At 37.4% G+C, this 72,089-nt stretch overlaps 1 pseudogene; it reads left to right on the forward strand.

Annotated features, from left to right (window-relative positions):
• The first annotated feature begins 25,580 nt into the window (after positions 1–25,580).
• Positions 25,581–26,013, forward strand: LOC110285040 (large ribosomal subunit protein uL24 pseudogene; annotated as a pseudogene).
• The last annotated feature ends 46,076 nt before the right edge of the window (positions 26,014–72,089 follow it).

A 72,089-nucleotide genomic window follows, 5' to 3' on the forward strand; every position in this document is an offset into this window, starting at 1 on the left:
TTGCTTCCCCTGGCTTGCTCAGCCTGCTCTCTTATAGACCCAAGACTACCAGCCCAGAAATGGCATGACCCACAAGAGGATCCCAACCCCCTTGATCACTAGTTGAGAAAATGCCTTACAGATGGATCTCCTGGAGGCATTTTCCGAACTGAAGCTCCTCTCTCTGTGATAACTCCAGCTTCTGTCAAGCTGACGCAAAATTAGCAAGTACAAACAGTATGTAAATACAAAGAATGTTTTAATCTGCAGAAGTCCAACATGCTGGGGTCCTTCATTACCAAGGTAGAGAAACAACCATATGCCTCATTTAAAGCATATTAGAGGGTTCTGGGGTAGGTGATCTTTATCCCTTTATCTTACTCCATCTCTAGGGACATTACATTATCCTTTCCTGGGGGCTGGAAATTGTTGCTGGAGAGGTCAGGAATTGCTGAGGAAGTAGCTGAGGAAGTCTGGAAACTGCTGCTGGCCCATTAGGCCAGAGGGAGGTACAGCCTCTGAGAGCAGGACTTGTCTGGACTTGTCCCGTTCATGAAAACAGAGATTTAAACCTCTTTTGAGTTGCCAATTTGAAGCCTGTCATCGAGTCAGTCTTTCCTTTTCCTTTCCCCATCTGAAATCCTTGAGATGTTTCTATGGGCTGGCATTGTTTTTGAGAATAAATCCATTCTTTAACAAACCTAACTAATGCACTGATTATGCAGGGACCACAGGTCAAAGTTAAAATCGGTAGGATCTGTCTTGTAGTCTCTTTCTGACTAACAAAGGCCACGGATTCTTTGACTACCTCTGAGTGGTCAACATAGAAACAACATTCCTCACCTAAGGCAGCAAGGAGTCCTACTGGCCTCTTCTGTTCTGTAAGACTACTTCTGCCAGGGACTATAACGATTCCTGCAGAATTTCTCATTTCCCTGAGATGTATCCTTTAATACAAACAGATGGTCGTTTTCCTATGGAAAATAGACTGCATTACCCTTTGAGTTACTTTTAAGATCTTAGCAGTTTCCCTTTATAAAAGCTGTTTTGGGGATGAAAAGATAGGTTTTCTGCCAAGGTCAAAACTGCCAGAGACATATAGCTTTCACTGATAAATACTCTGTAGAGCTGTTGCTGAGATTGCAGGCTCTGGTTTGCATTTCACAGGTTCTAATGTCAGTTTTGCTGTTCAGACAACTGACATCTTTGTAAATTAGTAGTCTCCAAACAGGGCATGTCAGTGGGGTCTCTCTGTAGAAGGTGGCTGTACAAGGCATTGCTGTTATCTAGACTGAGTTTTACCCAAGATTGTATCAAAGCATAGACTCATCAGCAATATGAGGATTTTAGTTAAAAATGGGTATATAGTCAAGTTGTATTTCCAGATAAAAACACAGGAAAATTGTCCTTTACTGGAATCCATTTATAATGTAAAATTCATGAGTTTATGTTTTATAGACAAGAATGTAAACCACAAACTATTGATCTCCAACTGCTTTTAAAATATTTTTTCTTATTATAAATTGTGTGTTTTTATTGAAAAATTGTAAATACTAGAGTAACTAGTAAAAGAAACATTGCCACATAAAATCTCTGTTGAAATTTTGGTAAATACATTTTATAGATCTTTTAACCATTACAATAAAATAATTTTTAAAAATAGTTAAATATAGTACTGGCTACATACTATTGTATAACAATTAGATCTGCCTATACTCATTCAACTCAGATACTTAGCTCTTTATGTATAAATCTATTTACACTTCCAGCAATCCATTTAGCTTAATACTATTATCATTATTTTATAAATAAATGAAGCTCAGAGAAATTCCCTTGCCCAAGAACCCCAATGTGCAGTTTGTTGTAGATTTGCTTTTATTATAAGGTCTGACTGATGTTAAAGGTCTTTAGGTATAGTAACAAGTATTGAACTGGAATCCTAGAAATACCCTGGAAGGTATACCACACAGAAAAGGCAAGTTTTATAAGGATGACTGGAGACAATCTACATTATTATTGAGATTTTCAGTATTCTTTAACTTATGCTTACCTTAGTAATAAATAAGAATGTATTTTATTCAATTGCCCATCCCACAAGCTATATATTTCACAGCACAATTGCTAAGCCTCCCAAGGAAAAAGTAATTTTACTGTTGCTATGTTGATGCATTCTTTGGGCTCATAATCAATGCAACATTTAAAGCAATTTAATATTTCCTGTTTTATAAGGATTAGCAATATATTAGGGCAAAGCAAGCTGATCTAGTCTCCTATTTATCAGTATCTAGTTGCATATACAAGGTTACACGTTGCTGAGTGTTCACATCAGGTGATTTTTTTCTTTATTTTATTCTAGCTGGAAGCAAAATGCTTTCCAATCTTTTAAATCTGTTGTTTTGCAACTGATGATTTCAATGCTCTCTGCATTACAAAATGTCATCAGAGAATCCTTTGTAATGGTTTTAATATCTCCCTAATAATGCTACAGGGGGTCTTTGGTCATTTTGAGTACACAGGAGGTTAGCAGAGTCTCTAATATGATTGTTTTGAAAATAAGCAATGAATAAAGGAGATATTGTGAGGAAGAGAATAATGCAGGCAGTGCTGATTGACAGGTAGTTCCTTAAGTTATTAGAAAAGCGTTGTCATATTTGGGGAAGGGAATTTCATAACCCAGAGCACTGTGTTGATGTTTATAAATTTTTTTCCTTATTTCTTATGAAATCTTATGAATCCAGCAAACTGCTTCCTTGACTACAATTTTTATACATATTTGATTACTTTATATTGTAATTTACAACTCAAATGTGCACAATTCAACCACAGGAGCTCAGTTAGAATTTAGTGGGTTTATAGCTTTGTTTGGCCCTCGGCACAAGTAATAAGATCCCAGCTTTAAGTACCACTGGGTTTTATGGAATGAAGGCATCTGCATTATTATATTAAAATGTTCCTCCGTGTAATAAATATAACTGACAGTAAAGCATGACTTTCTTTATGAAAAATATGTTGATAGCAATGCAGTCTTAAATACTGAAGAAACTGCCGATTAAATTTTTATGTGCCTAGTTACCAGCTAAATGCTGAGCAGATGTCCGTATTAACAGTTTATTACTGAGTACCCCTAATAAATATTTTATTTAAAATTATTTTTCAAAACCATGAAAATAGTGTATTAACCTCCTATTTCCTTTAATAATGCTCTGCGTTTATTATTCTAATATGCTCTGTGGTATAGTACACATGTTTCTCTGATTGCAACTGTCAGTAAGTTTCTATAAAACTCTCCCAGGGCCTCTGAATCCTCTGAGCTGTTTCATGAAGAAAGAGATGTGCACTGGCATAAGGTACTCAGTTCTGCACGGGCATTGAATGCCCAACTGTGCACTGGTATTAAATGTCCAGCTGTGTACTTACATTGGGTCCTCAACTCTACACTGACATTGGGCTGGTATTGATTACTCAGTGTGCATTGGTATTCAAAGTGCAGCTTTTCACTTGTTGGCATGCCAGATTTGCACTGATGTTCGATGCTCAGCTGTGCACTGGTTTTGGATACACAGATGTGCACTGGCATTGGACTGTCATTGAATGCTCAGCTGTGCGCTCTTGTTGGATGCCAGCTGTGCATTGCCCTGGAGTTCTACTTCTGCTAAGCTAAGTCTTCAAAAACCACTCTTATGCACAGTCCATCCTATAAAACGACTTAAGGTAAGGGAATTTGGCTAGAATATCTTGGTTTCTCAGAAATCTGAGTCATGAGAATCAAGATATGCCTAGATAAGCTTAGTTTTAGATGAGACCATGTCTTAGAATAAAAATGATAAAGAATGGCTAGATTGTCAATCAATCATTGAATGCTTGTCTAGAGGCCCTTGAATAAAACTGGGGTATTGAAAAAAAACGATATTAGTGTTTTCTTTCCTTGGCTAATATTTAGGCAGTCATGTTGGTGAGAATTTGTTAGAATAGACTCTGATGTTCCTGGGAGATATAATCTCAAAAGCAAACTCCATGTTCTTCTAGCTCTTACAATATTTCCACTCTTTTTTCCACAATGCTCCATTAGCAAAAGGTCAGAATATTTTGTAGATACATCCACTTTGGACTGAAATCCATAACTCAGTATTTGGATTTGTTACAGTTTTCTTTAATGGCCTTACTCTACTGCAAAGAAAGGTCTCATTGAAGAGAGGTGAGGAAAATAGTTATGTGTGGTGTAAGGACAAATATTTAATATGTAGTCAGGAAATGCACTATTTTAGGAAAGTGGTGGTTACCGTTTCTCCTGTGATAGGAAAAGCGCCGCAGCACTACAAAAAGAACTGCAGACAAGCTAGTACTCCTGGGAGTAGGAGAAACAGTCTTCCCCAGGGGAGAGCATACTAAATTGATTATCCAATGCCAAAAGGTCAGATCTGGAAACATACATACAAGTAAGATTATACTGGCTGGACAAGGCACTTTAGAATTTATATATTTGTACACACACACACACATACACACACACACACACACACACATATATATATACATATATATATATATACATATAATACATAAATACATGCAACAAAAAAAAGCAAAAAGAAAAAGAAAAAAAAAGAGAAGTCATGATTTTGAAAGAGAGCAAGGAGTGTTTAAAGGAAGAAAAGAAAATGGGAGAAATCATGTAATTATAATCTCTGTACATAATAGCTTTACATATAATTTTGTTGCCATATACAACTTTATGTATTTTGGCAGACAAAAATACAATTACATTCTACTAAATAATAAGTAGTTAATAAAAGTTTGATCTTTAATACTCAAGTGTAATTTTTGCAATCTTTGTAGAGACATGTAAATAAAATTTCCTTTCACATTATTTTACAATGGACTATATATTACAACAGGAAGAAAGGAATTTGTTGCCATCCACAGCTATTCCATAAGCTGGAATTATTGTGCAGATGCAGAATCCATTTTTTGGTTTTGAAGTAGATCTTTTTAAAACCAACAGCACTATACTCATTTATTTGTCTTTCTGTGACAGAGAATTGCAGCATGCCCCTTAAGGCTGCTACAGTTTTTCCTCTGTGCATGTTTACATTTCTGACAACATTGAGGCAAAGATTGTGGAGAATGATAATCATGTGTCAACCATTAAAGAGGGTAAGAAATACATGAATTTATACACATAGAATCAGTATTCATTTTCTATTTTAAAGTTATTTTTCATCTGTTAAGCCTTTTACCCCTGTAAAATGAACTGATATTCATTTAGATATTAAAGATGAAATACATCTCTTTGCTACTCCCTAAGACATATAGTGTGTGTGTGTGTGTGAGAGAGAGAGAGAGAGAGAGAGAGAGAGAGAGAGAGAGAACACTCCTTTGAACATTTGCCTGAATTTTCCTGTCTGATCCCATTGGCCCTGTTCCTGTGTTGCTTTTTGGATAAGATTTCTGAAATTCTTTTTTTTTTTTTTAAAGATTTATTTATTATATGTAAGTACACTGTAGCTGTCTTCAGACACTCCAGAAGAGGGCGCCAGATCTCGTTACGGATGGTTGTGAGCCACCATGTGGTTGCTGGGATTTGAACTCTGGACCTTCGGAAGAGCAGTCGGGTGCTCTTACCCACTGAGCCATCTCACCAGCCCTCTGAAATTCTTTATGTGCTAAGTTGAAATGGATCAATTAACTGCTTAGCTTGGGCAAAGTGATTCTGGTAAATTCATACTTATTTTTAATGGATAGATATTCAATATTTGTGTATTAATCAAGTGGATGTTGTACATAGAAGGATCTAGCATAACTATGAAAAGCAAAGACTTTCTTGACCATCTGTGGATTTACATAATTATTTATATTACCTTCCTTCCATCGCTTCAGAAAAAGTTCCTCAATGCACAAAGCATTGGATCTGGAAGTTATCTTTTTGCTAAAATGGAAACAATTCTTCTATTTTTTCCCCCAGGAAGTCTGTATTCCATACATTTCACTTTACTGTAAAAAAGTACCTATGGCTATCATTTTCAATTTTGTCTTAGTATAGATTTTACATTTTTGTGCATATGTGCTCATGAGTGTGCAGGTGAACATACATGCGTATGCATATGTGAGTGTCCATGCTACCTTGGGTTTGCACACAGTATTGTTTTAATGAGCTAGGACTCATCTGGTAGGCTAGACTGACTGATCAAGGAACCACTGGCTCTGGAATTAGAAGAGGGCATCACTATGCCTGGCTTTGGACCTGGCTGATGGTCCATCTCAAGTAGTTGATTTGTAAGGTTATCGACTGAGATATTTGTGCCATCACCATTTTTTCAATGCTTTAAAGGAGTTTTCAGTACGAATGATCATCAATAAAATTAACAATTATATTAGGTAAACAAACATATCTAATCCTTATGCCTAACCTAAAACTGATGAAGGTACCATGAATTAACTATGAAAACTAAAATTTACCTTTCAGAATTTTTATGTCTTTTGTTTTAAAGTGACATCTTATATTAAATATGAAAATTTTGAAGAAGAAAAGGCAACTGCCAATCAGGTTACAAGGTTTAATTTATAATAAGAAGAAATAAATCCTTTTAAATATCACTTTCTTGTTTCAGAACAGTACATGATTAATATCTTATGATTGCTTTAAATGATTAAAATGGAAGCAAACTCAGTTATATATTTTCTTTAAAAAGGAAGTACAATTTATCAAAGTATATCTTTATTCACTAGTTAGCTGATACCAAAACTCACCAAATTATAAATCTGACCCCTTGAGGAATATCTGCTTAGGCTACAGGGAAAACTTCAACTCAATCCAAGACACTGAAAATAAAAATTAAAAAAATATATATATTAAAAAAATCCTAACTAAGTAACTAACACCTTAATTAGTAAATAATTTTCCTAATAATGGGTAACAAAAAAGTTATAAACATGCAATTGAAGCAGACTGAAAATCTTCGTTTGAATTTTATTTAACTTTTCACAAAAATAACTTTCTAAACCTTTCAGTATATGTTTGTCTGTGTGTGTTTGCATGTATGTTTCACTTTGTTTCACAGTAATCACAGATGGGAAAACCAAAGGTTGGGATTATACCACTCTGTGGCTGAAAGTATTTTCCCTGTTTGTATATCTTATACTAGAGTCAACACGACTAGTCACATCATACAGTTGACTTCCTCAGACCCACATCCGTGTGTGGTTAGTTTTGCTTCTACCTACCACGTCACAAGGCCTTTTTGCCGATCATTGGCACCATGAATCTCAGACTTTGCTGTCTCCTTGACACTTTGTATAATACAAGCGATATTTACTGACATTGTGGTTTTCTATGAGTACCAAACAAACCTCCCATAAAATAACTGAATATGACAAAGAAAGTTTCAAGGCACGATGTCATTTTTTCATTAAATACCTCACAGTGCAGACACTACTGGGCTCACAATATTTGCTTTAGGTTGAGATCACGGAAAACAGAGTCTAAAACGATTTGCTCAAACCCATCAGTCTGAGGAATGGCTCCAACTTTATGAGCAAATTAAATGCTGTACCCTAAAAACCTCCTAGAATTCCCTGTCATTAAGATAGGGCATTGGCATTCTGTAAACTGTTGCTACAATTACTTGTGAGATAAATGGTCACAGCAGACAGGTTCTGAAGCATTCTTTCAGGATACATCATTTTGCATCTTTTGGCTAGGCAATGGGACTCCAGTCAGACATTAATTTAGACATTGTAATAAGTGAGCTTACATATAATTGTCATTAATGCTTACCGTTTTTAAAAGTATTTACTATTATTGGTCTTGGTGGTAGTAATGGCTATGTGTGTGTGTGTGTGTGTGTGTTTGTGTGTGTGTGTGTAGGCATGCAAATGAAGGCTATGTAGAAGTCAAAGGGAGACTTTAAGGAGCATATTTGCATATTCTCACCTTTCATTCTGTTGAGGCAATCTTTCTTACTTCTGATATGCATATCCCAGGCTAGATGGCCTGCAATCGTTTTTAAATGCTGATCCAACTTGAAGGCCAACCACCCTACCTATGTGGTTTTAATTTTTTTTTAAGATGATTTCTGTAACTCTGATGAACTTTATTCTTCGTGTGGAAAGCCTCAATAGTAAAAGGACTTCTCTTTATTAGCGAGCAGTTCAGCATGTATAGCAGCAATAGTGACTGCTCAAGTTTCAGATTGCTAACTGCTTCACAAAGTTTGGACACTACACTGTGAAAAATCAGACACACACTCTGTGAAATACGGTCCTACTTGTGTCCATGACCCTTTCTCTCTTAGTGAATCTACCCAGGTTGACAAATGTCTAGGTTCCTTTACTCAGACCCAACTACCTTCATTAAACAACTCCAATACCTCACCCAGTCCTGTGACTTTACCTTTCCTGACCCCTGGATGATCCTTTCTAATAACCTCGAGAGAAATGCAAGCACAGCCAGGATGAAGCAAAGTAAACTTGCAGGCCAGATACATCAAGCAGACCAAACCCATCCCTCCAGAGATGTAGGAGTCCCCCACATCTATCCTAACTTGAAATATAATAACAGATATAATTGTCAGGCCGGAGACCATTTCATTACTTGTCTCCTCTCTAGCCTGAGTGGAGAGGCCCTTAAACCAATTAGCTTTCAAAAAACTCTAGAAGCAGTTCAAAACAAATCTGATAATTCCTTTCAACCCTCCAATGCCTTACACAGGCCCTGCTCAAATATGCAACTGGATCCAGTTTTTTAGTGGCAATAGTCCCCAAATGAGAGTTACGTCCAATTTGAATTCTACTGGCTCTTCTAAAAAGCTCATCCCCCCAAGGCTACATCACTGCCTATAATTATTGGCACAAGTCTGGCTACTGCCTTAACTGGGATAGTCATGGCCAGAAGTGCTTTGGGACATTCCGTCCTCACAGCTCATGATTTTGTGACCAAATTACAGCTCTCTGTAGACTCCATGTTCAATCTCTGGCTTCTGCCCAACAACAGCTTACTTCTCTGGCCTGGGGCCCTCTCAAAATCTGTCATGCCTTAGATCTCTTAACAGTGAGAAAAGTAGAGCTTGTCTGTTTCTCAGAGAATGTAACCACTACACCAATTAACCCAGGGTGGTGGAAAAAAAATGTCTCTAAGCTAACCTGCCTTTCTGAGGACCAACTAAAATGAAGGTTCCGCTTTGGTTCCTGCTCTGTAAGATGGTTCCAGCTTCCCTTAATGAATTGGACCTGGCCTTCTCTGGGCCTCCCTTTATCATCATTATTATTCCATTATTTTTTCCTGTCTATTCTTCAAATGCATATATTCTTTCTTAACTAAACAAGTTTGACAATAACCAAACTTTTAATCAGCTGATCTTCACACACTACCAACATCTTGTTACCGAATATGATACTGTTTCCTCCACTAGCCCATACAAAACCTTATCAAGGCCTGGGAATAGTACCTCAATGGCCTCCAGGGGGATTTCAGGTTTCTGCAGATGTCCTTTCATGAGCCAGATGACTTGCATGAGGCAATCATCAATCTATGGCTTCAGGGAACCATCTAGCTCCTCCACCCACTGCAAATTGAATTTGTATTTTCCTTCTCAGCCTCCTATTCTTCCTACATCCTCTTCAGGACACACTTTCAACTCTGAGGCAGGGGTGAGGGGCTCTAGCAGGCCTAAGCATGGCAAACATGGCCCTGGCAGGTTTTGCCTTTTATCCTTCTTCCTCTTGTTAAACTGATAGAGCACATTCCTAAAACTTACCACCATGGTCTATTCATTTATTTAACCACTGACTTATTTCTAAAACTAATCACAAAGATCCAACTATCAAAACAGCAAGGTCCAGCAATCAAAATTTGTAATTTGACTAACCTAATTAAAATATTCTATCAGTGCTTGCCAACATGTCCTAGCTCTAATATAGACCTCTCCTTCCCAAACTCTTCATATTAACACCTGCAAGACCATTTGCTGCCGTTTCTGCCTCATTCACATTCAGCCATCTTGTCTCTTTGCCTTGGAAATTGTGTGCTCTGGGCCAAATTAGGACCCAGAGGGTGGCGCTCTGCAGTAACTTTACATAGTGCATGAGATGCCAGTCTGATATGCTTGCTTTTTTTTTTTTCTTGCTGTACAAAAATCAGTCTTTTGTATGTTACTAATTGAACATTTTCCTAGAAGATGAATGTGAGGACCGTGGCATCTGACCAAGGAAATACGAATTGGAGTGTAGAGGCAGTAATAACTTTGCAAACATTCTCTTGTTTTCAGGGGCTATCTGGCAAGCAGGTGTCCTGGCTTGACATCAGTTCAGCAAACTCCTTTCAATCCTACAGCAGAGAATTGGATGTAATCTTAGCATTCATGAGGTTCAAGTCAGAGTACGGCAAGCTTGAGGCGTACTTGGCCTCACATTCTTTAGTGTGTTCAAACTCTGCTATAGAATAAGACCCTGTCTCAGAGTATAGAAGTAAGCTGTGAATGTGGTTCCTTGATAGAGTGCTTGTCTATGTTACAAGAAGAACTTGGTTTTATTCTTAGTACCATAAAAACTCTGTATGGTGCCACAGTTCATAAATTCTGCAGTTGTGAGGTAAAGATAGGAAGGTCAGAAGTTCAAGAGCATTCTCAGCTACATAGTGAGTTTCAGGTCTTCCCTTCTACCTAAGACAATGTCTCAACAAACTAATGGCTGTACCAACATGAAGGTACACTTCTCTGCCCTAAAGATTGCAGAGTTGTTAAAGCTAATTCCTTAAAACATCTTTGCCCATCCTTGTCTCTGATGTGGGTACCTTTGTCCTTCCAGGAGTTACCTCCTACACTGTTTCCTTTTAGAAATTTACTGTAAGGGCATCAGTGAAATTGTTATATTACCTTGCCTAAACTTCATTACATTTTGAGGGCTCTTTCTCAAGGCATATTCAGGGGAATGGGGAGATAGGGGTCTCTATTTAGGAATGTAGCCCACACCACCCATTTTGTAGTTAGAAAGTAAGGCACATAATTTCTTAGTTACTTGCCCAAAACCCAGCTTCTTGTCAAAATATAAATTATTGTCCTCTTCATACCTAATGAATAACAACGAGTGTCTGCGTCCTCTCCTTTCTATTCCAAGTCTCTGATTCCTGAAGCACTTAGGGGTCAAAAATAACGGTTTCATACTAGACTGTAAGAAAACTGGTTTATGTACTGACAAAACACCAGGGTATTAATTATATGTTACAAAGAAAATCGATGCCAGACCTCTACTAAATATATCGTAATTACCCATCAAATAGAGAAGTATTCCATGTGGATGACTGACTTCACATCCCAAAGGACTCCAAGTTCTGTTTTTTTTTTTTTTTTTCTTTTACTAATTACAGATTTGGTACATTTTTCATCAGCTTTCGGAAGCAGGCGATGAACATGGTTTAATAAGTCAAGACTAACTTTTAAATTTTATTTTATAATGAAGCAAAGTGATACACCCCAGCCGAGCCATTTAATGCTGCCTGGAAATGAGAGTGTGAATAGTTGACCACTTGATGAAGAGTCCAGAAGAAACAGGATTAGTTTCCATCCTAAATTGGGCTGCTTAGTGTCAAATCCAGGTGATTTTGTTTTTTGTTTTTGTTATTGTTTTTATTTACTTTCCTATGAAAGACATTTAACTTCTCTCTGTTTTGTTACAAGAGTGAATAGCAGTTTGTATGAGGTCCCTGGTACTTATTTGGTACTCAGCAAGTATTTCAAGTGTGAGATTAGTAGGTTTCTAAAAAATATTAATATTAAAATGTATTTGAAAAATAATTTAAAAGTTTGTTTCAAAAATTAAAACTCAATCTGATTAAAAAACTTTTGGATTGTATGAGCGTGTATATCATAATTACTTTATGAACCATCTCAGATTCTAATTCAGTAAAGATTTAGGAAAATCACTGCATATCAAATTATGTTAATAAACACAGGATAAATGTTTTAGGTTTTTAAAACAACTAAAATCCTTTTATGATATCAAACATTTCTTGTGTGGAATGAACACTGAAGTTGCTAATTGTATTTATGAGATGTGTTTAAAATGAAAGCCTATTTTAGATTAATTTCTTTATTTTAACGAAGTTAGAACAACACCAAAAAAAAAATCCCAAAATAATTAAATACCACTGTATCTTTAGAACAACAAGAGCCCAGGATTTTGACAATACCAAAATATGCCCAGAAAGAAAGGAGGGAACAGTAACATCTGGTAGGACCCAAAATTGCACAGGGGTGTGGGATGTCAGGTTAGTTCTTTAAAATGCATCAGATTTGCAGAGGTGGATACAGGAGGATCTCTACAGATCAATACCGATCAGGATAGCCTGCTTTGCATAATTAGTGAGATCTAGACCTATGGGAGAACCTGTCCTAAAAGAGGTGGGAGCAATTCTGAGAATGATGCCTGAGAATATCCTGTGACATCCAGCATGTATACACCTGCAGAAAATGCATATACCTGTGCTCACTCAGACATGTACACAAGCATACCCACCATATTACACATCAACGGTAATATTATATATATCCATATAATCTCTGTCTATGAGTAACTGTTCCTAATAATGAAGCTGCCATAACAACTATGATATTGTCCAATAAGTGATTTAATATGCAAACCAAAGTAAAGCCTAAAATGACTCATTATTATTCAGTTATCTTCCAGTCATGAAAAGCCATGTTAGAAATCTGACTGTGCACTGTGAAGTTAATTGGTGGAGACTGTAGACTGTAGGATCCAAATATCTGATATTCTGCAGAGAGGAAAAACTTCACAAAATGAAACCATCTGAGTGCTTTCAGCATTACAGGGAAGAGAGGCAAGGTAGAATGCTAAAGGGTTAAAGGGTGATGGAATGCTCTCCATGTAACTATCATGATGGTTGTATGCATATCTCTATGCCTTTTCCTAGCTTCATACATCATACACCAAACAAGAACTCAATACGTCAAAGGTGCATGTGATATCAAGATGCCAATGGAAATTTATCAGTTTAACAAATACAACCCTCTGGTAGGGGGTGTTGGTGATGAAAATGGGTAAGATTTCATAGAAGTGGCAATACAGGGATCTCTTTATCTTAGTGAGTGACATTATAAGGGAACAATTGGTATACTGCTGACATTATAGTTACTTGATTATTATTCTAGTGGACATAAGCTGGGCATGTTCTTTTTATGCAGTGAATAGTTTAGCCAAATTGAGAAATGATATGCCAAACCAAGCTTCTGAGAGGATTATGGCTCCCAAGACATTTTGACTGGCACAAGGTCTTTCCTTGCCTCTGGATGCTCAAATACTTGAATATCATTCATGGAACATTTTTGAAGCAAGTATGAAGTCTGCACTTCGGTGAGGGCTGTATGGACAGGGTGGTTCAGAAGTTGCATTGTAACACATGAGTAAATCTCTGACATCATATTTCTTTGAATGGGACCTTCCCTCTAGTCTCAGTTTATGAGATAAAATGGTTATATCCTTTCTCATAAACAATTTGGGTTTGGGTTCTCAATTCCCAGAAGCAATTGTGTCCTGTAAAATAATATTCCCATTGACTCTACCTGCATTGTCAATTGAGTTATTTGTTTTCCTAAGATTATGCTTAAGAAATGTACATGTTGGATAGCTGATTACATTGCAAAGAAACATTATGAATCTACCAAACTGTAATATGTTGCCTCATTCATTACTCAAGATTCTGGGAATTATAAAAGCAATTCTTTATTCAGAGTTTAATGTATGCAGACTGTGTTCTTGGTGCTTTATGTGAAGTGCCTCATTTAATCCTCATGACACAAGGAAATAAGTGCTCTAACTAATCGACTGATATTCTTGACAAATTACTAGTTACAATTCTAAATATTGTGGTAGTATCAAACTTCCTGCTCAGGCTACTTAGAAAATTCATTAAAGCAGAAGTACATGAATATGGTGATATTTCGTTTCAGACAAAAATAGTTTAAGTTCAATCATTTAATAATGTCATAGATAATTATATAATTAGTCATTAAATTTTTGTAATTATTGTTTTTCTTATTGTTTCAAACTAAAAGATTTACATATACTGGACACTATACTAGTGAACTACATCTCTAGCCTTCTTTTTTATTTTTTATTATCAAGTATTATTATTTATGTGTTTGTGTATGTATGTATATGTATATGTGTGTGTGTCTGTGTGAATGTGTGTGTATGAACATCTGTGTGAATGTTTGCTGTGTGTGTGTGTGTGTTTGTGGTGTGTGTGTGTGTGTTTAGGCATTTTCATATAATGTAAGTAGAGATCACAAGACAACTTTAGGGAATGGGTTTTCCTTTTTTGCTGTGGAATCTAGGGACCTCTAGCCATCAGGTTTGTGAGGGAAGCACTTGCTGTCCCTTGTGGTTACCTTTAAAGCAAACATAATTTTTCCAAAATAAATCATTGTTTAGAATAATTAGCATCCAAAAGTGTCTATAAACCAGCAACTGCAGATTAAATGACAATAACATTAGATGATGTGGCTAGGGACCTGTGTTTCTGGGCTCTGTTCTATGACAGATGTCTTTGTTACTCTACTGCTTGAAAGTCATTGTAAGGGAGTTGATAGTGTGACACATTCCATGTGAGGTTTATCTGGTTCTGACAAAGTGGGGAATGTGAAAATTCCCCATGTAATTGCATGGTCAAGTCTAACTTTCCATGGCACACACCCCAGGGAAGGTTCATTGGCCTCTGTGGTTCCTCTAACTCCTCTATTTATTCAAGAAAAGAAATACCAACTAATCTCTAAATGTATCACTTTTTTTCTGTCTTAAATTGATAGTTTGATCATTTGTATTTATTAAAATTTTGCTAAAGTATTAAATGTAATATTGTTGAAAGACTTTGCTATTAAGTTGACAGTCCACCTTATCTGAATGAGCTCTCCAGTCTAGGTGCAAAACTGAGGACTTCTTTTCTCTTCCTGACCATATCTGGCCATTGTCTCTAAGCCCAGATGCCTGACCTTATCTAGAGGATGACCCTGCACAAAGCTTCCTGTAAGTGCTTTGTGATAAAGAACGTAAACCCATCTCAGCCCTTCTGGACATATGATAATTAGGTACTGTGTTTTGACCAATAAGCCCTTCCTACCTGTAACCCCCAAATAACTGAGGAAAATCACAAGTAGTGTAGTCTATGGCCAGATTATAGGTTCAACTTCCTGTATTCTAATAAGAACACGCAGACAGGTTGGGTAGGTTCTGGGAATTTCTCTTCATGTCACTGAAGCATTCCCATCCTAGCTTATAATGTACATTCACCCTGGAAATCTTTATCCACTCCCCAAGATTTATAAAACCCTTGCTCACCCTGAATAAACTTGAGCTGTCTTGCTGCAGCTGATCCTAGAATTCAAACTATTGGTTTTCATGCCTCCAACCTCCAAGCCCTCACCCCAAACTCCCACACCTCCTTCTACGCTTTTGGTCCTCAAAGGCCTCAGGTTGCCAACAGCACCTGGGGAGAAAGCAGGGGGGTCACAGGAAACAATTTTATAACACTTTACTTAGTAATCACTTAGGCAGCAACATATAAAGTTCAAATTGGCCAAATGATAAGCTGAGCTATGTTCTCTTTTATTCTTTCAGTCTTCAAGTTTCACTGAACATTTCTTTCACTGAGAAGTTTGTGATGACTCATCTTACTGATACATAAACAGGATTCTTAAAACTCGCTGACTTGGTGTCTTGTCTATAGAGTCATGTCTGATGCCTGCTTTATAATATCATATTTTAAATGATGTCTGATACTGAAACATTAGAAAACTGTAGGATTCATTAGCACTTAAATTTCTCATATTGCACCAAAGATATGTGTTTCACTGATGAAAAGACAGTAAGGACATCTTTTCTATAACCAACATTTATGTGCCATTAATGTCAATGCCTCCTCAAAGATTGCTATGGGGGAAGGAATCATTTGAATGAGTGTGGATATCTTTATATACTGCTTCAAAATAAATTTAAAAAAAGTTAGTTTGTAATTTACATAAATATTTCTTTAAAAAAATCAGTATCCTATATAGGTACTATAGAATAGTATTGATTGTATGTGAGTGCCAAGCCTGGCTTGTGGGATGTTTGTAAGCTTTGCAGACATTTTATGAAGCCAAGATTGAGTCATTCACATTGAGTAATGAGTTAGGAACTAAATAGAGTCTATTGATGCCACGGAACCATCTCAAACAGTCTAGCTCCTATCCTTCACTAACACTCAGATAAATTATAAAAAGCAATAAAATGTTACTAGTATAAAATGAAATCTTTAATTAAGTAAATTATATAGAATTTATAATGTTGGAAAATCAAAACACAATTTTTTGGTTTCCTCAAGATTCACAGTAATTATAAAATTAGGCCAACCAAGCAGACCCTCCAAAGCTCCCAGGGACTATACCACCATCCAAAGAGTACACATGGAAGGACCCATGGCTCCAGCTGCATATGTATCAGAGGATTGCCTTATCTGGCATCAATGGGAGGGGAGAGCTTTGATCCTATGGAGGCTCAATGACCCAGCATAGGGGAATGATAGGGCTCTTAGGTAGGAGAAGATGTGTGGGTTGGGGAGCAACCTCATAGAAGCAGGGGGACAGGGGAGAAGATATGGAGGTTAACTAGGAAGGGATAACATTTGAAATGTAAATAAATAAAATAACTAATTAAAATTAAATTAAAAATTAAAAATAAATAAAAAATCAAAATATAAGGACAGAATGATTTCCATTTTTTTACTTCAGAGTGATGTTCAACCTAGGATTTTTAAGGCCCGTTGCTGTATGACAGCCTTTTTTTCTCTCTTACTGTGGAGTAACGTCATCGGAACAGTTTCCAGGTCTAGTTTTCATCTCTGCAATACCAGAGAACTTGTCCTTTGTGGTAGCCTTGTTTCTTCCTCCTCTACTTCTGAAGAAAGACAGATACTGAGGAAAAGGGCTGTAGAAAATGAGGGACACTGGTATCAATAGATAGGTCTCTGGGAAGTGCTTCTATGACTTCTCCATTTATTTTTGTACACAAAATTGAGATATATTTTCCAGAAGATTTGAGAATTAAATAGTTTCTGTGAATAGTGTATCATGTGGGAAGATTTCTTGGAAGCCTAGAACCTCCTTCTCAAGGCTGTCTTTCTCTCTGACTTCTCTGAAGGTTTTTAACATAGGAGCAAAAATGGTGGAGTAGGCACACCTGCTTGAGTAAATTCAGCTTTACTCTGAAATTTGCTTAGACACTAATTTTGACATAAGCCATACCCAGGACACAGCCACAACCCTTGGGACACATACTTCTCCTCTCCCTTTCCTTTGTTTCCCTTTATGATTTTCTCCATCTGAAGTCTCTTGTGAGTTTTGCTTTTTGGTGGTGATCTGTTTGTTGTGTTGTTACTTAGTGAAAATTTTTTAGGTTCATCTACATCTTAACTGCAATGCATTCTTACTGCTAATCTTTATGTTAACATTCTTCTAGAACGTCCAAAATAGTGCTCATGGTTTTTTGAGGGTTGTTGTTGTTGTTGTTTTTTTTTTTTCCTGACATAACTGTTGTTTTGTGTTTCTACACATTTCAACAATACCTACATCTAAACAGATTACTGGCATCTTAAATTCAGAAAGGAAATACACAATATGTTTGTGTCAACTTCAACATTCCTTAAAACCCATCATCACTTTAAGTCTTAAACATTTTTGGTATTAAATAGAGAAAAAAAATACAGTGGTGATGTCATCCATACACTTATAAACAAGGACAGAGTCCAAATGAACAATTAGAATTGATATTTAGAATAAGGATTTACATCCTGGATACCTAGTGACTCACATATTCAGGGTCTCAGAGAGATATAAAATTTGAAGGGCAGAAAGCCAACAGCTGGACTAAGGGAACTTTACACTGTGTGAGAAGAGAGGAATTTTCCCCTTCCTAGTGGGATCAGACACTGAGATGAGGCAGCCAATGATGAGGTGAAAGCATATCCCCCGCAGTCTTCTGTGCCTGGAGTTACTTGAGTCAATAGATACCGCACTAGGCTGTAAGTCTAGTTGGTGTAGCTCAACATTTCTCTGTGAAGGGGGTCATGGTTGTGGGGTAAGATCCAAGACCTTCTCATATCATGGCCACTGACTGACAGGTTTCTAGTAGCCTCTTAAGAAGGCAACTCCCTTTCTCCTCAATAGGCTGGTGGAAGATTAGGCTTTACAGGGATTCGGATTCTCTCATTTATCATGTTAGCAATATGAGACCGCTGATGTCTGACCTTCCTTTTATGTAACTTAGAGTTATATAAAGTCTCTTAAGGTTCAGCCTAATGGCTATAGGCAAAACATGCATGGATATGTGTTTAGAAAACTGTTAAGAGAATTAGATGACAATAAGAAAATTACTGGAAATAAGTGACTGGTATATTTTGAGCATGTAAAAACAATCTCTAGGGTGCTTGAAGCAAACTGAATATGTCCTAAAAGTGTTCATATGTTTGATTAATTTTCACTGCAATGTTTTTTAAAGACTTAAAATATCTAAGCTTTCTGGAATGTCCTCAGTTTTATCCTCAAGGACATGGACGTAAAGTTCTGGGAAATGTAGAGATCATACGCAGACTCCTCTTTTGTTCTCATGCCTAAAAAACCCACAGTAGTAGTCCTCTAATAAAATTCGGGCATTAGCTCTTTGTGCCTGACCATTTCCCAACACAGGTACATTAAAAACCACAGTTCATAGCTGGAAGCTAAACTACCTTTGAGAACACCATGCAGAGCTGGGGCCTTACTGCAGAACTTCCTCTTCATCTACCACTTTCTGTGTAGTCAGAATAAAGGAAAAGAGGAAAGAGGAAAAAAAAAAAGCCTACCAACCACCAGGGGCTTTCAAAATGACAGTCTACAGGGACATTTACTATCAGTGAGGTTACTCTTTCCCTGATAAGAGATATTGGATTTAAAAATTGCTAGCTGAGTATTTCAGTGATGTGTCGAAAGATCCTAGTTAAAGGTAAAGTCTTATGCTTAGATGAGGAACATGAGTGGGTGAGTTTGGTCTGTAGAGTCTATGGTTTACCATGTGGATATTATGCCATGTAAGTGACTATTAGGGTGTAAAGGGTTCCTCCTTAAGCAAGCCAGCAAAGAAAGATCTATCTCAGGCCGAACAATAATAGTTCATTTTTATTTGCCGTATGTGAGCTCATCATCCTTTTTCACGTAGATAAATAATATTATTATGAGGTATGTGAATTCCTCCTCTTCTCCATATGGTCCCAACAACCTTAAAACTTTTCAGATACCTAATTCTTGGTTCAAATCAAGTCTTTATTTGTTGTTCAAAATTATCACTTTTATGAATCTGATCACACTTGGGATGGAAACTTTTATATTGTAGTAATAAATTTGGTTTCACACAGATCTGTTCTTTTCTCAGAAAAAATATTCCAATAAATTGAGTTAGCTTTTCAAATGATCAGAGCATAAATATATAAGCAAAATAAACTTAGCTATCATAAAACTTTCCCAAAGTAGTGATTTTAAAAGCCATATTCCCAAACCTCGGTGAAATAAAATTACATATTAACACCAGGAACAACAACAACTCCCTATATTTTTAAGTTTAAAGTAAAGAAAATCTGGTTAAAAAGCTTACAGGTCTCTGAAATGCGAATGTACTATATAATGCCAGTATAACATTATTTCTACTATTTTATTATTTAGAAAAGATAAGATCATGATACATGAAATACAGTTTAATTAAAAGAGAAGAAACATGGTACAAATTGTAGCTAAAATTAATACATTAAAATTAAAAACCATATTATGGATAATTTTAGAGTTGACTCTTTGACAAGAAAGGATGGTTAGTAGTAAGCAAGAAAAACACAAGTCAACAGTAGTAGTAAGAAGCAGTCAGTGTAGATTTTTAGACAATTTACTGGAGAGAACATTTACATGTATGTCTTCATGAATATTTGCTAATAATCTTGTTTATCCAAGAGAAACACATTTTCAACAATGATCCAAATAAATCCAATAATAGCCTAATATTTTTAAATTTTCTATATTTACAGTAAATTGGTACTTTTGTGGAGTGTACAGTATAAAACTGTGGTACCCTGTGGCAAATAGTAACCTTGCTATTTTCACCATGATGAAAGAAAAACTATTTCAAAATATAGAAAAACTATTTTAAAAATTTTAAAAACCACAAAATTATTATTTACAAGTGAAAGATAAATTGTATATCAGCGTGAACAAGTCAACTGTAGAAGACATTATACAAGTATTTTAAAAGGCTTTATGATAATACACTTTGGGATTATTTCAGGAAAACAGGAAAGGTTCAATTTTAGTTCGTTAACCACCAATCATTTTATTGACAATGTAAGTAGACAATTACAGGTAATCTATAACTAGATGTTAAAAATGTAAATCACTGGAAGTGAGCTACAAGTACGAGACAGTGAGTAACAGTAGTATATAAATCCAAAGTACCCGAGATATGACCTGTCTCCAGGCAACAAGAATAAAGAGTCAAAGCCACAAGTCAGGACTGTGCAGAGGGCACTTAAAGAACACATGGGCAACACGTCTGGATTTACACAATAAATGTCAGTTTATGGGAGTTGGGGGGTTGAAACATGGCCACTTCGTGAGACTTGTTGCAGAGGCTATAATTGTAGCTTCTTCCCACTGAAGGTTTAAGTAGAAGTGTGAGGTGCTGTTGTTCGAAACCTTTGGACAATGTGAATAATCCAAAATGAAAAAAAAAAGTTCAAGCCAGGAGGTTTGCTAAGTTGGAGGTGAAAATGAAGGTGTTTCTTCGGGGTGTAAGATGTAAAATAAAGAGAGCTTTCAAGTATACTATGAACTAAGATGAAGAGTATTTGTTGAAGGACCTGAAACTGAGGATGGTTTAAGTAAATAACTACAAAATATTTCTTAAATGTTAATTCAAAGGTCCAAAGTTATCGTTATATTTTAAATCCTTGTCTGTTCAAATCAGACTAGGTTAGTGATTTTTGTCTGTCTATAAGTATTTATCATCTATCTATCTATCTATCTATCTATCTATCTATCTATCTATCTACCTACCTACCTACCTGTCTGTGTATCATCATCATCTATATCTGTCGACAGATCCCTCTATCTTGTATGTATGTATATATGTATGCATCAACTTTCTATCTCTATTCATCATCTATCTTTCTTCCTATCTATTGTCTATATTATGAGAGCGTTTCCTCACATTTACAGTATATAGTCTCAATATTTCCAAGACAAACCTGCTTCAAATTACAATAATTTTATTTTTTTCCAGCAAATATTTGGTATAACAAAATGCAGAGACAAAACTTTCATTAAAGGAGAGCAAAGGACAGAGGCCTTTTGTGATATCCCTACTCCTTTCCAGGTGAGCCCCGATGTTCATGGTGGCCACAGTCTTACAGTGTGTCATACTTGGCTTCATTATATCTGGTGTAAAGACTATTATTGATTCTGCACATGTGGCTTCTTATACCGTCTATGAGTCTAGTAATCAATGGTTCAATCAATGACAATATTCAGATTTGTGGGTGTCAGGTGGACAATGGTGTAGATTTAGTTGTGTCGATTGTATAATAGATATGTCTAATTTGGCATGGTTTCCAGCTATAGTAGTGGAAATTGGAACTTATATACTCTCTGTTATTTCTAAATTGGAATCTAGCTAGTAATACAAACTGAGGTATACATGGATGTTTAGAATCTAGGATTTTACCATCTCTGTCCTAAGCTTTCCAGATGCCCCACTAAAGGCATGAGCAGTCCTCTGTAATTCTGAGGGCTTCCAATTGTCCCTCTCAACTTATATTAGCCTTTATACTAACCTGTGGCACTGGAGGTATCTCAAAGTAGAGATTTTGTTCATATATGGAAGCCTATTACTTGGATTTAGATAACAAAGACAGAAACTTATAAGGCTGAACAGATGGCCCAGTGATAAAATTTCATGTTCTTACAGAGGATCCAAACGTGGTTCTCAGCACCCATGTTGAGTGAACTGTAACTGCAACTTCTGGGTGCCAACACCCTGTTTTTAAATTCTTAGTCACCTGCTTTCATGACCACAATACTCCTGCCCTGACATACACATGCACACATAATTAAGAAAAATAATATATTAACAACAGAGATGACAAATAATACTGATTATTATAGAAGATGTGCCTGTGTCACCAGTCAGGAAGCTCTGCTTGCTTTGGTAGCAATTCTTTATAATATATATGTATGCTACTTCGTGCATTAAACCTGCATTTAGAGTTAAAGTCATAAATGGGATTTTACCTATAATTACAGGGCTTAGATATTTTCCTCAATACTTGAGCAATGATTCAGCAGTAAAAAACACTTACATTGCTTCTGTTTTCAGGGCCCACATGACAGCTCATAAACAACCTATTAATCTGGTTCCAGAGCACCTGATGCCTCCTCTGCCTTCTACAGGCACCAAGCACAGAGATGATATAAAATACATACATGCAGGGAGTCCCAAACACACTCACTCACACACACACACACACACACACACACACACACACACACACACACATATATATATATATATATATATATATATATATATATATATATATATTTCTTTAAGGAGGGTTCTCACAATATATGCAACCATGACAGGCTTGAAACACTCTGTGTAGATTAGGGCTATGTCAAACTCACAGAGATCTGCTTGTCTGTCTCCCAGGCATTATCTGGGGTATAAAGCTATGCCCTGCAAACAAAGAAATCTTTAAATAAATGAAAAGCTTCCATGTAGTGCTAATGTGGCAAAATGTAAGTATGCTCTATATCAATTTTTAGCTACTATGGTAACTTTTGAGAATATGTATTTTTAGATCTTAATTAATATAAGACATATATTGCACAGAGGTATACTTCTTTTGTAAACTAATATTTTATTAGTTATTTGAGAATTTCATATAATGTATTTTGACAATATTCACCCCTGTATCAATTCCTCCCACAATACACTTCTCCTTTCACACCCAAACGTGAGATTACTTTTTCCTTCAAATTACAGTCCAGTTCATCTTTCCTACCTTGTCTTGGAAGTACAATCTGCTCTGGCATGCTTATCTACCAGAGATCACAGCATTAAAGAAAGAATATCTTTATCTGTCTGTCTCTCTGTCTGTCTCTCTTCTGAGGACTTGTAGACACTATCACTATTGGTGTGATTTCATAAGTGCAACTAGCTTGTTACACACATAAAACATCATTTTCCTCACTTTGTAGATAATCTCTGGTTCTTAAGAGGTTTTTCATGCCCATGTCTGTAAAGACTCTTCAGTCATGGGGGAGGTGTATGTCCCAGTTAGGGCAGAGCACCCATGAGATTTCTAGTTGGGCTATTGTTCTCCCTTTTTAGGGTAATACCATTACACCTTCTTAGTGTATGTGTGTGTGTTTCTGCAGTAGTATACTTTTACATATCGTTCAAAAGTTCTTTAGTATTTGTTGTTCCTTCCCATAGTCTCTTTCCAGCCACCCTCTTCCATACCTCAGCCCAATTTACCTCTTCCTGTACCATTCCCCCTAAGCCCTTCATATTGCTTTCTCCTATATCCCTTCACTCAAAGGTCCTCTTCTATTTAACCCTTACTAAACTGTTGACATCTGTTGCTATTACATATGGAACAGATTTACCTGAAGATTCAAATCTAACATGCAGAAGTGAGAGAAAATGTCTAATTTTTCTTTTGACTTCTGTGTTACTTGATTACAGATGATTGTTTCTGCCTCTACTCATTTAATTGAAAATTTTGTAATTTTGTTTTTCTTAAAAGCTAAGTCATATGCCATTGTGTAAATATGTCACATTTTTATTATCCATTCATCAGTTGGTGGGCATCTCGGCTTTTTCTTTTTTCCTTTCCTGGTTATTGTGAATAAAGCAGGTATCTCTGTAGATAAAAACAAAAAACAAAAAACAAACAAAAAAACCCATAAAACAAGAAACAAAAAAACCTTTCTGGTATATACCTAAGAATGACATAACCAGATACTGCAGATCACCTGTTTTCAATTTTTTGAGGAACCTCACATTGATTTCCCAAGTATGGTGCTAATTTGTACTTTCATCAGCAGTAAATAAGTGTTTTCCTTTACTTAGAACCTCTCCAGCATCCATCTGCTGCCATCTGTTTCTTCAACCTTGGATTTTCTGACTAAGATAAAATCTTGAGGCAGTTTTAAGGGTTAGTAAGCCTTTCTACCTGTAGTTATATTCAGCAGCTGAAGAGATGACATCATAACAATGAGGACAAAATCTTCAGTTTTTCTCTTTTGCTTAGTAGAAGATGAAAGCCTAGCCGTTGAGAGCCAACTTATTTCAAGAAAAACTTCACTATGCTTGATTTACTTTACTTTTAATTGCGATGATTTGTTTCACCTCAGACTTCACAGTTTTTGTCCCTACCAGTGTCACACTCATAAAACCATCACTGACTCCATTTCACATTTATCCTGCAGGATAATTTTATAGTTCTTTGTTCACACATGTTGCTACAACAATGAAATTAGCCCCGTCAACTGCTACTTTCTTTGTAGCAATTTGCATAGCATTAACAATAAGATGACTCCACTTTTAGAGTAATTTCTTTGGCAGTCAAACCAATGTAATTAGATTTCTCCCAGAGGAATACTGTCAGTCTTTATTACTAAGTAATTAGCTTACAATATAATATTAAATGCTAAAAAAAATCAACCACATGATTTTTCTGTTTAGAACTTAAGTTAAAATTCATAATACTCAGAAATGAAATGTAAGGAACACAGAGACCCAATTGAAATTTTGTTATCAGCTTCTAAACTTTTTGCCAAGAGTACATTTTGCATTTATTACAAAAGGCAATGCATATTGTTCTTTTAGAAGAGTATATAACTCCTGTGAGAGCCATTTATGAAATCTAATAAACTCGTCTGTAGTAGTTGTAAATCACTATAAACTTGACAACACTCCAAAGATGCATATGATTTAGCAGAACTTAAGAATCGTGTAATCATTTCTTTGGTATTGTTTGATATTACTGAATATATTTTGTAGACATGTGAAACTAAAATTGCTCATCATCTTACAAGTCTGCTCTTTCCGAATTATATGTATGGTCTCCACTTGTTATATTTTACATTTTCTTTTATTTTATAATTTTTACTGAGAAAGCATTTAAACACCATGCTAATTCAACATTAAAATCACTTTATTTGCATTTTGTTCTTAATTATGAAAACATAAGTGATAATTTAGTTTTGTATCAATTATTTTTTAAAGATACTAAATTGTATCATTCACCAAGAGTGACTCTAAGCCTGAAGAACAGAGGCTATTAGAACCAGAAGGAAACAAATCCAGAAGAGTGTTTAATGAAGTCACATTGAGAGGGAAGGCCAAGATTGAATGGAATTAATAGGTTAAGACAGATGTTCTGAAGACCTGCTTCCCTTGGATGGTAGAAAATGGTCAAAGGCAAAAGGCTTTGACTGATCCAGCTTCAAAAATTCTGGATCGCAGATGCAAAAATGAAATTCAATCCCTTTGTGACTTCTGACAGAAGCAAGAACCACAGAGGTGATTTCAAGGCACCTTCTTACATTTGGAAGAAGATTAATTCTTCCCTTCTTCCCAAAGATCTGAGACAGAAGTATAATGTTCAGTCTAAAGTCAAAAAGATGATGAAGTTCAGGTTGTTCAAGACATTCTAAAGGACAGCAGATTGGCAAAGTGGTCTGAGTACACAAGAAGAAATATGACATCTACACTGAATGAGTTCAGCAAGAAAAGGCTAATGGTACAATAGTCCATGTGGACATCTACTCCAGCAAGCTGGTTATCACCAGCCTAAAGCTGGACAAGGACCACAAGAAGATCCTGGAGAGGAAAGCCAAGTCCCGTCAAGTAGGAAAGGAGAAGGGCAAATACAAGGAAGAAACGATCTAGAAGATGCAGGAGTAGAAGATGCAGGATTGAATACTTAACTATTAGTGTGGTCCCAATGTCTACCACCTAGCCAGCCCTCTGCAGCTCTCATAATAATATCCACTTTGTTGTCATGGTATTAGGCGCCGATGATTCATGACCCATCTTATCTGAACCTCCCTCTGTTAGTCTACAAGTAAAATGATTTAATAAACTGCAAAACACTTCAGTGTATCAGTATTATGCACAGCCTCAGCTTCTACTTTAATTCAGTCACTTACTAGCAGATACCAGAAATTTAATTGTAGGAATCATAGAATTTATGAAATCTCACCCATAAATTATGACCAGTTAGTAAATCCTGAAGCCAGTGTCCCTACAGTCTCAGCAACACATTTCCCCATTATTGAATTCTATGAGGTCAATAGCTTCTGACTTCTCTTACCTGGCAAACCTGAGAGCCTGCATTTTTATCCTCGCTGAGTCTAGAAGACAGGACTGAAAAAGAAAGTTACAGAAAGATTCACCACAGGTGCTTCAGATCACTCTTGCCTCTGGTTACTAGGTATTTGACACCAAACTCAATAAAGACCTCAATAAATTCATTTATTAAATGAATAATTTATTAATTGAATAGCCAATTTGTGTAGTCTTCCCCAGGAGGATTTTTTTCTCCTTGTGCTTAGCATTGCTTAGTTCTCTATACCTCTTTGTCTATGGCTGAGGTCTCTCAAAGCTTTCCCCCTTCAACATTAGCATGTCTATTGGCCTTGGCCTTGTTCAGGCCATGTTTGTTCAGCCTGTTGCTGACATCTAATGGATGTAGTTTCTGACACTTCTAGAAAATAGCTGATTCTCTGTTCCCCTGGTTCTTATTGTATTTCTGCCTTCTCTTCCACAGTGATCCTTTAGCCTTGGGTACAGAAGCTGTGTTATAGATGTGTAGTTTGAGACTGGGCTCTACATCTTTACATTTTGATTGGCTGTAGTTTTGTAATGATCTCCATCTGTTGGAAAGATAAGTCTCCTTAGTGAGAGGTGAGAATTATGTTTTTCTGTGAACATAAGGACTTTTATTTTATTTTAAATTTTTTTCAGAGAAATCATTAGACTTAAGAATTATTAGAGATACAGGGAACATGGATAAAAGTTGGAAATTCTTTGAATGACATGCTTAACATAATTTTAGTATTAGAGTCCTTAAATTGCATGATGTAAATAAAAAGTGTGTTTACTTAAATCAACACCTTTGACCTCTTCTGAGACACCATGAGTCACTTTTCTGATGTGTATTAAATGAGAGTTGCCATCATTACATACAGCTATCTTTCCCTTGACTTCTCAGTGAATACTTCCTGTTATGTTTTTATGATTATGGAGTAACCTTCAAATTCTCCACTAAATATTCTGAGTAGGAGACTTTGGGATAATTCTACTTCTTTCCACTTTTTACCTTTTTGTGAATTTTTTGACAGTGGATAAGAATCCTTTGTATAGCATGACTGACATCTTAAGAATAAAAAAAAAAGAAAGCAGAAAATAATGGTATTCAATATTGGAAAGGAACATCAGTCACAAATGTAAGTGCTCTCACAATGGAGAGTGTATGACTATCAATATAATCCCAACTGCACTATAAATGCCTTCTTTCTATAAGAGCTGCCCTAAGGCTCCTCTTTGTTTATCTTGAGTATATCTAACCTGCATATGATCTCTGATTGTTAGTGCTCAGAAGGTTTAGATAGAAATCATTCACATAATTACCTCTTAGTCTTTTGAATATTGTATATAGTTTTTCATAATGGTTGAAAGATTTTTTACTCATTTTTTTTCCTGGTGAATAGTGCCAGAGAAGATAGAAGTTGGCTTTCTGAGAAATCAATACATATTGCATCTAGGCTCTCATGCATTTACATACCATGTTTTCTAAATATACTATATAAGTTATGCAAGCTGAATCTTTTCCCTGTTTCTAACCTTGTCACCATCCTATGATGCAGGAAGTGGTCAATGGATGGATTTGTGGTTCACTGTTGCATCTGTACTCATGCTTGTCATGCATTCAGCTTCTTTCCAAAGAGATTGACCCATGAGATTCTGGTTCCAAACCCTTGCTCTGGGATTTCAAGCTCTACATCAGTTCCACAGCTGGCTGAGACCTCATCTGATAATGACAAACCTGTGACATCCAGGCTCACAGGACTCTCCAGTGGACCTACTCTATGGCTGTGCCTCTCTCAGTTTCTGATTTAATTTAGTGTTTCTTGTGTACATTTGGCTTAGGTAATCCATGTGGGAGGTAAAAAGATACTTGGGGGGCTGCTGTAACATCCTAAGGAAGCACAGATGCACTGTTTACTGTTTTGAGGAAAGGAAAAAAAGGGTTAATTGCAAAATACAAGCAAACAAACAAATATGAGACTGTAACTCATATTGATGTATTTTCTGAACGATAGTGTGGCCCATATGATAATAATTATTTATAGTTTCTGATAAATATTACCTTAAAATTATGCTAAATATTCCCACATTTGTGTTTCTTTCTGTGTGTCATTACCTTTCCTCTCCCATTCCCTCTTCTTTCTATTCTTCCCTTCTTCCCTTCCCTTCCCTTCCCTTCCCTTCCCTTCCCTCCCCTCCCCTCCCCTCCCCTCCCCTCCCCTCCCCTCCCCTTCCCTTCCCTTCCCTTCCCTTCCCTTCCCTTCCCTTCCCTTCCCTTCCCTTCCCTTCCCTTCCCTTCCCTTCCCTTCCCTTCCCTTCCCTCCCCTCCCCTCCCCTCCCTCCCCTCCCCTCCCCTCCCCTCCCCTCCCCTCCCCTCCCCTCCCCTCCCCTCCCCTCCCCTCCCCTCCCCTCCCCTCCCCTCTCCTCTCTCCTTCCTTCCTTCCTTCCTTCCTTCCTTCCTTCCTTCCTTCCTTCCTTCCTTCCTTCCTTTTCCAATCACTTTTACAAATACATAATTTCCAAAGTTTCAGTCTCAAGAACTTCCCGTGGTTCAATCCTATTTTAAGTGTTTACACCATAAGCAATTTCTGGCAAAGGCTTTAAGAGAGCAGTTTTTAACAATAAAACTATTCTTATTCCTATTCTCATGGTACCTCCATAAGTTGTATGATTACTTTGGTTGAAAGATAAGTAACCACTTTAAAGCAACATATCAGATTTGGGATCTTCCAGCTTATAGATCATACTTCATCATGACTTTTGTAACCAAAAGTAAACACTGTGTTTAAATTATTTCCTTCTTTAGAATGATTATATATATTCTATATATATATAGATAGATATACATACATATCAATTATATTATATAATATTTACATATAATATACAATATATATTCAAATAGGCATTCAATTTATTCAACTACAACTCGTTTCTTCTAATGTACTTAGGTGAAAACTAAAGGGAGTTGGCTGAGTTGCTAAAGATATCTCTGATTCATCATGAGAGCCTTACAAGAGCAATACCACTTTTTAATAGTTAAGTCTTGCTTAACTATTTAATAGTAATGCATTAAGTCTTATACTCACTATACCAAATAATGCACTTGGTACTTGTTCTATCATGAAAGAAGCACTTACTAAAAGTTAGGTATTGCTTGCTTACTTCAAACACTACTGACCTGACCAGCCACAGATAGTTGGCTAGGTTTATATTACTACATATGAGACCTCTTCTATTGAGAGGGCTTTAAGTCAGCTATAAACAGCTTTTAATTCTCCCCCACCAAATCTAAGTGCCAGTATCTATACTGTGGGTGATCTTTCTGAGACGCTTGCTATGGTTTAGAAGATTTACAACAGGCTATGGCTGGTTTTCTACCTTTGCTCAATCCCTGTTCTGTTGATTGTTTTGTGTATTTTTATTGTCCTGCCATGATGAAGGTATTTTTCTACTTGTCTTGACTGTTTAGTGATTATACTGAGAATATGATTTGTTGAGAGGACTGCAGTTGTCTTTCTGGCCTATCTTATCCTTGCTAATTGTGATGTAGCACCAAGAATTATCACTGTAAATGACCACTTGGTGAGACTAAGTGGCTAAGACTAAGCCACTGGCTAAGTGGCTTAGTGAGACTTGGTGAGATTAAGACTTAGTGAGTCTTGGTGAGACTAAGATGGCTAAGACTGCACTGTGAATGTTTCCTCTTTCAGTCTTTCAATCTTTTCTCTAGAACCAGTGTAAACTTAAGAATCCAAGAAGTGGGGAGAGCTACACTTCCACAACAGAGGAATACAAAAGTCTATGTCTGCATGTATTAGATGTCATCAAATGATAAGACACTTTGAGACAATTCAAATGTCATCTTCCTTTAAAGGAGTCATACTATAGTTGAAAGAGTGCTTATCTAACATGAACAAAGGTCCATGTTCTATACAAGCACCACATAAATACGAGTTATTTTGATATATAGCTGTAAAGCCAGCTCCTGAAGCAAAAGTTCAAAGCTTTCATCAACCACATAGTAATTTAAGGCCAATTTGGGCTACGTGAGACTTTTCTCAAAACTAAAAACATCCTTTCACTATATTTCTCTAGCTAATTTAAGTGTTCATCAATAGGCTTTCATGTTACATCAAGTGCACAAGTGACTACAGTTTCTCGCCACAGGAAATAAGAACTCTCTGTAGACCTCAAGTTCCCAGGACAATCAAAAGACCTGACCATTATCTTAAATTTGCTTTTGAAGGATTGATGTGCAGAGTTGCAGTGTTAATGTTGTCCACATGTGCCGAACTAACACGTATTCTTACCCTGTATGCATGCCCGTATTTCATCACATCCACTGCAAGGAGGTGCTTTCTCAAGCTAAGAAGGTACAGTGCACTTCAAGCTTATACACATTAAATATTCATCATTATGAGCTCATTTAAAAATCTATGATTTGACATTAGAGTAGCAAATAGAGGATTTTAAAACAAAGGGCAGACATCCATTTACAAACAACTGACTTCTCTTATGATTTCATCATGTAGAGACATGTATAATATTTATGCAATATGGATATTTATAATTAATTTTATGAAATGACAACAATTACATATATATATATATATATACACAACATAAAAACACATAAACCCTTGTTAACAAGCTCATGAGGTAACACAACTATTTCATAACTCTGAACAGGAACACCACTAAAACTGGTGAGTATTGACAGATGAGTTTTAGTGGATTTATCAGCACTAAATGAAACTGAAGAACTTGAGATATTTTCAAACGTTAAAATTATCATAATAATTTAAATTTGCTTTTATTGAAAAAGATTGTCAAAATATTAGGGAAATGAATGCTGTGGGGACAGAACAGTCGCATTGTTTTTCTAACACCCTTGCCTATTTCTTTCTTTCTTTTTATTTATTTATTTATTCATTCATTATTAGATATTTTCTTTATATACATTTCAAATGCTATCCCGAAAGTTCCCTACACTCTCCCTCCGCCCTGCTCCCCTACCCACCCACCCACTCCCACTTCTTGGCCCTGGCATTCCCTGTATTGGGTCATATAAAGTTTGCAATACCAAGGGGCCTCTCTTCCCAGTGAAGGACAACTAGGCCATCTTCTGCTACATATGCAGATAGAGATACGAGCTCTGGGGGTACTGGTTAGTTCATATTGTTGTTCCACCTATAGGGTTGCAGACCCCGTCAGCTCCTTGGGTGCTTTCTCTAGCTTCTCCTTTGGGGGCCCTGTGTTCCATCTTATAGATAACTGTGAGCATCCAATTCTGTATTTGTCTTTTTCTTTCACTCATGCATAACTAGCGCATGGTGAGCTTGGACACTTGGGTACAGGGCTGATCAGTAAGAGCTGTGGGAGTTAATTAGAAGTTCATTTCCAGGCTCCTGTTCCTGTCCCCACAGAATCAGTTATGCATGCACTTGTCATCTTGGCATATGATCCCTCTTATTGAAATCAATATTTGCTGACTGTATTAATGAGGGGAGATATAAGCAGATATGCAGTGGACCTACAATGGATGTTACTTGTCATTGCAACCTCAAAATCTAACACAATCTTACTGGTATTCTCAAGCTATTATTGGAGTCTTAGATAGTTTTATTTTGGCAGAAACACGGTACATTATTTTGATTATGAGTGTATTAGCTATTGAGTATTCCTAGGAATACATGGTACATATTAAAGCCTTACTCAATTGGGACAGCAGTGAAAGAATCTAAAATATTCACATTACTTTGGGTAGAAGCTGAATGTTTTATAGTATAACACGTGGTTAACTGAGATCTGAAATACTGAGAAATACTGAATAATATAAATAAATCAGAATAAAGGGTCTTCTAAGTGTCCCACTTTACTAGAACATCAATAACTGTAAAATCAAGGAATATGTAAATAGTTATCATAGGAAGAAGCTTGTCTCATATCATATAGATAGGATGTGGTGGGCAGATTTAAAGTACAAATATTAAATTCCCAAACACAGTAGCCTTGTACGTATATTCTCAACCTGACATTCTACTCTTTAATAAGATTGCTGTTATTTGAGTGTAAATTTCTTATTTGAGTATTTGGTCTTTATTTCCCGTGCAATACTTTAACTATTGCATAAAAGTATGTATGTCTTCTGTTAATTTACTCCAGAGGGAATTTTTTACTCAAAATGTATGTGCTGGAAATGTACCTTAGAGAAAGAAAGGTTGTCTTGAATTCATAAGGCCTTGGTATTTCAGCACAGTAAGATCAAACATAAATCAAACAATCAATCAATCAAACAATCAATCTTTTACTTATCACTGAGGCAAAATTCATGACAGTAATTTTAATGACAAAAATATGTAATTTTAAAATTTTCAACATTATAATCTAACATGAGCATGGTGGGTCCTACTTTAGGAATCTTCACAGGAGAGTTATTTTCTTGACATTTCTACTTCTGGAAAACTGCTTGTACCATCTATCTATTGGTTCTACACAATGGTGACATTTGCTTTTCTTTTCGTAGTTTCCTCTCTTCTTCTTTTACTGTGTGTGACCCTGGACCCACCAAGAAAAATAAAGAAGTCCTGCTCCACCCAATAAGATCACTTAGTTCATAATTTTAGCTTAATTTGAAGGTTCATCTTTGTTATGTCTTATAAATAGCATAACCAAAGGAGACAGGATGCTGAAGGAAAGAGCAGGCATATATGATTCACCATTCTGGTTACCTTAGCTTCCCTGAAATGTGATTGATTTGCCTTCAACTCAGACTGTTTGTGCTGAGCCCCAGTGCTACCCCATAAGAGGTGTGTATGAGCAGCAAGTCAGTGGTACTCAGTTTAACATCTGACAAGTGGGCATTAAAACAGAAACTTCCTCTGGCATTACTAAGGAGTAAAAGGTGTTAATGTCTCATGTCTAAGAAGTACTCTATAATTCTTAGCTAAAAGTGAATTTTCTCTTTTGATGAAATACAATTTTCAAAGCTTTAATATTATATAAACCCTATAAATATTTTATGATATTGGTCCAACACAGATATATCATTATATGTTTTATAATGATTAAGCTATGCATTACTTTCAATTCCAAGTAAAATTTAATGTTTAAAATGAGCAATTTCTACATGTAAAACTATTTATCACTCTGTCAAAGGGAAATACAGAGACTTAGAAATGTTAAATGAAACTTTTATGTACATAGACACAGAGTGGGGAGAGAAGGAGGGAGAGAAGGAGGGAGGGAGGGGGAGACAGAGACAGAGACAGAGAGAGACACAGAGACAGAGAGAGAGAGAGAGAGAGAGAGAGAGAGAGAGAGAGAGAGAGAGAGAGAGAGAGAGAGAGAGAGAGAGAGAATGTGAGTCCAGGATACACTGATAATTAGGAGGGCCAGCAGGAGTGGAAGAGATAGCAAGGTTTCCAGCCTGGAGCAAAGTATCTGACTTGGAAATGTAGATCACCCACTAAGAACAGAGACCAACTCTGGTATGGCTCATGTACTGATAAGGACATGAGGGTTTCTTTTTTACAGAAACAATACACAGCTTTTTCTACATAGGAAGTTAGACCTATATGAAGGATAGTGTTCAATATAGTCCCATGTTTGCTCCAGAGTCACACATACAAACACACACACACACACACACACACACACACACACACACACACTCATGAATGATGCTTAAGTATAGGTGATAGAAGAAAGAAACCAGCAAAATTGTGAAATTGACAGTGGCCAAGACAATTTCCCAAACTATGAGACATGAACTTCTAACCACCACCTTGGATGTTGGTCAGCTGCTTATCATTGACCCTCTGCTATTTTATGTTCTTGGATTCCTAGTTTAAACAGTCTAAGCTCATTCTTATGCTGCGAATATGGGACAATGAATGTCTAGACTGAAAAGCACGCAGATGTCCACTCCTGATCTCAAACTTACTTTCTACCAATAGCTTCCATAATAAAAGAGTTCTATTCAAGTTATTTCTTTCAGTGAGAATTCATGGTGTGATGAAGTGTTGTCAGCTAGTCAGAATAAGTTCAGATCATGACCCAACACTCACAATACAACATGATAACTTTAAACAGAAAAAAGTGTGGAAATTTGCCAGCCTGTGTTTTCTATGTGTACCAGGGAAACAATGCTCAGTGAACCAGATATTACAGGCTTAGAGGCCATCTTTGTAAAACTCTGAAAGTGACAGTCTCTGAAGACCTCAGACGTATCATCTTCTCTGTCCTTAATTATTAGAATAGTTTAGAAGAAATTCCCAAGTAAGAGGTCGGCCAATGTTTTCCATGGTAATGAATCTGAGTATGTTCATATATATGTATTATACATGTTGTCTGTATAAAAATATACGTACATATATTCTCTATATAAATTTATACAATTTATTAATATATTTATATGCATTTTCCAAATTTATATATATTTATCCATATACAGATATCATAAATGTTATTTTCATAATGTGTAACAAAAGTAGACTAGAGGAATTTTTTGTTCTTTTTTATGAATCTGTAAGGCTCTAAGTATAGAGTTTTGTGGAATTTATAAACCCTTAAAATGATATTCAAGATGTTTTGAGTTCAATGTTTTAATCTTCACGCTATATAAATTGCCCATTATGTAACACTTTATATGTATATGAACTTGTCAGAGAATCATCTCCATCTGTTATGTTATTTTTCTATTGAGTTCTTAATTTTAGCTTTGAAATATATGACCAATTTCAAAGATTTCTGGTTAACAAACATTTATATATTAAATATCTCAATTATTTTATAAACAGGTGCTAAAGTTAGGTGTGGTAGTACAAGCCTGGAGTCCCCAGAACCTGGAAATTGGCTGCAGCAGAACAGTAGCTCAAGGCCATCCTTATTTTCTGGAAATGTTTGATGGCAAGTTACTCCATATGATACTGTCAAGAGAGAAATGAAAGAGAAGCATGTGAAAAAAAAAAAAAAACCCAAAATCAAAAACAAAAAACCCCAAAAACAAAAACAAAAAAAGAAAAACAAAACAAAACAAAAAATATTCAAAGCTGTTTTTGAGCCAAAGTTGACTTTTGAGCCAAAGTTGACTTTAGAATAAAACCTCAGATCGTAGAGATTAATAGAATGTTCATGGTGTATCATGTCCTCAATGTATTAACTAGCTGAAGTTGAGAGTATTGATATGAGTTATCCAGGTGACTGTAGTGGTGTTGTAATCATTAGACTCTTGGTTCCAATATCTTCTCTCTTCTTGTTTGTGCAATTTTCAAATAGGCACCCAGATACTTATGACAAATTATTGAGATCTTAGAGAAATAAATAAATGGTAACAGAGTCTTAAATTCACATTTCTAAATGCAGCTACAATAACATGGAAAGCATAAGGGAGATTGTGAATGTTTCACAAATTAACAGTTGACAACATAAAGTGCCAAATACTGCTAGTTTCATTTACTGTAGTATTGTGAATGATGTATATATTTGGCAGCCCATGATTTACCATCTGGTCTGAGAAACATATCCTTCATTCACTCAACTAAACTTTTTAAAGCTTTATGTTGCTTTTGGTTTAGAATGTCTTGGAAAGCTCATTTGTAGAGGGTAATTTGAGGCTCTTCACACTGGACCATTGGACCTGGACATTTTTGTGTCCAGGACATAATGCAGGTGGACATTATTTTTCTGAGAACTGATGTAAAGTCCATAATCTTATGAATTAATATTTCTTAATAACACAAAATTTTTGGTTTTAGGCTAAGGGAATAAAAGTGTAGATTAAGCATTTTAGGCAAAGAAAGGGAAAAGCAAAAGATAGAGACCTGGGATATGAGAAAGCAGTGTGTACAGTGAATAAAAATTAATAATCATAATTAATACTTATGACAAGTCTAAATAGAGTTTTAAATTACCCCTTTCTTCCCCTCTCCCCCTTTGCCTATGGAAGTGGTTGAATTTATGGGCCCTACCACTATACATGTGAGACAGATATGAATTTATTACTGATATTAATTGGAGTCTTGTGTGGGGCTCACTACTTCAACTTTATACTCAGAAACAGAGGGGGAAAGAAGAACTGTGGGAACCATACATTGCCGTGGAATAGAGGTGATAATATCATGGTTCCCATGAGAAAATGTGGTTCATTGCTCTGAACAACTCTGTGTGCTGACAAGAAGACTCCAGTTAAAACAGATATTGAAGATGGCCTCACAGGCAAGTTGGTGTTCTGCTTGAGGCTACCATTAGGGATTTTAGGCATCCACAGGATCCCCACCCCCAATAACCAGGAACATATAATAGTAGTCAATAATTTTAGGTCTCATATAACACTACACCATAAGAACATTCATCTCCACAGATGATTCACACATGTTACCCAAGTCAGAGAACCTGCCATTAGACTCTGTTATATATAACTAGTTATTATGGCTATTGCTAAACCACACAAAACAATTGTTTTCAGGTTTTTCTTTTTTCATTTTATTGTTACTTAATTTATTTACTTTACATCCCTATTTCAACTTCTCCTCCCTCTTCCCCTTGTAGTACATCCACCTTACCTTCTTACCTTTGTCCATTCCCCTCCCTCTTCAGAGATGGGAGACCTCCCATTGATATCAGCCTACCTTGGTATATTAACTTTCAGTAGGATTTTTGGCATCTTATTCTACTTAAGGTTAGAGAAAGGAGCCCAGTTAGGGAAAAGTGATCCAAAGGCAGGCAAAAGACTCAAAGACAGTCCCCACTCCTGTTATTAGAAGTCCCACTTGAAGACCAAGCTTTACATCTGTTATATATATGTGCAAAAGGGCTAGGTTCTTTTCTTGCATGCTCTATGGTTAGTGGTTCAGTCTCTGTGAGCCCCTATGAACCCACAATAACTGATTCTTTAGGTTTCTTGTGTCCTTGATATCTCTGGCTCATTCAGTCTTTCTCTTCTTCCACAGCATTGCCTGAGCTCCACCTAATGTAGGGTTCTGAGTCTCTGCATCTTTTTATATCAGCTGTTGGATGAAGTTTTTCAGGGGACAATTATGCAAAATAGAAGAAAATGATGAATTGTGTCATTGGTGGGCTCTCTCTCTCATACCATGGGTCAGAAGTTTGTCCAGTCACTTATTGGCCATTCCATCAATTTCTGCTCCATCTTTATCACTGCACAACTTGTAGGAAGGACAAATTGTAGGTCAAAGGCTTTGAGGCTAGTTTGGTGTCCTCATCCCTCCATTGCAAGTCTTGCCTGGTTACAGGAGGTGGCTGTCTCAGGTTCCATATCCCTCATTGCTGGTGTCTTCACTAGTGTCACCCTCATAGATTTCTGGGATGTTTTTACTTGTCCTAGGTTTCTAGCTTATCCCAAAAAATTCTCCTCCCAGTTCTCTTTCCCTCTGTCTTCCTCACACTTGACCCTACTATTCTCCTTAGCTCCTCTCCCACCTACTTCTCTGCCCCCATTCAACCCCTATATTTATTCTATTACAGATTCTCAGTGAGATTCAAATATTCTCCCTTTGGCCATTGTTCCTTAGTTTCTCTGGATCTGTGGATTTTAGCAGGGTTATCCTATACTTTATAGCTGATATCCACTTATAAGTAAGTACAACCAGGTTTGTGTTTCTGGGCCTGTGTTAACTTGCTCAGGATGATTTTTTTCTAGTTTTAATAATTTGCCTGCAAATTTTATGATGTAATTGATTTTCATAACCGAGTAATATCTGACTGTGTAAATGTATCACATTTTCTTTAGTTGAGGTACATCTGGGTTTTTTTCCCAGTTTCTGGCTATTGCAAATAAAGGTGCTATGAACATAGTTGAGCAAGTATTCCTGTGGCATAGTTGAGCATCTTGTTTATATGCCCAGGAGTGGTATAACTGGGTCCTGAGATATAACTATTCCCAAATTTTTAGAGAAACCGGCAAATTGATGTCCAAAGTGGTTGTGCAAGTTTGCACTTCCACCATCAATGAAGGACTTTCCCCCATGCTCCACATCCTTGCCAGCTTGAGTTTTTGATCATAGTAATTCTGACAGGGATAAAATGAAATCTCAAAGTTTTTCCCCATTGACTAAGGATGTTGAAAATTTCTTTAAGTGCCTCTCAGGCATTAGAGATTTCTGTGTTGAGAATTCTCTGCTAAGACCTGTACCCCAACCACATGATCATCTTATTAGATGCTGAAAAATCTATTGAAAAAAATTTAACACACATTCATTATAAAATTCTTAGAGATATCAGGACTACAAAGAGCATACTTTAGCATAATAAAAATAACATAAAACAAGCCAATAACCAAAATCAAATGAAATGAAGAGAAACTTAAAGCAATTCTACCTAAATCAGGGACAAGGCAAAGCTTGTCTCTCTCTGAGTCTATTCAATATAGTACTTGATTTAGTTAGAGCAATAAGACAAGTAAAGGATGCCATGGGGATAGAAATTGGAAAGGAACAAGTCAAAGTATCACTATTAAAAGATGGTATGATAGAAACATAGAAGAGCCCAAAAATTCTACCAAAGAATTCCTACAGCTGATAGACACCTCTAGCAAAGTGGCTAGATACATGATTAAGTCACAAAATAATTAATAGCCCTTCTTTACACAAATTATAAATGGGCTGAGAATGAAATTATGGAAAAAATACCCTTCAACATAGCCACAAAAATATAAAATATCCCAGTGTAACTCCAACCAAGCAAGTGAAAAACCTGTATGCCAAGAACTTCAAGTCTTTGAAGGAAGAAAATAAAAAAGGTATCAGAAGATAGAAATATCTCCTGTGCTCATGAGTTGGTAGGATTAACATAGTAAAAATGGCCATCTCAGCAAAAGCAATTTACAGATTCAACACTATTCCCATCAGAAAATCCAGATTACCTTTACTTTATATTTTCACTTCATCTTAAGCATTTACTCAAAGTTAATGTGACATATGAGAAACAGAATTGGCTCCACACTTTCATTAGTTGATACATCGTTGCTGTTCACTCCAATTTGAATGGACTTCTCATGAGGACTCTTATGAAATCATAAGATTTTTTTTGAATACCCATTCCTGAGAGAACTTTTGGAGAATGTTCCCTAACAGTGTCAATGCAAATGAGAAAGGAGCAGGTGATGACCAGAGATCCACAGAAAACTCTACAGAGCATCAGGGATCCATCACACATCTTGGAAGGAGGAATGAATTTGACCAAAACTCACAGCTACTTCTATAAAACATGCTAGAATTATGGTAGAATCGACGTTTAGCTATGGACCCCAAGCATTTCCCATTTTTCCACCTCCTATATCTGTCAGTCTGTGGAGTGTCAAATGACATTTTTAGAAGTACGTAACACCACTCTGAATCTTGACACACAGTTCTAGGATGTTGAGACAGAAGAAAAAGTAGACGTGAGCACCTGAGGGATTTTCTGAGCTATGAGAAAGTTTAAAATATGCCATCCCTCTCCAGTCTAGAAGAGGCTGCAAGAGGAACAGTTCATCATAATTGTGCGAAGACAAAGTTAAAAAAAAAATAGGCAGAGTGTCAGCCTGTTCCTCAGCTATAACCCTGTCATGGGAACTTAGGTGCTGGTGTTGACATCTGATTTTATGCAGAGCCACTGTGCTAATTACTGGGCAGTCTATCCTTCAGCGCTAAGGTAAAAATCATGATTAAAATGAGTGCCCCGAAGGCCATTCACTTAACTCACTTGGGGCCAGGAAATAAAATTTGAGAAGTGTCACTCTAGCTGGAATTCTATTGAAATATTTCTAACTTCTCATAATTGAAATACATAAATTGACCATCTAGGGTAGAGGAAGAACAGCTGAGTCCTGAGAATGGAATCTCAGTGAAGGAGCATTGGTAAAAATATTCCATATGAGGGACTTCCTGCCTGGACTGGCAACCATGGAGAAGCTCTGATCTATGGATCACTATCTTATAAGTCCACAGAGTGCTAACCTATGCCTTTCAGAACAGCCTCATTGAGTGTCAATTCTGATCTAAGGAGAAGGGAAGAGAGAAACCTTTGTGAATGTTATATTCATCTTTAGGGGGCTCTTTAAAACCTAGAACTGCATAAGACCTATAAAGCTCATGACTTAATAACTAACAACAAAAGAAAGAGGGTGAATGTCCACTGAAGTGAAAACTTAGGGGGACAGAGATCCAAAAGAATGCTAGAGAAGAAGTAATGGATGGCAGCTGGTGCTGGAGGAACTCCTCTGTGGGTAAAACATTTATTATGTAGTATGTGGGCCATGTTTAAATCCCCAGCACCCACGGTCCATCAAATGCAGCAACTTCATATAAACTCATCACTCAGAAGGCAGATAGGAATCCCAGTGTGAGCTGGCTAGCTAGAAGATCGATTCTGCCAGTTCAGTTCAAATGAGTTCCAGGTTCAGTGAGAGACACCTCCTTAGTTAAGAGGAGAGAGATTAAGGAAGACTTCTGTATCAGCCTATGTACTCAATCTACATATGTGTCCTCTAACAGTCACACACATATATGTACCTGCACAGGTTTAAACAAGCATGCATACATACAAACCACATACATATGCAAAAATCAGAAAAGAAATGGGTTGATAATGGGAGTAGCTGAATGGCTGGGAGGAATAGAAGGGTCATTTTTGAACTTGAAGCATTTGTCTAGTAATAACAGTTGTTGGTTCTTTTCATTCATTCTCTCACTAATGCATTAGTAAGACTGTATTGAACAAAGAAGTCTGCTGCTGTAGTTTTAAGACTGTTTTCACCGTAGGCTTTATTTGTATGGCTCTCATTTAGAGAGCTTCTCTTTCTTTTTTCCTTTCCAATTATTGAGTTTCCATTCATTTTGAAGGTCTTATTTTGTATTTCAAGCTGCCCAAAACCCCAGGATCTTCCTGCCTCAACTTCCTCTGTTTTCAGACTACTGGCATGCGTCACCATACCTGTCTTGTGCTCTCTATGTCTCTGTCTCTCTTTGACTCTGTTTCTGTGACTCTGCCTTCATCTCTCCATCTCTCTCCCCCCTATCCCCCTCTCTCTTTTGATCTGTATGTATGTGTGTAGTGAAATAATAAATATATGGAAATAAAATGAAATACTATTTCACCCTGCATACATGGCCTATGTGGTTTCACTTTAGACACTGTGAACACCTACTGCCTACCTTTTACGTAAGTTTTGTTTATACAGTGCAATATTATTACCAATAGTCAGTACCTTCCGAAATGTTCATCATGCATGCTGACCTTCTTTGCGCTTGAAGAAATCATTCCACTTCTCCCCAGATGCTAGCCCCTGGTAGCTATCTCTCCATTCTCTGCTTCTATGAGTTTTACTGTTCACGGATGGGTAATCTCATACAGTCTTTGCTTTTCTGTATCTGGATTGTTATACTGAGAATTATGTCTTTTGTGTTTTTCCATGTGGCTAATGGCAGATTTTTCTGTCTTGGAATTTCAAAGCTGAGTTTACAGTTGAATAGATGTGCACATATACATTTGCATGCATACTTTTATCTTTATGCTTTCTGTGTATTTCTGTATCTTGATTAATGTAAAAAGAATGATGTAATAAGAATGAAAACACCATCATACCTAGAGATTCAGAGATTGAGATTTTATTTTATTTTGACAGACTGTTTGATCCCAGAGTACAAGCGTTGAAAACTTATTCCCCAAGTTCATATGGTATTAATATGCAGAGATAGAACTTTGTAAAGTAATTTGCTTTGTACAAAGTCATTATAGTGGAGCCTCCATAGCAATTTTATATAAGGAAAGAAAGAATGATCCTAGCTGATCGACTCCTTCCTTTATGTGGATGATACCCATGGCAATATTGTGAGACAGCAAGTCATCCTTGCCTGGTGCTAGAACCTTTAAAATGGACTTCACAGTTTCTAGACATATGAGAAACAAATTGATTTTCTTTATTAATTACCAAGTCTGTTACATTTCTTTTCATAGTAGAAAAACAAATGATAGCCGGGCATTGGTGGCGCACGCCTTTAATCCCAGCACTCGGGAGGCAGAGGCAGGCGGATTTCTGAGTTCGAGGCCAGCCTGGTCTACAAAGGGAGTTCCAGGACAGCCAGGGCTATACAGAGAAACCCTGTCTCGAAAAACCAAAAACAAACAAACAAACAAACAAACAAATGATAAATGGGAGATTTGTTTAATTATTTTGAGCACCTACAGATAAAATATGTAATGTCCACACTCACAATCTTACATTCCACCAGTATACAAAGATCTAGCCTCCTCCACATGATCTCTAGTCTTACTGTATTAATTTAATCATTAACATAAGCTGCTCTATTTAAAAAATCACCACAATAGATTAAAATCTTCAACTGAAGATCTGAAACTCTAATTCCTAAGATCAAACCATAACAGAAAATCTGTTTGATACATTTTGTCATGAATTACTTAGGTATAACAAGAGCTTCAGGAATATAATAAAAAGTACACTGGGATTACATTGGAATGTTTAATGCACAGGAAACAAACCAGTCAACAATGACAGGCATCTGTGAAATCAAAAGAACCATTTTGAAAACATATTTACAATAAGTGTGAAATATGTATAAAACCTCTACAGGTCACTAGTTAGAGGATAGAATCTAAATAACAAGCTAAGGAGTCAAAGAACTCAAATTAAAGGTGGACAGCTATCAGCATCTCAGCTTAGGGAATAATATGCCCAAGGAGAAACTTATTCCTGATATTTAACTAGAGCAACATGCTATCTACTACCTGTTATAACTATAGTTGTTTATAGCCATCCACAGCAGCTCCTCTCAACCTTAATCTGAGAAGTTTCTCTTTGCAGCGAATAGTGGGTTCATGCAGACTTTTGGCTGAGAAATGAGGAGTGTCCATGACAGTTGAGGATGCATCCCTAACCAGTACATTTATGCCATCCTCTCTAAGGCTCAGCATATACTGTGAAAGAGGAATGGGGACAATGTAACACCTAGAAGATTATTTGAATGACTTCAAAATTCTATCTTCCAGGCATGACATAGCCATTTCAATCATGAAAGCCTATGCAAGCCTATGAAAGCCTAAACAAGACTAGCCCTTCCATCTCCCAGTCAAGGATAGAGCAAGGACTCCTATCCATTATTCCTACTGGAAACAATATAGTGAAAATTGGATATAAAATAGCATTGCATTCTACAGTTGTAGTTGCATTCTATAATTCTAGTAGTGGGGGGAGCACCCTCATAGAGGCAGAGGAGGGGCAGGAGATAGGGGGTTTGTGGTAGGGAAACTGGGAAGGAGGATAACATTTGAAATGTAAATACATAAAATAACAAAAAATAGTTTTGTAACTGCCTGGGGTCTAAATGTAACACATCTTGTTTCATATTCCACTTTCCTGACCATAGAAACACCATCAAAATGAATTGTAAATCATCTCAAATATATTGTCCTTCTTTCCACTGTAAGTTGTAGGAATAAAGTTAACATTGAAATTAATATTTGATGACTTCTGGATACAATTTACTGACTAGGAAAAAAAGTTGATGTGTTTTGTTATGGGAATTAATTACATTTCCTTTTACTTGAACCCCTAAAAAATAATCACCATTTCACATTCACTTTTTTTGACTCATTTATTCAGGAACTAGTCATTAAAACCTGCACATGTACTGCACAATGTTCTGCATGCTGAAGACAAGATGTCTGGAAGAGAGACACATCCCTGATGTGGTGGTGCTCACATTTCCACTGGGAAAGACAGAGGATGAACAGATAAGCAAATGCACAAACATGAACTTGCCTTTAGTGACAGATGAAGAATAGCAGGCAGAATAAGATGACAGTGAAGGGCTGCTGTCTAAATAACGCAGCTACAAACCCTTTCACGGGGAAAAAATAGAAATGATGAAAAAAATGCACACCGGCTAGAATCTATTGAGAATGTTCCAGACAGAAGAAGCATAACTGTGAAGTTTCTGATTCATGACACTTGGAATCCAGCAAGTACAGAAAACATGACAGTAGGGCCAGAAACATATAAAAATGCGTGTCCCTCATCTCATGGAGCATTGTGGGCAGGGTAAAGGGGTTTGGGTCCATTTCAGAATGTGATATGGACATAAAGGCTATGAATAGAATGAGTGGGAAATTATCAATATCGATTGGGTGGTTTATTTACTGCACAATGGCAGACTATCAAAGAGAGGTGGAAGAGGGGAGAATGCATAGGAGGAAATAGATGAGAATGTATACTGAAGACAAGTGAAGCTGTTTTTTTTTTCAAATATGATAACGAATAGGTTTGAGATATGAGAGAAAAACTGGTGAGACAACCACTCTAGTCTTCTGAGCATAGATTTTTTTTTTTCTAGCAGAAGTCTGTTTCAAGGCTTTGCTGAGTTTCATCCAACTGAAGACATTAGAAAGCATTCTGGGTAGCTTTTATGGTAAGGAACATAATAGCATTCTATTGGGTATAAAACTTTTAGAGTGCTTAAAGTTCAACAAAGCATCCCAGGGAAATAATTATTTTCACAGTCTTATTTCATCACTAGGCATGATACCTGGTACTCATAATGGCATCTTTTGAATCAAACACACCTGCATCTGTGCCTCATTCAGCTACATTCTACATCTATATAAAGTCATTGGGGCATCGTAAAACATGCATCGGTAGATGTTGAAGCTTTGTTAGCATTTGTACCTCAGTCAGTAGTATATGATGAGAAAAAAATATTCTAATAGATCCAGAGGAAACTGGTCAACAGTGTAGTAGGGAACTTAACTATGTGTTTCAGAGATAAGGAATGTAGGTTGTGTGTTCAACACACTCAGGAGACACTGAGAAGCAGGAGGTAGGGTATAGAAACCAAGTTTCATGAGAGAAGTCATGACAACTGGGAAACGTTAAGTGTCATCTGAAAAACTGAATCTGTCTGAGGTTCCCTGGAAACTAAACCAGAGGAGGAGGAGATAGGATGAAAGGATGAAAGGCTGAGTGGGAGAGAGTGGGCTAGGAGGAGGACTGGATAACATGGTGCCATGAAGACTTATCATATTCTTCTTACTGTTTTTTTTTTAATCTTTCCTTTTTTACTTTTATTGAAATCAGATTTTTTTCTCTCATTATATATTCTGAACAGTTTCCACTTTCTCTACACCTTCGAGTGCCTTCCCACCTCCTATCTACCCTGACCCACCTTATTTCTGTCTCTCATTAGAAAACAACTAGGGTTCAGGCTTCTAAGGGGTAAAAATAAAATAAAACGAAAATTAACATCCCAGAATACGATAAAACAAACAGAATCAAATGAGCCTAATAAAGACCTAAGAAACAGGTATAGATGCAGAGACCCATTCATGTACACAATCATGAATCCCACAAAACATTAAAACTGGAAGCCATAATATACATCCAAATGACCTGTAGGATAAAGATAAAGAAAAATAGGGATAAAATAAAATTTTAAAAATGAGATAAATGAAAAATAAAATAAAAATCAATCAAACAACAACAACAAAAACAAAACAGAACAAAGCAAACCAAAAACATCCAAAGGCTATACATGGCATACATTATGAGACATGGAACTTCCAAAGATGCTATTAAGTTTATTTTATGTTTATCATCTACATCTCGACATACAGCCACTTTTAAGAGAAGTTTGATCCCCAATGAGCTTCCTTTGGAAAAATTAAGTTTTCATTTATTGTTTTCTTAAGGTTTAGAGACACCTCATAGAGGTATCTCTAGGCATGTCAGTGTGGATGTTTTCAGAAATGACTTTTTTTCTGCCATTTTTTAATTATTTCCTTGAGAATTTTATAAATATATTTTGAGTTCATTAACCTCTCCCTCTACTGCTGCAAGATCCAGTCTTTTTCTGTCCACCAAACTGTTATTTTCAAATCCATCAAGTCAAAATATGCTGCCTACATTGCAGGGTTATCAACTCATAAGAGGTCACAAAAATTAAAGTAAACTGATTCCCTCTCGCAGGAGCTACCAGTGGCTCATAGTTTCTTTAATAGGAGTTTAATTTTCTCTCTTCATTCTTGAGTTTTGTGTTTCTTGAGCTTGTTTAGGTCCTGTATATGCTCTCTCAACCTCTGTGAATTCAATTTAGCCAATTGTCTGCTATATGCAGAAAACATGCTTTCTTGTAGTTATGCATTGCTTGTATCTCTGATAATGTTTTCAACTTATACTCAAAGATTCATGAACATAGAACCCTTCTTATGCAAAAATCTCTTTCAGCCTCTCATTGTCTGTATCTTGAAGAGTTGTAGGTTCTGTGTTGTTCACAAACGGAAGCTTTTCTGGGGCTTTGTGTAATTATTAATCTATGGCTATGAATAGAAGTCACCAGGAGTCACTTTAATACTATCCAATTATCAGAGTAATAGTAGTATTCTATCCCTTAATGTCTATGACCTATAGGTTGTAGGTTCTTGGCCTGGATAATGGTGTCAATATGGTTTTCAACTTGTGGATCAGTCCTTAACTCCAAGCATACATTGATTATTTACTCCCATGATATTTTACCACTACTGCACTGTACTTACAACAATGAGCCCATTTTGCAAGAATGGTCATTGTTGAAGCCCACAGGGTTCAGAGGAAGGCAACATTGGTGATATATTTTTTCCCCAGTATCATGTATAGAACCTTCTATTACTAGAAAAGTTGGTCAATAGTGATAAGACTCTCTGACGGCTATCAGTTTGATTTCTCCATGTTGTGTGAATAAAATGTGTGCTGCATTATGGTTTCATAATCAAGTTCTGGAGAGTAGCCCATAGTACTGGCAATAGGTTATAATATCAGAGGATTCTCTAAGAACCCACTTCCCAATAACACCAAAACAAGTTAACCATTTCGGATATTGAATACTTATTTGTCTTACTACAATGTTTTATATAATGTTTTATGTTATAGGGCATTGGTACATTGGTGCCTTATTGTCGCTTCTGTCTCCAACCAGCAGAAAAGAGCAACGACACAGCATTCTTCTCAAAGTAGTTTATTCAGGAACCTTTCAACATGCATGCAGGAAAAATAAAATCTCTCCCGCCCCCAATCGCAATCCTTTATATATCCCCTCAACCACACCCCATCAGCCCAGTCCTTGTAATCTCAGTCCATTGGCCAGAATCATCACTCATCATATGGTCGATTTTGAATCATGGTGCACCTGCACAGTTCTCACAATGGACGTAGCTTAATTTTCAGGAGTATGAAGAAGTCAGGTGCAAGTCATAAGACTTGGCTACAGTCCCGGGTGCCGTCTTGGGACTGCTGCCACACCTGCTCCTCACATCTCCCCCTTCTTTACTTATTGGCAGAGAGAATGCCTGTCTTAGGTTGCCCCCCTGCGGCAATGCCCCTTACCCATCATCGGGAGACAAACAGCATTGGTTTGATCCCTGTCTTTGGTTGGTGACATGCCAAGGGAGTCTTACCTGTCATTGACTACTTCTCGAGCATGCCAAGCCACACTTGAGGAGATTATCCTGTTTCCACTGCCACAAAAGCCTGTATCATGAAGGCTTGGGTTCTGTGCTTATGACTCTGCATTCGGCAGATGCACCAGAAGGCCAGGACTCCGATGAGAATTGGGCACACGGCAAGTCCACCAATGCCAGCCCACTTTTTCAGGTGGGAAACTGCTGTGGTGATCCAGCTGGCCAATCAATCAGCCATGGACACATCAACACGTGTGGAATTAATATGGACGATGGACTGTCTCAATAAGGGATATGGCTGCAGCCGTGGCTGCTGTGGCAGAAACTGCTATAGCAGTGACAATGGCCACAGTAATGGCAAAATCCCTTTTAGGTCTGAACAAAGTCATAGCAGAAGAAGCCTGAACAGGGCAGGGTACAAAACGAAGCATCCTAGGAACAACAGGGAAATGATATAAAGATGCATTCCAGCACATACTATAAAAGCAATTATTAGTACTACAATTAATTATACTATCCTCATAACTACCATTATAGACAATAAACACAAAAGGAGGCCATATACAAACAGGGATAGCCTGAAATGAAACATTCTTCCCTCCAGCAAATTGAAATACAGAAGACTCAAACACACTAGAACCATTCCAATATATTATATTGAGCTGGACTCTGATATGTCCAATTATACCCTGAAAAGGAACTATTATGGACTGTACCTATATAAGGGGGAAAGGAAAAATAATTCTTCACTGTCCAAGCTACTTTTCTAGATTGACAGCTGGTCCAAGGTGGAAGGGAATCACGAACTCTTGGGAGAGCTTGATTGCAGAGGCGAAGTGACCCCAAGCCCAGAACTGGTGCTGCTTATATAGGCCTAGGAGAGGCGTGTCTCACACCTGGACTGGTTATGCATGGGTTATGCTTACCACCTCATTTGCATGTCTACATCTGATTGGTTAATTCTCAAAACCTCATCTTGGCAAAAAAAAACTTTACTGCCTATATATGGTTGGTGGCCAGCGGTAGCCAGTACTACCCTGCAACGGCACATGTGGCTTCCCACAATGAACACCACTACAAAAGGGGCCCATCTAGGTTGGGAGGGTATAGTGCCATTGCCGTTTGATATACTGGCAGGCTACAGCCCTCAAATCCAGGTAACATTAGCTTTAGTAGAACTCTTAACTGGCATATCAAACCATGTTGTGGTCTGATTATACAGCTGAACACAATCACTCATCTGTGAAATATTTTGAATCATCTGAAAACACAACAATCCCTTTAGCTGAAGCAGCATAGATTCCTGCACTGGAGCTATCTCTCCATCCCATGGTGAAAAGGGCAATTGCAGCGAAGCATTAAATGTAAAGAATCGAGGAAACACTGGTGCTGAATGCATCAAAGGCATGGGTTTCAGGAACACAGACATAATTCCCCAACATAGCTCTTTAGTTTTCACTAGTTGGAGCATTCCCAGCCACAGGAATATCCACGTTCTCATCATTCTGCTTGCTTTGAATTGCTCTGGTCAGCCATTCTGGGACCCACAGCAGCTGTCCATGATCCTGGGGAAACACAAACAGACCCTCTCGCCCAAACCAACACTGTGTCAGGGACCTTCCAACAACCAGTTAAGACATCTTTCCACATGACCATGCCTTTTGGAGAAATATCAGGATTAACATGTCACTCAATTGCAACATGCCCTTGTTTATCTTCATTCAAAAAATTCAAAGTAAACAAGACAATGGCTAATCTCTTTCTTGGTGTGGACCCAGCAGGGGCAATTCTCCCCTTTTGTTTAATTAAACATTCTTTTAAAGTACGATGGGCTCTTTCAATAATGCCTTGGCCCTGAGGGTTGTATGGCAACCCATGCACTAGACAGACACCCATCATCTTGCAAAAGGGAACAAAAGAGGCTGAAGTATAGGCTGGTCCATTATCAGTCTTTAGTTCTTTAGGCTGTCCCCAGGCACCCCAAGCCTCAAAACAATGTGCAATGACCTGGTGTGCCTTCTCATCTGTCTGTAAGGAGGCAAAAATAATGCAAGAGGCTGTATCTATGGAAACATGAATATATTTTAACTTTCCAAACTCAAGAAAATGGGTAGCATCCATTTGCCACAAATGTAGGGGCACAATCCCCTGGGGGGTTAACCCCCACACTGACTTGAGGCAATAAAGGGGCACAGGTTTTGCACACCTTCATGATCTCTCTTGCCTCTGCTCGAGAAATTTTAAATCATGATGAGAAAGTCTTTGAATTAACATGAAATTGTACATGAAAATCACGTGCCAAATCAGTAGATGAGGTCATTAAAAAGGCCATGCATTTTCTGGAAGCTTTATCAACTATATAATTTCCTTCTGCAAGGGGTCCTGGAAATCCAGAATGAGCACGAATATGTTGATTAAAAAAGGGTGAATGCCGATTCAAAATAATTCTTTGCAACTTAATAACTAATTCTCCAATGGTAGAGCTCAAATTTATTTTGCCTACTATCTCCAAACACTGCAGCATATTTACAACATACTGGCTGTCAGAAATCAAATTAAAGGGACCTGGAATTAATTCAAATATTTTAATCACAATTTGCAATTCAATGACTTGTGGAGATGCAGGGGGAAACTGAATTTTAACTGGGGATGATCCTGTTATTAAATAGGCTCCTTGTCCTGTTATAGAACCATCTGTAAAAACAAGAGGAGCATCTGGCAATGGATCTCTAGCAGTAATAGGAGGAAAGATTACTGGATGTACTTTAAACAACTGTAATATTGGATTCTTGGGGTAATGATTATCTATGAGGCCTTGAAAACTACACCTCAAAATAGCCCAATTATCCTCCGTGGCTGTTAACACTTCAATTTGCTTACCAATCAGAGCCAACTAAGCTACTGAGGCAGGATAATAAACAAGTGTCTTGGCTGGGGAGATTTTTGTGTGTATCCATAACAGGGGAAATCCCTGCCATAAAACCCCAGTGGGTTGCGACTCTGTTTGCAGTATGCCCAAGATAAACTGTTTGGACTCATCTCGGCATTTCAAGGAAGCACTCTGAATATGCTGTTCTACTAACAACAAAGTCTTCCTGGCAGCATCAGTAAGATATCTGGAAAATTTAAACCTGTAGTGCCTGGTAAGATATCATATAATGGCTGTAATTGTTTATTGATCAAAGAGAGATAGGGTCAGACCCATTGAATATCTCCTAATAAATTGAAAATCATTCAGTGTGCATAATCCATCTGTGCGACAATGAATCTTTTGAGGGGACCCATATTTTGCCATAATTTTTGTTCCAAAATAATTCACTACAACATCCTTTTGCACCTTTTCCTGGGCCACTACTAAATTCTGTTCCTTCAACTGTGTTACCACAAAGCTGTAAGCTTCATCAAGCAAGGCATCCCTGAGAGCGGCAAGAAGAATATCATCCATATAGTGATAACACTTCACATTTGGAAATCACTCTTGAACTCCTTTCAGAGCTGCATCAACATAGAGTTGACACATAGTGGGACTGTTCTCCATACCTTGTGGCAGATCTGTCCACTCAAACCTTTTATGAGGTTCAGCATGATTTTGGGAGGGGACAGTAGAGGCAAATCTTACCATATCATTTGGATGCAACAGGATAGAGAAAAACAATCTTTGATATCTAAAACTATAATGGGCCAATTTCAGGGCAAGGCTGAAGGCAATGGCAGTCCCCTCTGTACAGGCCCCATCAAGATCATTTGCTTATTTATTTCTCTCAAGTCATGCAAAAGTCTCCATTTTCCTGATTTTTTTCTTTATAACAAATATTGGAGTCTTCCAGGGAGATGTAGAGGGCCGAATATGTCCCAACTCCAATTGTTCTTGTACCAGCTCTTTTGTGGCTTTTAATTTTTCTGAGGGGAGTGGCCACTGAGGAACCCATACTGGATCCTCAGTCTTCCATGTAATAGGTAATGCTCCCTCAGTGGCCCCTAGGAAAAAACCAGTCTGACCCGATTATTCTTTTTGCAAACCGGTACTGGAGAAGTTCTACCTTGCAGAAATTGCCCTAACCCTTTTCCGGGAATATATCCCATGTCCAGCATCATGTCACAGGCCTTGCTGCCATAGCCTCCTTTAGTAGTGAGAACAAAGCCCATCTGAGTCATCATATCACGGCCCCACATAGAGACTGGAACAGCCAACACGTATGGCTGAAACTGTCCAGTATGTCCTTCCTCGTCCTTCCAATATAGGAAGCAGGAACTCATTTCGGGCATCTGAGAGTAACCTAGTCCTCTCAGAGTTTGTTCTGATTGTTGCTTAGGCCAACCAGAGGGCCAATCTCTGGTACTGATGATACTATGATCAGCACCAGTATCTAGGAGACCAGATATAGCTTTTTCCTTCAGTCCTGAGCTTCAATAAGGCTCAGGTATGAAGATTTAGAGAGCAAAATATATTGGAGGTCCCAGTAGAGCCAAATCCCTTGTCTACCCGTTCTGAATCTTTGGCTGGAAATTGAGAGTGACAGCTGGGCAAAAGGAGCAATTGAGCTATTCTATCACCAGGGGAAATGACAACGATGCCTCTAGGGAAAGATAAACATAATCTTAACCTTTCCTATAAAATCTGAATCAATTACTCCTGGATGAACTATTAATCCTTGCATGGTAACAGAGGGCCATCCCTCAGCTACTGCCCATATATTTGAGGGCCCTGGGGTCAGGGGCCCCTTTTCAAGTTTTTTGGCCATGCACCACCATATCCGGGAGCAAGAGGCTGTCCATGAATATCTTTAACTGACCTACACTCACTGACCCAATAATTTCCTTTTTTGCATCTAAGACACAACCAGGGCATTTTTGGTCGCTGGTTTCTGGCACCACTCAATTGTGGGTATTGACATTTCATGTGGCCTGGCTGTCCACATTTAAAACAGTTATTATTCTTCTGGCCGCCTTTTCCTTGTGACATCTGTATGACAGTGGCAGCCAAACCAGAATTAGAAAGAGGTCCTCTTATTTCTTATTGCTTATATGGATTAATTGCTCGCCTGCATTCTTTGGTGCACTGTTCAAAAATCAGCTGCTTCAGTAGAGGCATGGCAGTATCAGGGTCTCCAAAACCACAGCCTCCTGCCTCTACAAGACTAGCAACAAAATCAGCAAAGGGCTCTGTGGGCCCCTGAACAATCTTGGTCAGGTTCCCATTTACTTCTCCTCTATTCGGAAGAGACACCCAGGCTTTAGTCCCTATGTTATTAATTTGCTCATACACTTGGATGGGATAATTAGTTTGAGTTTCTACAAATCTCCCTTGTCCCAGCAGCATGTCTTGATCCCAGGCTGGCTGGCCGTTTCCAGCGTTGATCGATGCTTGCTCAGCAGCAAACTCAATGAAAAATGCCTTCCAGTGTAGATATTGGCCTGTTGACAAGCAGGCACGAGCCAGATTCTGCCAATCACTTTGGAGTCATGCAGTAGCGGTGCAGATTCTCTAATTGCACTCTTACAAAAGCAGCGCTGACACTGTAAGTACGAACCCCTTCCTCAAATTTTTGAACGATCTTCCAATCAACCGGCTCATGATAATGACCTCCCTCTAAATCCCGAAAAACAGGAAAGCAGTTTCCTCCAGGTCTCTGGATGCAGACTACGCCCTGATGCTCCATCAGGGGCATATGGAGGCATCCACAGTGGCCCTGGCACTGAAGGGTCTACCTTCATTTTCACTTTCTCTAGACTGTCGGCTATGATTAAGTGCCTCATTGCTCTTTTGGAGTTCTGCTCCACATCTTTCCTTATCCTCAAATTCCATACTAGCTTCCACACTGGCAGCACCCCTTTAGGGAGAACTCCCTGTTCTTCTGCAAACTTCAAGTTCTTCCCTAACATCTCCCAACTAGGCCCTGTAAGATGTCCTGATACAGAGAACCAAGGAGCAACCTGATCCACTGTTTTAAACAAGTTCTCCAGGGCCTCCTTTTTCAGCCTGATTCCTTTCACTTTCAGCAAGTCTTTAAGGGCTTGGCACACTGTTTGACCCAAGGTTGAATTTCCCACGATGCTTGGTGCAACTTGTCTCAAAACCAGGAGCCTTATCGTCTCAATCTGAGAATTTAACTTGTCCCACTTACCTGGGAACTTACCAACTAGCTGCCCTGAGTGCAATGAGTAATGAAAGTCCACCTTCGGGCCACCATTTGTCACTTCTGTCTCCAATCAGCAGAAAAGATCTATGACACAGCATTCTTCTCAAAGCAGTTTACTCAGGAACCTTTCAACATGCATGCAGGAAAAAAACCCCTCCCACCCCCAATCACAATCCCTTATATATCCCCTCAACCCATTCCGCGTAATCTCAGTCCATTGGCCAGAATCATCATGTGTCATATGGTCCAATCTTGCATCATGGTGCCCCTGCACAGTTCTCACGATGAACATGGCTTATTTTCAGGTGTATAAGGAAGTCAGGTGCAAGTCATAAGACTTGGCTGTAGTCCCGGGTGACATCTTGGGACTGCTGCCACACCTGCTCCTCAAACCTTATTCCAGGGTGATTCCATTTAAGGTGTGTGTGTGTGTGTGTGTGTGTGTGTGTGTGTGTGTGTACATGTGTGCACATGTATGCACATGTGTGCATGTGTGTATTTATATTTTAGGAAGCTTCTAAACTGGTAGATTCCCATCTGACCTTTTTGCAATTTCTTTACACTCCTTAAGAGCTCCCATATTCCCTCATTCATTTTGTCTCCAACCCCTTTCCCCATTTAGCATTCCTGTAATCTTCTTACTTCTTAACTCATTATGGCCTTTTGTTCTGTTTCTCCCTCCTTGATATCCCTTCCCCTTATATCCCATTTCTAATTTTCTAACCTCTATTGGTTTTCCTAACAGGACATACATGTCTGATGTTTCAAAACTGACACTCACAAGTAAGAGAAAACATAAAAAGTCTCTTTTTTTTTACATATGAATCTCCCCATCAGGATGATTGTTTCCATCTCCATCCATTTATCAGTGAATTTCATAATTTACTTTTTAAAGAGCTGAATAATAGTGTGTGGTATAAATATACCATATCTTATTATCCATTCTTCAGTTTATGGACATATAGATAGTCTCCTTTTCTTAGCTATAGTGACTAGAACAGAAATGAACATGAATGAGTTGGCCTCCTTGTAGTAGAATTTAGAGACTTAGAAATATTCCAAGATCATATAATAGAGATATTTCTACCTTTTAGAGGAAACTCCACGCTGACATTCACACTAGTTGCAACACTTTGTACATTCATTCCAGCATTAGTTGCCATTTGTCTCTGTATTTTAACATTCTTACTAAGATAGAAGACTATCTCTAAATCTCTGCATCATGGTTCTGTGAGCTGGGCCCTGGACTCATTACAAAGTAGAAAGTGATGTGACTCACAGCATGTATTTCTCCGTGTTTCCTTACTGTGGCCTCAATATGAGCAGCTGCTTTGAGGCTCTGCTGCCCTGACTTGCAGTCTGTTATGGACATTGTCATCAAATTGTGAGTCAAAATCAACCCTTTCTCTCTAAATTTCTTTAATCAGGTATTTTGTCACAGTAAGGAGAATCATAACTTTCCTGATTGTGTATGTGTGCAAGACAAAGAGAAAAACAATTAAAAGATACAGATGCTGTCAGTCATTAGAAGAGCGAAAACAAAAAGTAGTAAACCAACATAGGCTTGATCAAGATGAATAATAGAGACAACCTTTTATGGAGGCTGATTAAAACAAGGGATATAGGTTAAGAAAGTGAAGATTAATTAGCCTCATTTTAGGGAAATCTCATTACATGCATCTGAGGGCATGAAACCATCTGCAATGGCATAATAGACAAATAAAACATAGGAACAAAGTCACAAAGGGACAAAAGGGACAGAATTACACAACTTTCACCTGCTGGTATAAATAATGAGCTGATCCCCTTGAGATTCGTCTGTGTCCTTGTGCCTCCTACTCCTCTTGTTTCCTGATAGCCAAATCATTCCCCACTGTGCTAGGTGATGGCCAGAGTGGAGCTCTACCATACCAAAAGAACTCATAACAGACAAATGTATTTCCTATATTACACAGTTCATTGTTTATATATGAAATTAATATATTGTATTTACAATTTGTGTTTTCAATAAGAAAATACTAACATAGTAATATTAAATACAATTATCTCTTAGTCATGTTTCCATTCTATGTGCATTTGACTATCTGGAGAGAAAGAAGTAGGAATATTTGTTTTTTGACAATTATACTACAGTCAAGATGCTAAACAAGTCAAACTCCAATACTTAAATATTTAAATGTTTCTCATTTTTATAATTTTTCGTGAAATAAGACAATAATTACTATCATGAGAAGTGTTAAAATGTTTACAATTAGTTTAATTAAGTGATGCAATTTGGTTTTGATTTCTACAATGTTTTTATTACCCCTCCTTAAGGCCATTTTCACTGGTGAGGAAAATACAGTCTTTTGAGATTCATTAATTGTTAGGAGGGAATTAATTATCCTCAAAACTACAACCAGTGATAGACTTCAAGTACTTGGAATTAACATACCATTTTGTTATATTATGGCATTTAGTTTTGAGTACAAAATATAAATCATCATAAGAAAGTACTATAAACATTCTTTTTTCATCATTTGAAAAAAGCTGTCTAAGGTTTTAATCTCCAGATAATCCTGGTTATATTTCAGGTTGAATTATTGTCCTGTGTGTGACGTAACCTTTATATATTTGAAGTTTGTTTAAATGTAGTTTTCATGCAATATATATATATATATATATATATATATATATATATATATATATATATAGTTTAATCATTTTCTTCCCCTCCCCAGCTCCTCCAACTCCACTTCCCTACCCACATTTTAATCTCCAATCTGGTTTTGTTGATGAATATTCTTATTTTTAAAATTTGTAATTTTTGAAAATTACTAACGTTTATGAACTTTAATCAATAATTACAAATGGGGAAATACACATTGAATCATGCAGCATTGTTAAAGGCAATAATCCAAACACAGTTATGAGAGATGTACAGTTCACTTGCAATGTCTCTGTAGTTCTGGGTGAGGAGGAACAGGAGGAATGTAAGCTATCCTCATGGAGTTGCCTGATCGTGGCTGAGGATTATGTGTGGTGGTTAACACTGATTGTCAAATGAAAAGAAGTGAGAATCACCTAGGAAACCATCCTCTGTGCCTGCTTGTGAGGAATTCTTGTCTAGTTCATTACACTGGAGCACAAACCTTAATATGAGCACTCTCACTCTCAGCCTCTTGACCAAGGACAAAGAGCAACCAGATATCTCAATCTCGAAGACTCTGACTGTGACCTCAAATAGACTCCTCCTCGTTTGACTTCTCTTCTCAGGATATTTTATTATAGCAACAGAAAATGTATTTAATTTAGCATGCATGACTGAGCCCTAGCCCTGCTATGTGACTAGCACTAGAGCTGCAACCAGAGCAGACACAAGCTACCACATTTATAATTAAATTTATATTCCAATCCCATTTCTAACAGCTGGAGCTAATTGAAAATCTCTAAGCTTGGACTTCTTTTCACATGAAAAGGCAATATTTCCTTTCCTGCAAGTATGTGGTTAAAATGAATAATGTTAGAACACCAAACCCTATAGTAATTGCTTCATACATTAGGGTTGTAATATTAATTAAATTGTTTTATGAAATGAGATTAGGATCACATCTAGATTTAAAGGTTTTAAAAGATGTACATCCTGTTTATACATATATGTATATAAGATAGATACACACGTATATAAGCTGTCATTACATATACATTTTTTTAAATTTTTTTTTGTTTGTTTTTTTGAGACAGGGTTTCTCTGTATAGCCCTGGCTGTCCTGGAACTCACTTTGTAGACCAGGCTGGCCTCGAACTCAGAAATCCGCCTGCCTCTGCCTCCCAAGTGCTGGGATTAATGGCGTGCGCCACCACGCCTGGCTTACATTTTTTTTTACTTGAGAATTCAGTTCATAAAATTGATTTACTGTGGATCTTTGAATAAGAATGACCTCATAGGCTGATATGTTAGAATATATGGTCCCTAGTTGGTGGAACTGTTTAGGAAGGATTAGGCGGTCTCCGACATGTTGCAGGAGTTGTATCACTGGGGGAAAGTAGTGGAGGTTTGAAAAGATTGGTGCCTTTGTTGTTCTCTCTCTCTCTCTCTCTCTCTGACTAAGTCTGTCTCTCTTGCTCTCTCTCTCTCTCTCTCCCTCCCCCTCCCTCTCTCTTTCTCTCTGTGTATGCATGTGTGTGTTTTCTTTTTCTACTTACAAGGTAAGCTCTCAGTTGCTGCTTTAGCACCATGTCTATGCTCCCTGCCTTGATGGTCATGGACCTTAATCCTCTAAAACAGTAAACCCCCAAAGAAACTCTTCTGTAACTTGTTTGCCCATGGCGTTTTATCACAGAACAATTAAATCTGCCAATTAGCATATTTCAAAAGTCATGCATCATTTGTACAAATAGACAACTGTTCCCACAATATACTTTAGTAGTAATTTAGGAAGAAAAATGTTGGAAAAGTATAAATGATCCAAGCTGGGCATGGTGGCACACACCCTTAATCCCAGCACTTTAATCCCAGAGGCAGAGGCAGGCAGATTTCTGAGTTCAAGGCCAGCCTGGTCTACAAAGTGAGTTCCAGGACAGCCAGGGCTATACAGAGAAACCCTGTCTTGGAAAAAAAAAAAAAAAAGTGACCCTAACATAGTATGAATAGGTCTTAAAACCAGATCCTCAAATGGATTCACATACTATCTGGACTTCAATGATCTTCTATTGATTCAGAATTCAGAAAATTAAATTAATAACATGTTTATCTTATGATTAGTACCCGAGACAGTCAGAATTGATGTGTTATTAATGTAAAATTTTATGTGATTCCCAATCAAAATAAAACTGACTAAAATCTGCTTATAAATCTCCAATTCCTTTTCAGTCATTTTCCTTAATTGAAAATATTTTTATATATTGTATTCTATTTTAATTTATTTATTTAATAATTGCTGCTCCTTCTCCTGGTCCCCTCTCACAAAGACCCTCCCATCATCCCCCCTTTTTTCTCTGAGAGGGAGAGTACCTCTTTTGTATCCTCCCACCCTAGTACATCAAGTCTTTGCCAGGATAAGAGTATCCCCTCCCACTGAGACCAGAAAAGGCAGCCGTCTGCCACACATATGCCAAGGCCTCAGTCTATCCTCTGTACACTCTTTTGTTGGTTTCTCAGTCTCTGAGAGCTCCCAGAGTCCAGGTTAGTTGACTCTGTTGGTTCTCCTGTGAGTTTCCCATCCCTTTTACAGCTTTCAATCCTTCTTCCAACTCTTCCATAAGAGTTCCCAAACTCTGTCCAATGATCTGGTTCTGTTTCAACTGCCGCTGGGTGGAGCCTCTTAGAGGACAGTTATGCTAGGCTACTGTCTGTAATCATAACAGAGTATCATTAATAAAATCAGGGTGTGGTGCCCACCCATAGGATGCATTTCAAGTTGGGCCAGTTATTGTTTGGGCATTCCTTCTGTTTCTACCCCTGAATTGCTTTTAGACATGACAAATTTTAGGTCAAAGGTTTTATGAGTATATTATATTCTAATCATGTTTTCACCTCTCTCAACTCCTACATACCATCCCCACATCCTCTTCTATTCTCCCTCTTCCTCCTCTGCTCTCTCTATCCTCATCTAAAACACACACACACACAATAATGAAACAAGAAACACATGACAAAAATAAAAACCCATAAAAAACACAGAATAGAATCCAAAATATACAAAACAAATAACCAATAAGACATAATCTGTGCAAATAAACCAAAATGAAACAAAATATCTACAAAAAATATGATAAGTTTGTTTTGTGTTGGCCAACTACTTCTATGTATAGGCATCCCTTTCAGAGTGGTTAATACATTGAATGGAACTCTTCTGGAGAAAATTAATTATGTGTTAATTTGCAAGTGTTGCTAATTTCAGATATCTTCTTGATTAGGGGTGGGAGCAAATGTCCACTTACTCATATAAATGTCCACTAAATCCCATCTGACTTGAACTTATGTAGGCCTTGTACATGCTGTCACAGTCTCTGAATTCATATGTGACTTGGTTCTGTTATGTCTGAAAGCCTCTCATTTCCTTGGAATCATCTATCACCTCTGGCTCTTAGCATCATTCTCCCTCTTTTTCCACATAAATCTCTGAGAACTGAAAAGAAATATTTGATAGAGACATCCTATTTATGACTGTTTAAAAATGTCTCAGTCTTCATACATTTTACAGTTGTGGGTCTCTTTATTAGTTCTTGTCTTCTTTGAGAGGAAGCTTCTCGGGTGATGGCTGAATAAAGCACTCATTCATGGGTATAGTAAGATGTCACTGGGAGTCAATTTACTGCTATGTTCCTTTAGCAGAGAAATGTTTTGTTGTTTGTTGTCTTCTTTGAAGCATAGTATCCTATCATGTCAAACTCTTGGTCATACTAGCAGTGTCAAATATGGTTTCCATCTAATCAGAGAGCAGATAGTTACTCCAAAAGCATTTGTGCCACCATTGCAATAGCATATCTTGCAGGCATGTTGCCATTGTAGATAAGAGGAATTGTATGTAAAAGAAAACATAGTATTTGTCTTTTGGGGTCTAGATTAATTCAATCAGTATGATATTTTTTCCTAGCTTCAGTCATATAATTGTAAATGTGCCACATTTTTATAATCCATTCATCAGTATGATGGTAAACATATATGCTGTTTTCAATTTCTGGTTATTATGACTAGGTCAGGTCAGCAGTGAACATGGATGAGCCAATTTCCCTATAGTAGGATTTAGAGTTCTTTGGGTATGAGCCCAAAATTGTTACAGTTAGATCTTAAGATAAATCAATTCTCATTTTCATGAAGAACTGCCACACTAATTTCCATAGTGACTACTGAAGTTTGCATTCCATCAGCAGTGAATAAGATTTCCTATTCCCTACATCCTCACCGGCATGAGCTGTTATTGTTTTGTTGATCTTATCAATTTTGGCTAGTATAAGATACAATCTTGATGTGTTTTGATGTGTGTGTCCTTTATGACAAAGTGTATTGAACATTTTGTCAAGCCAAATTGTTTCCTCTTTTGAGAATTCTACTTCATTTTCAGTTGGATTATTTGACTTATTGATGGCCATTTTTAAAATTATTTATGTATTTTAGATATTAGCCCTATAGAAGATATGTAAATGATAAGAGTATTTTCCCCCTGTTGTAGCTTGATACTTTTCCAGAGTTATGCTCTTCTTTCCTGTGCAAAAACTACATAGTTTCATTTATTAATTTTTGTTCCTAGTGCCTCTGCTATTGATATCCTATTCAGAAAGTGTTTTTCCTATGCCACTGATTTTAATACTATTTTCCAGTATCTTTTCTACAAGATTGAGGGTATTTGGTTCCATTGATGATCATGTCTTTTTTTTTTTTTTTTTTTTTTTTTTTTTTTTTTTATGCCAATACCTTGCTCTGTTTTTATTTCTTTAGCTCTGTAGTACAATTTGGAAACAGGAACCTCCAACTTCAATTACTTTTTGTTGTTGTTGTTGTTATTCAGGATTGTTTTAGCTATCCTGGGGGTTTTGTGTTTCAATAGAAAGTAGAAAATTGTTATATTATTATTATTTTTTATTTCTGTGACAAATTCTACTGCAGTTTTGATGGAACTTGCATTGATTCTGTAGACTGGATTTGATAGGATAGCCATTTTCACTGTATTATTCCTACCAATAAGTGCACATAGGAGATCTTTCCATCACCTGGTGTCCCCTGCAATTTCTTCCCTAAAGATCTTTCCATCACCTGGTGTCCCCTGCAATTTCTTCCCTTAAGATCTTTCCATCACCTGGTGTCCCCTGCAATTTCTTCCCTTAACGATTTTTTACAGAAGTCTTTTCACTTGCTTGGTTAGAGATATCCTAAGATTACCTCACCTAGGGAATTGTGGGAAGTAGTGTTACCATCATTTCTCTCTCTTTGTTTGTCATTTTTATTCATCAATCCTATGGAATCTTGAATGTTAGTTTTTTAATCCCTTTCTTTTCTTGGAAGTAGATGCTTTTATATTATTTGAGGTTATTTTAAAAGGTTGGAGGATGGTGACTTCTTTCTGCTCTAGAGCTCCTTCTTGTGTAGAATCATGCAAGCCCTATGCCTGCATGCTCATTCTCTGTAAGTTCACACATTCTTTGGTCCTTGTTTACTTGGTGTCCTCCTTCCCCACTGATTCTTTCACTCATCCCTTTTCGTCTTCTGAAGGGTTCCCTGAACACATGGGGAAAGGGGGGGGGTCATGGAGACATATATCTAAGGCCAAATGTTCCAAGATATATCTCTGGCTATTATCTGGCTATGGGTCTCTGTATTTGTTCCCATCTGCTTCAGGAGGGAACTTCTGTGAAGGGTGAATAAGCATTAATTGATGAGTATATCAAAGTGTCATTAGAAGTCATTTTATTGTTCTTTTTTATCACTACTATTTGTTTTTAGCCATGTCCCTGTTCTTTGTATGCTCAGATTTTTTGGTCACCCAAGCAGTGCCAGGTTTGGGTTCCATGTCATGCAGAGGGTCTTACTCTGACATTTGAGGTGTTTCTTAGTGTTAATTCCTGGTGTGGCTGTTATTGGATGAGTTCTTCATTTATTTTTAAACTGTGATGTTATTTTTTATTAGATATTTTCTTCATTTACATTTCAAATACTATCCCCTTTCCTAGTTTCCTCTCCCAAAATCCCCTATACCCTCCCCCCCACTCCCCAACCCACCCACTCCCACTTCTTGGTCCTAGCATTCCCCTGTACCAGGACATAGAATCTTTGAAAAACTAAGGGCCTCTCCATTCTTTGATGCACTTGTTCTCTCCGGATCCTAGATAAGTGTGGTGGCTGTGGAGTACTTGTTAGGGAATGCTCTGCAATAGACTGGTGATAAAAAGAAATAAAGTTTGGCTAGGAAGGAAGGTTGAAGAGGGTTGCAAAAAGGAGCTAGAAAAAGGATCCCGTTGACACCTACCATGAGAGTTCCCAGGTAGATGAGATGTCATAGGAGCAGGGGCTTCTGAAAGCAGCCTGCAGAAGGCCAAAGAAAAAGTCTGTATAGACAGGGGGAGGGGATGTGATTTTATACCAAGAGGTAGTATTCTCAGTGAATGGAATTGAAGTGGGAGGATAGGTTACCGAATGCTCTCTGTAACAGGACTAGGAGTAAGCATGGACAAAGTATAATGGAACATAGAAGGGACAGTGAGAAACTCCTATCTGCATCCCACCTCCTGGAAAAAATGTGCTTCTGAGAATCATGATTGACAGACACAGAAGAATGGAGATGGACTCAACTAGAAGGCTGAGAGGGTTTCCAAGAGAGGGCTAAACTGGATAAGCACCAAGATGAACATGCCCCTCGGAATGGAGTTATGGTTAAAGGAGAGCTCCTTAAGCACGCTCCAACATGACTAAGAATGAGACTGCAGAGATCTTATGAACATGGAAGGATAGTGAAATTGCCTTCCTGAGTCCTAACCTAGTGTGGCCCCTGGAGCTCCATGGTAGAAAGTTTCTGAGGATTAGAGGCTTACATAATGGAATCAAAATGGGCTAAAGGGGAAGAGGACAATGAGATTTTAAAGGAGTTCCATGTTTTAAGAAAGATGTCACTGGATATATGCCCAGGAGAGGTATTGCTGGATCCTCCGGTAGTACTATGTCCAATTTTCTGAGGAACCACCAGACTGATTTCCAGAGTGGTTGTACAAGCTTGCAATCCCACCAACAATGGAGGAGTGTTCCTCTTTCTCCACATCCTCGCCAGCATCTGCTGTCACCTGAATTTTTGATCTTAGCCATTCTGACTGGTGTGAGGTGGAATCTCAGGGTTGTTTTGATTTGCATTTCCCTGATGATTAAGGATGTTGAACATTTTTTTAGGTGCTTCTTTGCCATTCGGTATTCCTCAGGTGAGAATTCTTTGTTCAGTTCTGAGCCCCATTTTTTAATGGGGTTATTTGATTTTCTGGAGTCCACCTTCTTGAGTTCTTTATATATATTGGATATTAGTCCCTTATCTGATTTAGGATAGGTAAAGATCCTTTCCCAATCTGTTGGTGGTTTTTTTGTCTTATTGATGGTGTCTTTTGCCTTGCAGAAGCTTTGCAGTTTCATGAGGTCCCACTTGTCAATTCTCTATCTTACAGCACAAGCCATTGCTGTTCTATTCAAGAATTTTTCCCCTGTGCCCATATCTTCAAGGCTTTTCCCCACTTTCTCCTCTATAAGTTTCAGTGTCTCTGGTTTTATGTGAAGTTCCTTGATCCACATAGACTTGACCTTAGTACAAGGAGATAGGAATGGATCGATTCGCATTCTTCTACATGATAACAACCAGTTGTGCCAGCACCATTTGTTGAAAATGCTGTCTTTCTTCCACTGGATGGTTTTAGCTCCCTTATTGAAGATCAAGTGACCATAGGTGTGTGGGTTCATTTCTGGGTCTTCAATTCTATTCCATTGGTCTACTTGTCTGTCACTATACCAGTACCACGCAGTTTTTATCACAATTGCTCTGTAGTAAAGCTTTAGGTCCAGCATGGTGATTCCACCAGAGGTTCATTTATCCTTGAGAAGAGTTTTTGCTATCCTAGGTTTTTTGTTATTCCAGATGAATTTGCAGATTGCACTTTCTAATTCGTTGAAGAATTGAGTTGGAATTTTGATGGGGATTGCATTGAATCTGTAGATTGCTTTTGGCAAGATAGCCATTTTTACAATGTTGATCCTGCCAATCCATGAGCATGGGAGATCTTTTCTTAGAATTGGGAACAAAACACCCACGGAAGGAGTTACAGAGACAAAGTTTGGAGCTGTGATGAAAGGATAGACCATCTAGAGACTGCCATATCCAGGGATCCATCCCATAATCAGCTTCTAAACGCGGACACAATTGCATACACTAGCAAGATTTTGCTGAAAGGACCCAGATATAGCTGTCTCTTGTGAGAGTATGCTGGGGCCTAGCAAACACAGAAGTGGATGCTCACAGTCAGCTATTGGATGTATCACAGGGCTCCCAATGGAGAAGCTAGAGAAAGTACCCAAGGAGTTAAAGGGATCTGCAACCCTATAGGGGGAACAACATGATGAACTAACCAGTACCCCAGAGCTCTTGTCTCTAGCTGCATATGTATTGAAAGATGGCCTAGTCGGCCATCACTGGAAAGAGAGGCCCATTGGACTTGCAAACTTTATATGCCCCAATACAGGGGAATGCCAGGGCCAAAAGAATGGGAATGGGTGGGTAGGGAAGTGGGGGGGGGTATGGGGGACTTTTGGGATAGCATTGGAAATGTAATTGAGGAAAATACGTAATAAAAAATATTAAAAATTAAAAAAAGAAAGGTCACTTTTTAAATGACAAGGATTTAAATCAAGTTGTTTGTTTGCTGTTAGTAATTCTAATTTGTTTGTTCTTCATCTTGATGGAAAAACACATATAGCTGAGCAACATATGCAACGTGGTGCCAAGATTTCTTAATAGATCCTTCCTCAACATTCCCTCACTAAAACAGATTGAATTCAACACCTTTCCTGGGCATATACCCAGTAGATATTCCAAGTTGTAATAAGGACACATGCTCCATTATGTTCATAGCAGCCTTATTTATAATAGTCAGAAGTTGGAAAGAACCCAGATGCCCCTCAACAGAGGAATGGATACAGAATATATGGTACATTTACACAATGAAGTACTACTCAGCTATTAAAAACAATTAATGCATGAAATTCTTAGGCAAATGGATGGATCTGGAAGATATCATCCTGAGAGAAGTAACCCAATCACAAAAGAGCTCACATGATATGCACTCATTGATAAGTGGATATTAGCCCAGAAACTTAGAATACCCAGTATACAATTTGTAAAACACATGAAACTCAAGAAGAAGGAAGACCAAAGTGTGGATACATTATTCCTCCTTAGAATGGGGAAAAATACCCATGAAGGAGTTACAGAGACAAAGTTTGGAGCTGAGATGGAGGGAAGGACCATCCAGACACTGCCCTACCTGGGGATTCATCCCATAAACAGCCACAAAACCCAGACACTATTGCATATACCAACAAGATTTTGCTGACAGGGCCCTGTTATAGCTGTATTTTGTGAGGTTATGGCAGTGCTTTGCAAATACAGAAGTGGATGCTCACAGTCATCTATTGGATAGAACACAGGGCCCCCAATGAAGGAGCTAGAGAAAGTACCCAAGGAGCTGAAGGGGTCTGCAACCCTATAGGAGGAACAACAATAGAAACTAACCAGTACCCCTAGAGCTCATGTCTCTAGTTGCATATGTAGCAGTAGATGATCTAGTTGGCATCATTGGGAAGAGAGGCCCTTGGTCTTGAGAAGATTATATGCCTCAGTACAGGGGAATGCCATGGCAAGGAAACGAGAGTGGGTGGGTTGGGAAGCAGGGCCGGGGGAGGGTATAGAGGACTTTAGGGATAGCATTTGAAATGTAAATGAAGAAAATATCTAATAAAAATTGTTTTTGGAAAAAAATCACTCATTCTCTTGCTCCTCTGTCTTATCCTCTAGAGACTTGAGGCCCCAGGAAAGTAGAAGACCTGGTGGTGGTATAGGAGAGCAGGAGCTTGTAGACAAAGAGGAGGAATGGAATGAGGAACGGTGGGAAGGGGGACCAGAAAAAGGGGCAATGACTGAATATAAAAAAAAAACAAAATAATTGAAAATATAACAGAAATAAAAACATTACTTAGTGGTTTAATATTTCTAGAAATGCCATAAAATGTTACCACTAAGATTATGTTCTAACATTATTTAACTGTGGGAGTTCAGAGAACAAATGCTGGTAAACTACATGTTGGTGATGTCATTGATATTTGGCCCCATGACCTCTGTGATTTAAGCCCAAGCACCCATGAGAAAACTTCTTTTGAACTATTAAAATCCACTGCTTGTTTGAGTCTAGGGTATAAACACATTAGTCTGAAGCAGTATGTGTTTCTTCATTTTCTTTATTCCTATTATTTGGAGCCAAGGTTTTCTAGGTGGTATTGAACCATGATTAAAAAACTATCTGTTGATAATTTCTTTCCCATCCAGTAAAGAAATACCACTAACAGCACAGACAAAAGTGTGGTAATTTTCTGCAGTACTCGAACATAGGTTAGGGTTACAGTGAATATGAAACATTGAAACATGGTAAAGTATCTATTTAAGAGAATACTGTGACTCTGGGCTTTGTGATTGCAGAATGCTTCACAATTTTCAAGGTATGGGGATGGCTATATAAGATAATAAAACAAAATTATTAATATTCTGGGAAACAAACAAGTTCATCTACAATAAAATTAACCTGCATCACTGGACACAGGGCTGCTGTTTCATAATTTTTACAGAATATAAAGTTTACCATAAATTGACGCTCTTACACTTGGTGCATTTTAGGTATGGCCAATCTCAACCTTTTTCACTATAATACAATAAGGCTGCATGTGCAGCACACTCTATAACATGCCCATAATAGGAGATCCGCACTGTTCCAGTTTTGTCAATATACAAACACAGAATGTATAGAAGGCATTTTAGCTAAAAGGAAGAAAACTTGAGAAAGTAATTTTTCTTCATCTGTCTTAACTGGAGTTATTTTGTACAAGACTGAGATCATGAAAAGAAGTTATACTGGCTTACAGTTTGTCTAGTGTATTACATTAAAATGAAATAAGAAAACAAGCAGTTTAATATGAGATATAATGTCCTCAAATATTTGACCAATATGTCTCTTTTTTTCTTCATTTTTTTGAAAAGGGAATAGAAACAATTTCTATTTACAGTATCTAGAGAATGAAGAACACGGGGCCATAAAGTAAATAGTTTTGTTGTTGTTGTTTATGTTCAGTTTGGAGTAGTTAATAAAAACATTTTCAAATAACATTGTTTGATTATAGACATTCAATATTTTATTTAGAACTAATCACATATAATTGGCCCCAGCCAGTGACTCTGAGTTCCCTTTAGTCTCCTAGCTTCCTATAACAGTGTTGTGAGTTAAGAATTAAATAACTCTTCATATATTATGCAAACAATATATCCATTTGGAAGTGCCTTATTTCATTATCTTGGTGCCATCATAGGAACTTAGTCATGGTGTTTTTCCATTCCATAGAAAATTTGTTCAGGGATAGAGACACTGTTTTATTCTTACCAGGAAATAAATTTAAAAAGTAAAATTTGGAAGTTAAGAGATAAGAAATCGGTCCAATTCTGTTTTTAAAAATTATTTATCTATCTATAGTACCTATCTTTATCTATCTACCTATATATTTCTATATATTGAAACAGAAAATAAATGAAAATGTATTCAATATTACTACAATGGGTTGAGGGACAAAGAAATCCTGTGAATTCCCCCTGGTTTTTCTTCAGGGGTTTAATCATCAAAAAGGGGTTTAAAAGGAAAGCATATTTAAATAGTCCAGAAAGGTATGATATTCTTCTCTTACCATTGTCCAGTTCCAAGTCTCTCTTGCAAGATCACCTGACAGGTTGTATATCTTTCTCCAGGGGACAAATTCTTCTGGATGTCCCTGGGGCTTAAGCTCTTTTTTCCTGACAGAACATTCCTGTGGAAAATCTCATTTCTTGGGAATCAACCATGTGACAGCCAAAGAGATAGGTACAAATGTCCCTAAACTTTCCTAATCTATTTTTAGTATCTCAATATTAATGTGAAATATATCTTTATCTGCAAAAAAACGCATAAGCAGACCCAGGGTTAGCATGTAGTAAGACACCCTTAGGTATCTTGAAGAGCCAGTTTTACACAATCCCTGGGTTTTAGTTACTTTTGGAAGAGATGTGGCAGACAACTCTGTATTATTGGTTGGGGTAGGGTCTGGCCTTGAAGTCTAGGCTGTCTTAAATTTATGACACTAATGCTTCATTTCTCAAATGCTGGGATTATAGGGAAGTACTGCCAGTCTTTCAACTCTGACAACTCCTCCCTTGCATCTTTACAATATTCTCTAAAGGAATTTTAGTAAACATTTATGTTTTTTCTTATTGGTCTCTCATAGGGGGTGTTAAGTCACATATGTTAATAATTTAGTGCCAGTAACCCCTCTATAATTTTAATCAACAAGGAAACAGAAGGAATGGCTCTTAGGTCAGTATATCTGTTTGTCCTGTGGGTAATATCTTACCATCTCAAAAATATTGTTGAGATTCCTTTGTCAGGAGCTGCATAATATTAAACAGGCTTTAGAGAAATGTAGCTATCAATTTATAGACCATAGTTATAAGAGAGTAAGGTCTAGACAGATACCTGGCTGATAGTCAGGTAGAAAAGGAGACTACAGATGGGTATTAAAGGTGACGAACTCTCTGATCTTCCTTTCTCTATCCCTGAAAGAAATATCTTATGGGGTTTCTATCCTGCCTGTAGGACCCTTCTTCTGACTGACCAGTTCATTCTGGCAAGAAATATTTTACTTGGCCTAAAATTCCCTATTGCTTTGTCTAAATGGACCAGCCTAAAATGCCAGGAAGGGGTCCCATCACAGTCCTTCAGGGAAACAAAGTTCAAAATTTCCATCTCTCGTCCTCAGGGTCTCTCTCTCTCTCTCTCTCTCTCTTTCTCTCTCTTTCCACATGCATGAGTCTTCATTTCTATAAATGTTTGTTATCTGTTGTTGCCTACTAAGAGGTATTTTCTGCTTTAAATTCTCTAATTGACAGAGAAAATAAATCTGATCAAGACCTCCAAATGATGTAACTGTTCTGAAAAAAAAAATGATTAGGTATCTTTTGGGGTGTAACACAGAGACATTAGTCTTCAAATCATAGGAACAAGTTTTTGGAAAAGCAACAATCCTGAGAGCTATGGTGGAGCCGGTGACATTGAAGACATTGTTTCTCATGTAAAATATAAAACATAGCAGGTATTCATAAAAGTAAGAAAACCTACATTAGAACAAAATACTTTATATCACAGCTGGTATGAGTCATAGCTAGTTGTACAAGATGGATGACTCTTCTTTTCCAGAACAATTAACATAATGAAAGTTCACTACCTGGAAACAATATTCCTTTATACAGTGCTATTTCAAATAATAGTATTAAAATGGCAATGTCCTATTCTGAAGGTCTAAATATATACAACTTTTGAGTACATTTTGTTTTCTTGGCTATAGCCCTACATTTTTCTCATAACCTCAAAATAGAACAAAATTACAGTTAGAGGTAGATCTCAAAGTTCTGGTGATTATTCTGACCCATAACTCTACCTCATCATGTTGTATTTGTATCCAAGGCCCCTCAGAAATAACTATAATGTCATTTACGTGAAAGTATAAAATGGCTAGTGAAGTCATCACATCCTTTGCTACCAAGGAAATGCAAAATAAAACTATGTAAAGGTTTCATTTCACTATAGTCAGAATCAATATCAAGAATACAGATAGCAAAAAATGGTAGTACAAATGCAGGGGCAGGACTAGCCATATACACATCAGGTTGTGTTTAGACTAGTATTCCAGTTCAAACTGGAATCAGTATGGAGGTCTTATGGAAAAAATAGAAATGGAATTACAAAATGACAATCACATCTACACAAAGGATTTCAAATCCTGCTGCAGAAGCACTTGTGTACTAATGTTCATTGATATTCTATTTACAATAGCTAAGAAATTTAACCAAACTAAATGTTCATCAACCAGGGAATAGATTACAAATATGCGATATATATATATATATATATATATATATATATATATATATATATATCTGGAATGGTATATTTCTCAACTACTAAAAAGAGGGAAATCATAGAACACTCATCTATTTACATGTTGGATGGGACTGCAAAGAAATTATACTGAATGGGGAAACTCGGACCCAGAAAGGCAAATGCTGAATGTTATCTCTTCTATGTAGCTCCTAGATTCTTTTGTTGTATGTTCTTATCTTGAAATACATGTGGATGCTAGCAAACCAAAAATCAACCTTGGAGGGGAATATATATGAGGAAAACTTGTAGAACAGAAATGGACAAATCTGGTGACAGAGAGTTCTAGCAGGTAGTGTAGTGGTTGGGATTGGGAAAGGAGGAAGTGGGGGAAATAATTAACCCAAATGGTATGCATGAACAAGCTATCTAGGGACCTATTGCAATATGAGAGTAAAAACTATAATTAGTGGTTATAGTGAATCTGTGTGATAGGTAAAAACAAAACAGATGGAGAAAAATGAGAGCTAACAAGCAGGGGATAGGCCAGGTAAGTGAGGAAAAGGAAGTATGAGAGTTAGACCAGCCAAAACCAAGGGTTTATGAGGATGCATGATTAACCCCCATTAGTTTGTAAGTATAGATTACCTCCTTGTGAGTTATTAATCAGGGAAGCCTCAGAGAAACTCAAATATACAGAGGCTACTGCTAGCACTCTTGGTTATCTACCACAATTAGATGGTCAGAACCTGTTTCTGAAGACATCACTTACGTTGCATAGAGAATATTGAAAAATCAACTTTGCCTGACACAGAATTGTTCCTTCTGCTGGAAATAGCTATGCAGGCTGGTTAGGAAAAAGGAAACTCAGAGATCTTTCCCAGCACAAGACCCTGCATAGTAAAGTAATAAATTTCCAGGCAAGATGGAACCATTAAAGTAATAATAATTAATACTATATGTACTGAGTGTTGTCTTGATTGGAGATGAGGCCTACTCTAAACAGGAAGAAGTCCATGCTGGTACTATAAACATGGCCAAAAATCATGACTAACGAAATCATTGGCCTAACAGGAGGACTTATTAATGTTGTTTTGCTAAATTGCTGTGTTATCAAACTGTCTTCTAGTTATATAAGTCTTCATTCACAAAGTTCTGAAACTATCACCTTTGGGAAGAGAAGCCACTTGTTGCACTGAGTAATGATTAATGCAGCAACCCATGCAGTTCAAAATGCCAAGAGTAAGGGGTTATGAGTAACAGCTGCAACTGAAACGTCTATGCCAACCCCTCCCCATCTCAAGGTTGAGGAAACATCTCAGACAAGGCAGAAAGAATGTGAGAGCCAGAGAATGAGAAGAAGGGCTGTGAGACAGTGCTCTGGGTCATGGTGCAGCTGTTTCACAAATTAACTAA

Source organism: Mus caroli, unplaced genomic scaffold (genome assembly GCF_978045245.1).
Source record: "Mus caroli unplaced genomic scaffold, Mus_caroli_1 scaffold_19, whole genome shotgun sequence".
Taxonomy (NCBI): domain Eukaryota; kingdom Metazoa; phylum Chordata; class Mammalia; order Rodentia; family Muridae; genus Mus; species Mus caroli.